The following is a 72,089-nucleotide window of genomic DNA, read 5'->3' on the forward strand; positions in this document are numbered from 1 at the left end:
CTATTAATTATTAGCATGCCTATTGCTTGAAATGTTTTTTGGGATTTTTTGTATTTTTATGAAGCTGGAAACGGGGAGGCAGTCAGATAGACTCCCGCATGCGCCCGACCGGGATCCACCCGGCATGCCCCCCAGGGGGCGATGCTCTGCTCATCTGGGGCATTGCTCTGTTGTGACCAGAGCCATTCTAGTGCCTGAGGCAGAGGCCATGGAGCCATCCTCAGCACCCGGGCTAACCCTGCTCCAATGGAGCCTCAGCTGCAGGAGGAAAAGAGAGAGATAGAGAGGAAGGAGAGGGAGAGCGGTGGAGAAGCAGATGGGTGCTTCTCCTGTGTGCCCTGGCCGGGAATCAAACCTGGGACTCCTGCACGCCAGGCCGATGCTCTACCACTGAGCCACCGGCCAGGGCTGAAATGTTTTAATCCAGAATGTTTTCTTGTTTATATCCAAGACAATGTGGTTATTAATAGTAAAATGATTGCTCATTACTTAAGAGATTGTTGAAGAACTGTTAAAATGCATTTTATCCAAAAATGGAGCAGAATTATATTAATTGAAAAAGACTAGTTTTTATTTTAAAATTTATTTAAATTTTTTAAAATTTATTTTTAAATGTATCTCATTTGGTTTGTTTCTATCTAGCACATATTTACTATATTTAATATCTAGATGGATCTATAATTATTACCCCCAACATATGAAGGTAATTGTAAAAGTATCTAATATACAATAAAAAGAAAAGAAAGATGACCATTTGAAATAAATAAATAATTTATATACAAACAACACAAAAGAACAAAAAATGACCTATATACATATCAGTTTAACATCGCTAATAATCATGAAATTGCAAGTAAAAATGAAGAATTTTTTTTTACTTAAGGAATTGATAAAAACAAAAAAAATCAGTATTTGACTTTTAATGATGTGAGGATATATAAAATTTCTAACAATTTTATAGAATAACTGGCTATATCTATGACTCTGTAAATATTCAAAATCTTGAACTCAGCATTTTCCACTACTTCAAATTTATTCAAGTTAGCAAATATTAATTAGTCTATTACTTTTAATAATGAATATTTAGAAACAATCTAAATGACCATAAATAAGGGCATGGTTAAGACAAACAAACAGCAGTAACATAAAAAAAAACGCAGCAGCACCACTGAATACTATATAACCAGTTGAAAGAATGAGTGAGAACTCTATGGATATATATGGAGAAATAACAAAGATATATTGACAATTATAAAAGTAAATTGCATAACAGTATATAGAATATAATTCTATTTTTTATTTTAAAAATCCATTAATGTAAATATGAAAAAGTTGAAGACAATACTAGATTGTATAACTTAAATTTCAACATTAAAAAAAATTCTAGTATCAAAAGGCTATAGCAGTTTGAAAATAAATACCTGAAAAGGAAAAGAATGATTATAAAATGATTCTCAGGCCTGACCAGGTGGTAGTGCAGTGGATAGAGCATCAGACTGGGATGTAGATACCCAGGTGTGAAGCCCTGAGGTCACAGGCTTGAGCACTGACTCACCAGCTTCAGTACAGGGTCACTGGCTTAACCATGGAATCATAGACATGACCCCATGATCTCTGGCTTGAGTCCAAAGGTTAATGGCTTGAAACCCAAGGTCTCTGGTTTAAGCCCAAAGTTTCTGGCTGGAGTAAGGGAGTGACTCCCTAAGCTGTTGCCCCTGGGTCAAGGTAAATATGAGAAAGCAATCAATGAACAGGTAAGGTGCCACAGTGAAGAATTGATGTTTCTCATCTCTCTCCGTTCTTGTCTGCCTGTCCCTATTTGTTCCTCTCTCTGTATCTCTCTTTGTCAATAAAAAAGGATTCTCAGTTGCAAGGAGTCTAACAGCCTGATTAGAGTTGTACATATGAATATAAATGCAATTAAGTAAACTAATAGAGCAATTTAAATCCACAAACATTAGTTTATGTTTTCTCAGTTAGAAGTTCAGAATCCCATAAATATTTGGAGAAAACATTAATACTTTGATAAAACTGCTATCTGGTTTGTGTGAGCATACCACTGTGAGTTTGTAATCTTATTTTAAAAGGTTTGAAAAGTCAAACATAACCTGAAGAAAAGCTTTGTTATGAACCTTGGGAAAATTGTATTAGTATTGATGATGGAGTCAATATAGAATGGGCTATGTATACTTAATAAGCAGTCTTTAAGTATTTAACTTGTCTGAATGCTGTTGATTGTAAAGAACAAAATAGGTAATTAGAATGATTCAAAAGTTGAGAGAATGTATTGCCTCACATAAAAAGAGATCTGTAAATTGTGCATTTTCACAGTTGGTTCTTTTAGTCTCAAATATATTAGCGATTTTGGTCAGCTTCTCTTGGTCGTATAATGGCTGATGCAGTCAAATGAAGTCCCCAGCCAACCTGCTTTTCTGTCTGTTTGGCTGAGATTCTGTCAAATACCACTGCCTCAAACAATTATTGATCAAGGAAATGAGAATGTCATGATTGTTTCAGACTTTTCAATATTCATCCCAGGAGAAAGGGAAGCGTTAACCTTCCCTGGGTTAATAGTAGGGTGAACATAAAAGCAATAGCAAAGTTCACAAACAAAGAAGTGAGACAAATGAAGAAAATATAAAGGTGAAAAAAACATCTGTATGGTAAGGAAAAAACAGACTTTGTCACAAATGTCTGAGGCTTCTACTCAATAAATGAAAGATGGAGTACAGGGATTAGATATCAAGAGAATTTTTTCACTCAGATTTTTTATTTTCTTATTTAATGCATGATTTTCCCTCATTTTGGAAAATATCTCTTTAAATGTAAAAAGGATTAGTAAAATCAGAATGCATTCAATATCTCATGTTTTATAGAGCAATAAACTGTGACTGAGGAGACCAAGATTTCATTATTCCACTTTGTTACTGAGTTTCTATATCAGTATGCTGTGTCTTCACACAGGAGCTGTAAAATAGGTAGTACACTATATACTTCCTACTTTGCATAATATGAAATTTAAGTAGGTAGAAAGTATATTTAAGTTTTAGCCACTTAGAGAAAGATCCTATGTTAACAAAGTAATATTTTTTTAATATGAAGAAATGTTTGATAATTCTTAAAAAATGACCTTGGAAAATAAATGCTAGAGAATATTATAAAAACATACTAAAAATATTTGGTAAAATATGTATATGATTCCTGTTTTTTATAAAATTTAATTAAGAATAATTAACATGATGCAATACTAAATACAGGGGGTCCGCGGGTTGCAACAGTCTTGACACATGACATTTTGAGTTTACGATGCTCACTCCCATAAAAACTTTAAAAAATTGAGACGTGAGTGTTTTGGCTTATGCCATTAGCATCCTATTCAATACTTATGAACTACATGTGCGAACTAATTTGGTTGTGTGCAGCAGAAGAATATGCTTTTTTTTCTGTTACTACTATATAGCAGTGGTCCCCAACCATTTTGGGGGCACGGACCCGTTTAATGTCAGAAAACATTTTCACGGACTAGCCTTAAGGGTGGGATGGATAAATGTATCACGTGACTGAAACAAGCGTCAAGAGTGAGTCTTTGATGGATGTAACTGAGGAAATCTGTTCATTTTTTTAAAAATAAAACATTGTTCAGACTTAAATATAAATAAAACGGAAATAATGTAAGTTAGTTATTTTTTCTCTGCGGACCAGTACCAAATGGTCCACAGACCAGTACTGGTCCATGGCCTAGGGGTTGGGGAGCACTCTACAATGTACAGTGCAGTATATTTATGTCTGTTTTTTCTGTGGCTCAATTGTGTTTTTATGTTCTAGATTATGATTTAACAACTATGTTAGGATAGGTAAGTGACTTAAGCTAGGGTGTGTTTCGAATTACACCAAAATTTGGTTATGTCATTGTCGTAAGAATGGAACTGTGTCATAACCAGAGAACATGCTGTATTCCAAAATATTTTATTTTATTTAATGTATAAATAATTTATTTATACATTATTTTATTTAATGTATTTTATTTAATGTATAATAAATGTTATTATAGCACAAAGAAGATTTTTGTTTACTTTTATAATTAAATCATTTTTTCTATTTTTAAAAGATTTTATTTATTGATGTTAAAGAAAGAGAGAGAGAAAGAGAGTTGGGGAGGACTAGGAAGCATCAACTCTGTAGTGGTTGCTTCTTGTATGTGCTTTGACTTGGTAAGTTAGGGTTTCAAACTGGTGACCTCAACATTCAGGTTGATGTTCTATCCACTGCATCACCATAGGTCAGGCCGATATTTTGATTTTTAAAATCAATCTTTTTTTAAAAAAAAATTACTTAAAGACGGATTGAATACCAAATTAAAGCATATTAATGAATATGTGGAATCTAGTGAATTAAAAAAGTAACAAAATAGATACAGACTTATAGAAAGCAGGCTGACAGCTGTAGGGGAAGGCTCAGTGTGCTGGGTAGGAGAGATTGGAGCAAATAAAAAAAAAGCTTCACGGACATGGACAACAGTGTGATGATTTCCAGGGGGAGGGGCCTTAGGGGAGGTATAGGACAGTATAGGGGAGAAAAATGGTGATGGACAGAGACATGACTTAGGGTGGTAAACACAATTCAGTGTACAGATGGTGTATTGCAGAACTGTGCATCTGAAACCTGTATAATTTTGTTAACCTGTGTCACCTTCAAAAATTAAACAAAAATATAAAAATAAAGAATATTAATTGAAATAGTATTTATTTTCCTCTCACTATTAGAATGTATTTTCTAATGTAAAAAAGTTGCATTTGTTTCAAAAATAAGTGTTCATTAAGAGGAAATCAAGCATTTAAAAAAATTTTTTTAAAGGGAAAAAACATCACTCCAAATTCTTTTCATCAGAAATAATCATGATCTGTCAAAATTTAATGACTATACCTTGATATGTGTCTTTTAAAAATGTTTGCGACCTGACCAGGCTGTGGCACAGTGGATAGAACCTCGGACTGGGACATGGACAACCCAGGTTCAAAACCCCAAGGTCACCGGCTTAAGTGTGGACTCATCTGGTTTGGGCAAGGCTCACCAGCTTGAGTCCAAGGTCGCTGGCTTGAGCAAGGGGTCACTCGGTCTGCTGTAGCCCCCTGGTCAAGGCACATATGAGAAAGCAATCAATGAACAACTAAGGTGCCACAATGAAGAATTGATGCTTCTCATCTCTCTCCATTCCTGTCTGTCTGTCCCTATCTGTCCCTCTCTCCTTCTCGCTCTCTCTGTCACACACACACACACAAAAAGTGTTTGCAGGGCCAGTGGCTCAGTGGATAGAGCATCAGACTTGTATATTGATATTCTGGTTTGATTCCTGGTTAAGACACACAGAACAAGTGACCGTCTGCTCCTTCCCTTCTCCCTTTTCCCCCTGCTCTTTTTCTTCCGCTCTCACAGCCAGTGGCTCAATTGGTCTGAGCATGGCCCTGGGCTTTTTTGGAGTGCTTCTGCCTCAGATGCTAAAAATAGATAGGTACTTGAATATAGGCTCAAGATGGGGTTCTCAGGTGGATCCTGGTCGGGGCACATATGGCAGTTTGCCTCAATATCTCCCTTACTCTCACCTAAAAAAAATATTTGCTAACAGTGACAATAATTTAACATTCTCCAAACTCATCCTTAATCTCATGTTAACTTATACTAAGAAAGCATTTAAAATAATTCATAAGGTTTAAGAAACGTAGATTATTTTGTAAAGTATAATATAAGTGTAGGCTTAATTTTCTTCAATAAATTATTTGAAGTTTATTATGATCAATGTATGAAATATAAATCTATTAATTGATAAAATTTACATTGGTTAAAGCAGAAGAATCCAACCTGGTAATATATTTTCAAATGCTGACAATTCTTACCATTAATATAGTCATGAATCTCTTTTTCCTCTAAGTTGTGTGTGTGTGTGTGTGTGTGTGTGTGTGTGTGCACGTGCGTGCATTACATTAGTCAATATTTAATAATATTGTTTGGATATTTTACAAGCCACTATTCTTTGTGACTCCATTCTACATTTGGGAACAAGTTTGAGGTTGTCTGTGTTGCAACATATATAACATGTTTCTCCAAAGATCACGTGGGTTCAATGAACTACCAGGTTGGAAGGGGAAAACTGACAACACCGGACCACCTGAAACCAGGACAATAATGATAGGCTTTATTTTCACCTGGCATAGTCAGACCCTAGCAATTCCTTCCTGTTCAGAAGGAACAGAGCTGCTCCATAGTGGATTTTCTCTTTGTTTTGTACAAGGAAATGAACAAGCTCGTGGATAAGACCTGGGTAATGTTCTAGTCCCAGTCACTTTGTTCCAAATACAGATTGCAAACTTTTATGGTACTCTCTCTGAAGTTAAGTTTAAACAACCTTGGGTATCTTACAGTACTTTTAAAAAAGAGCAAACAAAGCATTAGTCTCATGCAGAGGCGGATTTAAAGACAGGTGCACGGGGTGTGAGGCCTGGGCTTCAACTTCTGAATGGCCCCACAAAAACCCAAATTTACACTTTTTTCTAATGACACCAAGTTTGGTTTCATATGTGTAATTTTAACATGAATAGTACATAATATTTTTATTTTTTAAAAAATATGGTTAACATGTATTTTTTTATGAGTAAATTTTTATTAATGTTAATGGGGTGACATCAATAAATCAGGGTACATATATTCAAAGAAAACATGTCCAGGTTATCTTGTCATTCAATTATGTTGCATACCTATCACCCAAAGTCAGATTGTTCTCCATCACCTTCTATCTAGTTTTCTTTGTGCCCTTCCCCCTCCCCCTTGCACTCTCCCTACTTCCCTCCCCCTCCCATAACCACCACACTCTTGTCCATGTCTCGTAGTCTCGTTTTTATGTCCCACCAATGTATGGAATCATATAGTTCTTGTTTTTTTTCTGATTTACTTATTTCACTCTGTATAATGTTATCAATATCCAAAATATACAAAGAACTCATAAAACTCAACAACAAACAATCCAATAAAAAAATGGGAAGAGGACATGAACAGACACTTCTCCCAGGAAGAAATGCAAATGGCCAACAGATATATGAAAAGATGCTCATCTTCATTAGTTATTAGAGAAATGCAAATCAAAACTACAATGAGATACCACCTCATACCTGTTAGATTAGCTATTATCAACAAGACAGGTAATAGCAAATGTTGGAGAGGCTGTGGAGACAAAGAAACCCTCATACACTGTTGGTGGGAATGTAAAGTAGTACAACCATTATGGAAGAAAGTATGGTGGTTCCTCAAAACACTGAAAATAGAAATACCCTATGACCCAGCAATCCCTCTACTGGGTATATACCCCAATAACTCAGAAACATTGATATGTAAAGACACATGCAGCCTCATGTTCATAGCAGCATTGTTCACAGTGGCCAAGACATGGAAACAACCAAAACGCCCTTCAATAGAAGACTGGATAAAGAAGATGTGGCCCATATACACTATGGAATACTACTCAGCATAAGAAATGATGACATTGGATCATTTACAACAAAATGATGGGATCTTGATAACATTATATGGAGTGAAATAAGTAAACATGTATTTTTATTGTCCTTGTCTTTCTCTTTTTTTTACGGGGCCCAATATTTTCCTCTGTGCCCGGGGCCTCAACTGACCTTAATCTGCCTCTGGCCGCATGCCTAATTTTTATTCTGAAAAGTAAAAGCTTTTTTTAATTGAAAATATAGTTGACATATATATTATTTTCTTCTGTACAATATAGTGAGATTTCACACTTATATACCTTACGAAGTGATCAACACAAAAAGTTCACTATCCATCTGTTATCATGCATAGTTATTGTGATATTACTAACTGCAGCCCCTATGCACTATTTTATATCCCTGTGACTTATGTTACATCTGTATTTCTATATCTTAGTACCATTCACCTTTTTGTTTATACCCTAACTGCTCAATCCTCTAAAAAATATTAATTTTTCTGTATCTGTTTGTTCATTTGTTTCATTTTTTTTAGATTCCACACATAATGATAGTGTTTGTTTTTCTCTGACTTATTTCACTTGGCTCAGTACTCTCTAACATATCCATATTGTCATAAATTACAAAATTTAATTCTTTTTCATGGTTGAGCAATGTTCTGGAGTTTGTATGTTTATGTATATACTTCTTTATTTATTCATCTATTGATGAACATTTACATTGCTTTCATATTTTGGCCAGAGTAAATAATGTGGCAGCAAATATACAGGTGCGTGTATCTTTTTGAATAAGTTTTGTTTTCTTTAGATAAACACCTAGAAGTGGAATTGTTAGGTCCTTCTTTGCGTCTTGTTGTAGCCTTTATTTTAAAGTCTATTTTGTCTGATGTAAGTATTGCTACCCCAGCTTCTTTTTTTCATGTCCTTTTTCATGAAATATATTTTCCATCCTTTTACTTTATGTCTTTATGTGTCTTTCAATCTGGAGTCTTATATAGAAAATATATGTAAAGGTCTTGTTATTTTATCCACTCAGTCACCCTATGTTTTTTTCAGTGGAGCATTTAGTCAATTTATATTTGAGTAATTGTTGGGAGGTATGTACTTATTGCCATTTTAATTGTTCTCATACTAGATTTATAAGCAGTTGTTCTATTCTATTCGTTATGTTTGCCTTTACTGGTGAGATTTTTTTCATACAGTTTCTTTTTCTAGTTTTGGCCTTTTATTTTCCCCTCAAAGAATTCCTTTTAACATTTCTTGTAATGCCGATTTACTGGTGATGAACTCCTTTAGTATTTGCTTGTCTGGGAAAATCTTGATCTCTCCCTTACTTCTGAATGAAAATCTTGTTGTAGGTTGTAGGTTTTTCCTTTCATCATTTTGAATATATTGTGCCACTCCCTTCTGGCCAGCCGAGTTTCTGTTGAAAAGTCAGGTAGGACCTTTATTATAATTTTTATCTCTTTGAAGTTTTCATTGAGTTTATCCATTTGTTTATGAAGTTCAATGAGCCTTTTTATGGGTACTGCTTTGAACTCTTCATCTAGTAGATAGTTTACTTCAGTTTCATTTAGTTCTTTTTTGGAGATTTATCCTGTTTTGTTTTGTTTTTCCTTTGAAATATATTATTTTCTCTGATTTATCTGTTTGTTTCTAGGTATTAGGTAGGTAGGTTAAATCTTCTGGTATTAAAAAAAATGTCTTTATTTAGAAGATGTGCTGTGGGGGTCAGTGGTCAAATCTGCCTTGTCACCCAAGCCAGGTACTCCAGAGGTGTTCCCTGCGGGGACTAGTGTAGCCTTCTGTTGTGTCTGGGCCACAATTTCTATGGACACACTGGCGGGTGAGGCTGGTGTCTGGCTTTCTGGCTGTGAGGCCTGGACGCTGCTGTTGCAAGCTCAGTGATGTGCAGGACCAGCTTTTGGTGTCACTGGCTGCAAAGCTCAGCCTCCGTTACAGAAAGACTAGAGTATGTTTGGTGCCAATTAAGGTTGCCTACTGGGTGTGGCAATACAAGAATCACTTTGGAGGGGTGTTAGCTTGGGTGGGTCTTCACGAACAGGGGGGTGAAAACTTTTAGCAAGGTTAATAGAGAGTGTCAGAAATAGTGCCTGCCAGTGTCAGACCAGCTAGATTATAGAAAAGGGGGGATGGCACATGCCAGCACCTCTCAGGAGAAAATTGCAACAAATCCCTGTCCTTCTAGCACATGCTTTAAAATTAGTCAATGTATTACCTTCATGTATGTACAATGTAGGTGCTTTTCAAACTGCTGCCTTTCTCAGAAAGAATGCATTCTGTGTTATCTACAGTCCTTTGGCTCCCCCGGACATAAGTTCCACAACTGGTTTTTAAAACCAGATGTTATGAGCACTCCTCTTCCTGGTGTAGGTCTCAAAGGTTAAGGCTCCGACCCTTCACTTTTCCGGGATGATCTTGGCTGGCAGTTGTGCTATCCCTCCCACTTGTGAGTCACTGCATGGGGAGTGTGTGGGAGGGTAGATACTGACTAGACTTAGTCTCTACTTCTCCTATACCATTTGATGTTTTTTTGTTTGTTATTGGTTTTTGTTCTTTTTTATATATCCATAGTTGCAGAAAAACTATTCTCCTAGTATTCAGGCTGTTCTCAGAAATAGTTGTTCTATATGTAGTTGTAGTTTTGATTTCAATGAAAGGAGGTGAGCTCAGGATCTTTCTAGTTTGCCAACATGAACTTGAAGCCAAGAGCCTTGCTCTTTTTTTAAAAAATTTATTTTATTTACATAGATTCTAGTGTTGCCCCAATTGCTTACCCCTTCCCTGTATTCCCCTCAGCATATCTCTTCCACCCTCCCAACAGCACCCTACCCCCTTCCCTTCAGGTTTAATTCCGTTCCTCAGTTCACATTGTTCCTTGGATTCCTCAAATGAGTGAGGTCATATGATATTTTTCTTTCTCTGCCTGGCTTATTTCACTTAACACAATAGTTTCCAGGTCCATCCATGTTGTCACAAAAGGTAATATTTCCTTCTTTTTCATGGCCCCATAGTATTCCATTGTATATATGTACCACAGCTTTTTAATCCACTCATCCACTGATAGAACTTGGGCTGTTTCCAGATCTTTACTTTTGTGAACAATGCTGCCATAAACATGGGGGAGCATTTCTTTTTTTGAATCAGTGATATGGTGTTCTTGGGATATATTCCTAAAAGTGGAATGGCTGGGTCAAAAGGCAGTTTCATTTTTAATTTTTTGAGGAATCTCCATACTGTTTAAAATGGGCAAAAGAAATGAATAGACACTTTCTCAACGAGTACATACACGTGGCCAATAGATGAAAAAATGTTCAACATCACTAATCATTAGAGAAATGCAAAGTAAAACCACAATAAGATACCACCTCACACCAGTCAGAGTGATGCTCATCAACAAAACAACACACAATAGGTGCTGGCGAGGATGTGGAGAGAGGGGAACTCTCCTGCACTGCTGGTGGGAATGCAGACTGGTGCAGACACTGTGGAAAGAGCCTTGCTCTTAATGTCAGATTAGCTTGTTTGTGAAACATTATTCCTGGAGATTGGTGCACAGCCCCCACAGAAAGCTGTCTCGGGATGTGATCACTGAGTCACTCCTTTCTCTCTAAGTTTTAAAAAGTTAATGTAGTAAGACATCAGAAGTTTGACTTGGAGATGGTTTGGGCTGAAGCCAAAGATTATTAGTAGAGCAATTATTCTCAGATTTTAGTATTTTTTAAATAAATTACAAGTGGGCTTTTTTTGTTTGTTTGTTTTTTAATTCAGAACTCCTAGGCACACCCCAGATGTTCTAATTCAGTAATCTGAAAATAAGCTCAGAAATCAGAATATTTGATAAGTACTCCAACCAGCACTGTTGCGGATGACAGGTGGGCCAAATTTTACAAACAATCTTCTGACCCTATTCTCATTGGCTTTCTTGTGTCATCTTTTTTGTGTGAATATTTTTTGCCTTATCTAAATGGAATACTTAAGGTATATTTAAGACCTTAAGAATTTGCAAGGTATTTCTACACTTAGGTCATACTCATTTCATAATAAAGCTCTATTTGAGGTTTTGACAGAAATGAGAAGTATAATAATATGTTCATGTAATTTTTAATGTAATTTGGTCATGACCATTCTATAGAACAGTGAATTATTTAAAAATAAGAAACACAGTCATTTTTAAAAGTCAACCAGTAACTTTCCATATAAAAATTATCAGTCCAATAGATAATATGATATCTTAAAAGATAAAATGTAATTATATGTATGTACTGATCTTTCTTAACTTCTCATTACAATTGTTTACTTCTCTTTATTACTTAGCCCATTTGATATTACTTTGTATAATTGTAAGTTACTTTTATATTGTAAGTTGTTAAATTAAATGAACCAAAGACATTAGAGACTCATCAATCCCTCTGTCAGTACACTTTTCAGGACATCTATTCATCACCATTGTGTTAGCATTTCTATTTAAAGTCACCTTTATATGTCCTGATCTTCAACATTGATCTAATTATAGTAAACTCTCCTTTGGGTTAAAGGTGATTGTTGATGGTTATAACATGAATCACTCTCATGAATTATTGTTTGTGCAAAGTTAGTGCTTTGTTCAGGATAGAGAAAGCCAAAGATTTCTGTCAGTTCTGAAAACATCATTTAAACAAACAAGAAATGGACCTTAGTAGTTTCAGGCTATGTCCAGCCTTTCATTTGTAGAGGATTGTTTGTCTTTGTTTGTGTTTTGTTTAGCTTTTTAAATGTCTTTACAAGTGTGGATCTATTCATGTTATCCATTTTCCTGTAGGATGTTAACATCAGAATCTGTACACATTTCTAATTGTTTTATTCACTCCTAAGGCCAACTCTATTTCAAGTGTTAGCCAACATTTTATTGGTTTACCTTGCTTAATGAAAGAATGTTTATTGAACCTAAAACAAAAGAAAGTAATGTCTGTTTTTTTAATGCAGGATTTATCTATTTTTTTATTCAAAAGAGATATTTGTAAAACTAAAACTTTTTAGCATGATTCTCTTTTACAAACTTTTTCTCTAAAAGTCGGAGCATCATTTATAGGAAATTCTACCATGCTCCTGTTTATTCAGATTGTCAACATTTTTTTCTCTTTAATTATATGTTTAGAAGGATTATCTCTTTCACTATGCCTTGCTTCTTTGATTGTAGAAATGGTTACTACTGACCTCCACACTGAGAACATAACATTTCCCAGTCTCTAACACATGATTTTATTCAATATGTGATTGTTGGGCAAATAAATTTGTTAAATTTGTGTTATTTTGTTTTGCTCACTTTTATTGTTAAAAATGGCCAGTGACCACATGATTGCATTGCCCAGGTGATACTGTTAATTACCTTCATGCTTGGGAAGGGGCTTGGTTATGCTAATGTGTATTGGAAGAGGGTTTGTTGTGCTGAAAAGTTTTAAGAAGAAAGAAGGAGAAGTGAGAGGAGCCCATTTTGGCTGAGACCCCATTGTTGCAGAGCAGAAAGCAGCCAAGATGGTGGGGTGCTGAACGTGAAGCTAGTTTGTGCAGAGATAAGGAGATGGGGAACAGAGGTGAATAAGACTGGTGGGGCCTTTGATTCTAGGAAAACCCTGAGAAAGGGCTTTGGGGGCCCTGAATGTAAAGGGAAGTGTTTTCCCACTGTACGTATTTACTCTCCTGCCAGTTGCGAGGCTAGAATAAAAGATGGCTCACCATTACTTGGCCCCACAGTTTCATTACTGTCTATCCAAATCTAATATGTACCTGCATGTGCCAGGCAACTATGATGGCCATAGCTATTGGCTGTACAGTGATGTAAATAATTGAATATCTGTAACTCTTCAGGTGAACCATGAATTTTTTGGAAAAAGGTACCTATACATTATAACTGTTCCCATTTCTTTTGCCAAAGATACAGCAACACTTTAAGAAATTGGGATAAACAATAATGAAAACTGGCAATATACATCACAAAAAATTCCTTTAGTCACTGTAATCCCTAATGCGGAGCATGTACACTGAGATGTATGAAAAGAAAACCTGCATATCTTCTCTCTCTCTCTCTTTTTTTTTTTGACAGAAACAGAGAGAGAGAGAGAGTAAGAGAGAGGGACAGCTAGGGACAGACAGACAAAAAAGGAGAGAAATGAGAAGCATCCATTCTTTGTTGTGGCACCTTAGTTGTTCATTGATTGCTTTCTCATATGTCCCTTAACTGAGGGGTGATAGCAGAGCGAGTGACCCCTTGCTCAAGCCAGTGACCTCTGGGCTCATGTCTATGACCCCATGGTCAAGCCAGTGACTCCGTGCTCAAGCTAATGAGTCCGTGCTCAAGCTGGATGAGTATATGCTCCGGCCAGAGACCTCGGGGTTTCAAACCTGGGTCCTCTGTGTCTCAGTCCAACTCACTATCCACTGCACTACCATCTGCTAAGGAGGTGCATATCTTCTTTAACTTAGTATTTTGAGATGCTTATATTTCTAGAACTGACATAGCAGAGTCAAAAGGCAGTTTTATTTTTATTTTTATTTTTTTCTGACAGAGACAAAGACAGAGAGAGGGACAGATAGGGAGAGACAGACAGGAAGGGAGAGATATAAGAAGCATCAATTATTTGTCGCAGCACCTTAGTTGTTCACTGATTGCTTTCTCATATGTGCCTTGACCTGGGGGAGGGCTAAAGCAGAGCAAGCGACCCCTTGCTCAAGCCAGTGACCTTGGGTTTAAGCCAACAACCTTTGGGATCAAGCCAGCGACCTTTGGGATCAAGCCATTGACCATGGGTTCATATCTATGATCCTATGCTCAAGCCAGTGAGCCCACACTCAAGCTGGTGAGCTTGTGCTCAAGCCAGATGAGCCCGCACTCAAACCTGAGACCTTGGGGCTTGGAACTTGGATCCTCTGTGTCCCAGTCTGACACTCTATTCACTATGCCACTGCCTGGTCAAGCAAAGAAGTTCCATTTTTAACTTTTGGAGGAAATATTATATTGTTTTCCACAGTGGCAGTACAAGTCTGCACTCCCAGCAGTGCAGGACAGTTCCCTTTTCTCTATACCCTCTTTAGCAATTGTTTGCTGTTTTGTTCATGAAAACTATTCTGGCTGGTGTGAGGTAATATCTCACTGTGGTTTAAATTTGCATTTCTCTAATGATTAGTGATCTTGAGCATTTTTTTCATATGCCTATTGACAATCAGTATGGCCTATTTGAAAAATGTCTATTCAGGACTTTTGCTCACTTTGTAACTGGATTTTTTTTTTTTATTATTGATGTTGAGTTTCAGAAGTTCTTTATAAAATTTGGTTATTAATCCATTATCAAATATATTGCCAAATATGTTCTTCTATAGAGTGGTTTATCTTTTAATTCATTAATGATGTTTGTTGCTGTGTAAAAGTTTTTTAATTTGATATATGTAGTATCACTTATTTATTTTTTTCCATTATTCTCTTGTCCAAGTAGATATATGAGCAAAAATATTACTGTAAAAGATGTGTGAGAGTCTACTGCCTATGTTTTCTTTCAAGGTTTTTATAGTTTTGTGACTTACATTTAACTATTTTATCCATTTTGAGTTTGTTTTTGTGAATGATGTAAACTGGTAGTATAGTTTCATTCTTTTGCGTGTACCTGTCCAATTTTCCCAAAACCATTTACTAAAGAGATGGTCTTTATTCCATTTTATACTCTTGCCTCCTTTGTCAAATATTAATTGACCATAAAGCTGTGGGATTATTTCTGGGTTCTCTGTTTTTTCCATTGATCCGTATGCCTGTCTTATGCCAGTACTAGACTGTTTTGACTACAATGGTCTTGCAATATAGCTTGATATCAAGAAGTATGACACCTTTTAATCTGCTCTTCATTTTCAAGATTGCTGAAGCTACTAGTGTTATTTTTGGGTTCCATACAAATTTTTAGAACATTTGTTAAATTTAGATCTGTGAAGTATGCCATTGGTATTTAAAGAGGAATTGCTTTGAATCTATAGATTGCTTTCGGTAGTGCGGACATTTTAATGATGCTAATTCTTCCTGTTCAAAAACACGGTACATGCTTCCACTTTTTTGTATCTTCTTTGATTTCTTTTTTCAGTGACTTATAATTTTTTGAGTACAAGTCTTTTACCACCTTGGTCAAACTTATTCCTAAACACTTTACTATTTTGTTGTTGTTGTTTCAATAGTGGGTGGGATTGTTTCCTTAACTTCTCTTTCCGATAGTATTATTGTTGTGTAAAAATGCCACTGATTTCTGAATATTAATTTTATGTCGTGCCACCTTGCTGAATTCATGTATCTGGTCCAGTAGTTTATTGGCTGAGATGTTAGGGTTTTCTTTGTACAGTATCATGTCATCAGCAAATCATGACAGTTTTACTTCTTTTTTTCCCAATTTGGTTGCCTTTTATTTCCTCTTTGTGTCTTATTGCTGTGGCTATGACTTTGTGATTTTCTTTTCTTTCTCTTTTTTTTTTCCTACAGATAAAGAGAGAGTCAGAGAGAGGGATAGACAGAGACAGACAGACAGGAACAGAGAGAGATGAGAAGCATCAATCATCAGTTTTTCCTTACAACTCCTTAGTTGTTCATTGATTGCTTTCTCATATGTGCCTTGACCATGGGGGCTACAGCAGACCGAGTGACTGCTTCCTTGAGCCAGCGACCTTGGGTCCAAGCTGGTGAGCCTTTGCTCAAACCAGATGAGCCTGCGCTCAAGCTGGCGACCTCGGGGTCTCCAACCTGGGTCCTCCACATCCCAGTCCAGCGCTCTATCCACTGCACCACCGCCCAGTCAGGCCTTTATGACTTTCAATACTATGTTAAATAAGAATAATGAAAAGGGATACCCCTGTCTTGTTCCTGATTTAAGGAGATTGTTTTTAATTTTTCACATTAAGTATGATGTTGGCTGTTGGTTTGTCATATATGGACTTTATCTTTTTTATTTATGTTCCCTGTATTTCAACTTTGCTGAGAGTTTTTATCATAAATGAGTATTAGATTTTATTGAATGTTTTTTTCTGCATTGATATGATCATGTATTTTTTTTTTGTGACAGAGACAGAAAGAGAGACAGAGAGAGGAACAAATATGAACAGACAAGCAGGAAGGGAGAGAGATGAAAATATCAATTCTTCATTGTGGCTCCTTAGTCTCCTTAGTTGTTCATTGATTGCTTTCTCATATGTGCCTTGACTGGGGGCTACAGCAGAGTGAGTAACCCCTTGCTCAAGCCAGTGACCTTGGGCTCAAGCCAGCAGCAACCTTGGGCTTCAAGCCAGTGATTCTGAGCTCAAGCCTGCGACCATGAGATCATGTCTATGAGCCCATGCTCAAGCCAGCAACCCCACGCTCTAGCTGGTGAACCCCTACTCAAACTGAATGAGCCCATACTCAAGCTGGTGACCTCAGGGTTTCAAACCTAGGTTTTCTGTATCCCAGTCTGATGTTCTATTCACTGTGCCACTGCCTGGTCAGACTGATCGTGTAATTTTTATTCACTTTGTTTATGTGATGAATCACATTTATTGATTTGCAAATATTATATCAGCTTTGCTTCTCCAGAATGAATCCCACTTGATCATGATGTATAATAAATGATTTTTTATTGTATTCCTGGATCTGGTTTGTTAATATTTTGTTGAGAATTTTAATATTTATGTTTGTAAGGGGTATTTTCTTTCTTTGTAGTGTCTTTACTTGGTTTTGGAATTAAGATAATGCTTGCTTCATAGAATGAGCTTGTAAATCTCTCCTCTTCTTGAATTTTTAGAGTAGCTTGATAAGGATAAGTGCTATTTCTTCTTTGAATATTTGGTAAAAATTTACCTGTGAAGCCATCCTGTCCAGGTATTTGTTTGCTGGGAATTTTTTTGTTGACTTTCAATTTTATTTGTTGTGATTAGTTTACTCAGGTTTTCTGATTCTTCCAGATTCAGTTTTGGAAGATTGTATGTTTCTAAGAATTTCTACATTTTGCCCAGTTTGTCCAATTTTTTGCAATATATTTCTTCATAATATTTTCTTAAAATTCTTTGTATTTTTGTGATAGTAGGTGTTCATTCTCCTCTTTCATTTCTAATTTTATATATTTGGGTACTTTTTATTTTATCCTGATGAGCCTGTTTAAAGCATTTTCAATCTTTTTTACCTCTTCAAAGAACCAGCTCTTGGTTTCATTGATCTTTTGAATTTTTTTAACCTCTATGTCATTTATTTCCACTCTGGTCTTCATTATTTTCTTCCTTTTACTTTCTTTGGGTTTTATTTGTTGTTTCTAGTTCTTTTAGGTGCAGGGTTAGATTGTTTATTTGAGTTTTTTTTTCTTTGCTTCTTAAAGTATGCCTGTAATGCTATAAACTTTCTTCTCTGGACTGCATTTGCTGTGTCTAGTAGATTTTGGCTGTTGTATGTTAATTTTTATTTGTTTCAAAAATTATTTTTTATTTTTCTGTGATCTCATTGTTAATCCATTTGTCATTTAATAACATGTGATTTATTTTCATAGTATTTAAATATATTTCAGTTATTCTATTATAGTTGATATTTAATCTCACGTCATTTTTGGTCAGACAAGATGCTTGATATGATTTCAGTCTTCTCAAATTTACTGAGACTTGTTTTGTGTCCTAACAGGTGGCCTATCCTAGAGAATGTACCATGAACACTTAAAAAGAATATACATTCTGCTACTTGTCCTCTAAATCACGGATTTGATCATCCACTTCACCCATCCTACTGTTGTTTCCTTCAAGTTTAGTCTTTATTTTATGTATTGTATTTGCCATTTCTGACTTTTTTAGATAGTTTCAATATTGTTTTTAATGCTTACTAAGCTCTCACTGTGATCATGCATGCTTACTCTACGGTTGAGCATTATAATAACCAATATTTTAAACTCTGTTTCTGTTAGTTTGGTTACTTCCATTTTATTTAATTCTTTTGGGGGGATTCTTTTTATTGATTTATTTGAGTCATATTTCTTTGCTCATTTTGTCTGTGTATTAGGTAGCTCTGTTTCTACTCCCAAATTTATTGTGACATCTTTATGAGAAAGGTGGCCTCAGTGGTACTAAACTTTTTAGCTACTATACCTTCTCTTGAGTAGCCTACTATTCCTGTAGAGTCTTCTGTAGAAATAGTATAGAGTGGGCTCAGATTGGCTTCACCCCACAAACTTTTCCACAAGTTACAAGCTTAGTTGGTTAGGGGAGCTGAGGCTGAAATGATAATGTTAGTGAAAGCCCCTATTTTGGTTGTCTCTTGGTCAAGAGCTCAGTATGGGGTAAGTGTTGCCTACTCTTGAGCCTAATCCCTCATCCATTTTTCATATTCCAATTTTATTTTTCTCTGGTGAGTTGAGCAGCTGTTTCAGGTTGGGTGAGGTTGACTGACCCTTCTGAAGAAGTGTGCTCAGCTGGAGAGCCCCTGGCCTCAGGGAAGAAGACTGAGAGAGCCTTCCACTGGGGATGATTGGGATACCCCAGAGTTGGCTAAGACCCTTGACCACTAGGGTCAAGTTGGCTAAGACCCTTCCAACACTAGGCTTCAAGGTACTCACATTTTGAATGTCTGTGCTCTAAGCCTCTATTCCTTTCACCTGTAGAACTTAGCCCAGTGGGACAGAATATCCAAGATGTGGGCCTGCTGACTGTGAAGCTTTACCTCATTCAATATGTACAAGCTGCAGTGCATATGTTGACCATAGAAACTGGAATTCTCTTCAGCTGAGTTTTCTTCTTGACAAGCTCTCTTTTTGGATATGCTATTAGAAAGATGAGGTAGTCCTGCTCTGATGTAGTCTGGAACTGGCCACTAAATGTATTGGTTCTGGGCCTCCTAGTAGGGAACCTGCTGTGGACCAGTGTAAGACATTGCCTATTTCTGGCCTTCAACAAACTTTTTGGAGGTATAAGCAAACCAGAATTTATTGTTGCCTCTCTTGTGCTTAGGTGCATATGGAAGAACAAAACAGCACACATAGGCTGCTTTTACCAACCCCAGGCTTGAGGGCAAGTCAGTAAAAAGCCCAAGGTCGTCTTGCTGCCTCTGTCTGCTGGCTGATTGTTGGCCTTCACCAATGAAAAAACCTCTGGTGGAGTCTAGAGCCTAAGACTATTCAGAGACTAGAAAAAGCAGTAGGTATGGCTCCTACCCCATGACCTCAGGCTCCCAGGTGTTAGTCTGTCCTAATTTTTTTCCAGATCTCAGTAAGGAGTGACCACTAGTAGTTCAGTGGGTATAGCCTCTGAAATCCAGAAATTTGGTTTGCCCACAATCTAGACAGTTTCTACTGAATCTCTCATGAGGCACAAGCACCAGTCATATTCTCAGGAGAGTGTGAGCTCCTCCCACTGCCCTTTCCCTCCTGTAATTACCATACTGTTGTGTGTGTCAATGAATTTTTATATTTGCTGAATCCCTTCACCTTTTCTATCAAGCTCACTACTGCCTTCCCATCTGATAGCTTTCAATCTGTTCCCTGTATCTAAGAGTCTGGTTCTATTTTGTTAGGTACTTTATTTCATTCATTAAATTTCACATATAAGTAAAATCTTATGGTACTTGTCTTCTTTCTGTGATTGGCTTATTACACTTAGCATAATACTGTTCAGGTCTATCCATGCTGTTGCAAACTGTGGGATTTTCTTTTATTTTATGGCTGTGTAGTATCTATTAAATAAATATTTTAGTTTTTTTCCACTTATCTACTGATAGGCACCTATGTTTCTTCCAAATCTTGGCTATTGTGAATAATGCTGCAATAGAAATATAGAGAGATAATACATCAGCATAATAAAGGCCATATATGACAAACCCAGTGCAATGCAAAATCATACTCAATGGGCAAAAACTACAAGCATTTTTCTTAAGATTGGAAGCAAGACAGAAATGTCAGCTGACAGTTTATGGGAGCTCTCTAAATAACTGTCTAACTAAGTAGGTAACTAAGTAGGTAACTAAGTGTCTGTCCCTCGCTGCTTTTAAGATTCTCTTTTTGCCTTTAACTTTTGATATTTTAATTATAACGTTTCTTGGTGCAGGTTCCTTTAAATTCAACTTGTTTTGGACTCTGTGTTTCCTGGGCTTGTGTGTGTTTCAACACTTTTTTTACTTTACTGTTATTCTTTAAGTTTTGCATTTTATGGAAAAATGTTTGGAAAAAGTTAGGCAGACTAAGCAAATGCTAGTCACTTCAGTGATTGCAATGGGATTAAACAACTCATCATTTAGGAAAATGTATTTTCAATAAATTATATTGTGGAAGTTTCCGTTTTACCAAAAAAAAATGACTTGGCAAAAATAAAAAAGAGTGTTAGTAAGATGAGGTTTGTGGAACAGGCAAAGGCTAGATGTCACTTCTGCAAGTCTTCCTCCAGTTTATCCTTTTTATCAGACTAGAAGATTTTTTGTACTGCTTATATTAACAACCTTCTTTGTTTTTAATATGTCCCCATGCATTTCTGTTCCAAGCAGAGTTCACTTATAAATGTCTACCTCTGGTAATTGCTTAACCTATAATTTCATGTTTGTGACAGAGAGATAATGAGAGACAGAGAGATAAGAAGTTGGCATTTGTCCAAAACATGATAACGCTTCTGATCTGGCTTCTTTAGAAGTTGTTCAATCACTTCAGTATTCACATAGTTTTTTATTGCTTTCTGCACTTACTTCAAAGTAGCATTTGGTATGGATGATTTTTTTTTAATTATTGCTGTTAACTTGAGACTAAACAGACCCCTTTTTTGTTCTACATATTCCACAGGTCAAGTGACCTATTAATAAGGCACAATATTATTTTCATATTATATTTGAATATTTATTCAATCTACTCTAATGTTACAAGTACAGAATCAATGAGAATTAAAAGATAAAATGTTTAAAATTTTAAGAAAAAATTATGACTTATTTAAAGCATAATTAAAGTATAGGACCTCATAAAGTTGAGCATCCTCTGCATTTTAAATTGATTGAACAACAACAATATATGGACTATTTCCTGAAGTATAATTTGTTATCACAGTGACACAGATTCAGGGTATGGTAATTGTATTAGACTATTGTACTGAATTTAATTAAAATTAAATATTTATTTTGATAAAAGGATTGTGTAACTCTAAACTATACAGAAAGTAACTTTACATAAATATAACTGTGGATACCTGACAGAATGACCAATTAGAAAGAATGGGATATAAACAGTATTGTTAATTTTCCAAGATTGTTTTTTATTCCAAATAAATGTTAAAAAGGGTTGAGAAATTTAGTGACCTTATAACTTATTATTCCTAAATTCTTAAGTAAGAAAGTCAAATATGTATCTGTTTCGAATGGTGGCTCTGAATACTCTAGAGAAAAAAGAGATAGAAAACCTCAGCAACTTTAATTATGTTTTCCAGAAAGCTATCTTTATTGCACATCAACATTTTTTATTATAATTTTGTAGAACACTTAATGCTCCAGTTAAATTATATGGCTTTATAATATGCTACGTATAAAGGCCTACTTGAGTCAATATTTAAGATGATGAAAGAAAACATCCCTTTCCTAAGAAATCTCTAGAGTTCATATAGCTTTCTTTTTGCAATATGGATGAAGAAGTGTAACTAATAGAAGAAGAAAATGGAAAATAAAATCATAAAAACTTTCAACAGTTTACTGCCCTCTTTTTGTAAAGCTTATCGTTGATTGCTACCATTTGCTTCAAATTATGTTACTTGTCCGTTTACTCTTTCGCTGTCCGTCTCTTTGCATTTTTGTTGTTGTTGTGTTGAAAGCTAGACTTTAAAAATAAGTATAGCTAGCTTTCAGAAAACAAAAAGTTTCTGCTTACATTTAGAAAAAAATTTAAATGTCAGAAAATTGCTTGAAAGGATTGCAAAACACTTAAACATTAATTCCAACCATGAACAACTAACTCCTCTGTGTATTGGAAACAAGACCAACAGAAATAAAACAAAAACAGTGGGTGTGGAAAGATGTACTGTTTTTGCTGCATGTCTACTATTCAGTCCCATTAATACAAATGAGTCCAAAATTATCATAGAGCTAAAAAATAATTTATTTAAAATCTCAAATGAAGTTTGATATCTAAATTAATATATTAATTCATTTGGCAAATATAATCATTTACACCAGGCATTAGCAAATTACAAAATCCAAGCCAAATACAGGTCAATTCTTGTTTTTGTATATGACTTAGGTTAAGAATGTTTTTTACAAGTGAACATTTACAATCGATTTGTAAACAAGGAACATTAGCTTTGAATTGCAATTAAGCTACTTTCTCCACCACTGGAAAAAAAATGTATTATTCTTATTAGACCTTTATTACAAAAAATGTTATGTCATTGTTGTATTTTAAAATTCATCAATAAAATTTTTCTAAGAACTTATCTTTTATCTTCTTAATGTTGATTCTTGATTCACAAAATCTAAGGTTAAGTTAGACTAAATTTTTACTTATATTAATAAATCTGCTTAAGATAATAATATATGACCAGGTTTTATTATTATAGAGACTAAAATGTAATAGAATATGATGTGATGCTGTAGTTTCAAAATTGCAAATGATTGTAAGGACTTAGGATCTCAGAAAAATATGCTTTTGATATGTAGAAGGAGTCTAAACATGAACAGTTCCACTTTTAAGAGAGAACATGAGAAATCAGTAGAGGGAATGCTTTTTGTACAGTTATTTTCATCAGCTAGTACTTAAGCTAGATAGGCTATGAAATACTCCAGGAGATTGTAAAATTACAGCTCTAACCTCTCTTATTGTATATCTAATCTGTTCACAGATTTTCATTTTCTAGAATATTATTTAAAACTTGCTGATACATTGTATTGCAATTGATGCTAAGTAATTTCATATAACTGTTTTATAGTCTTTTATTTTATAATTAAAGTAGACATTTAATATTATTTTATATTAGTTTCAGGCATAATGATTAGACATTTATATTATTTATGAAGTAATCCTTCTGGTAAATCTAGCACTCATCTGAAACTATACATAGTTATTACCACATGACTATTTTTAAATAAATTTTTAAATATTTTAGATAGAAAGGGAGGGAAGGAGAGGGAGCGGGAAAGGACATAGATCTGTTCCTGTATAAGCCCTGACCAGGGATCGAGTGGACAACCTCTGCGTTTTGAGACAATGTTCTTTCCAACTAAGCTATTCGGGTAGGGCCCCATGACTATTTTGTAACTACTAACTTGTACTTCTTAATCTCTTCGCTTTTTTTCACCCAGCCTCTCAATGCTTCTTCCATCTGGCAACACTTAGTTTGTTCTCAGTATCTATGAGCCTGTTTCTATTTTCTTATTTTGTTTATATGTTCTTTAAATTTCACATAAAAGTAAAATCATATATTTGTCATTCTCTGTCTGACATTTCACTTAGCATAATACCCTTTAGATCCATTCATATTGTTGCAAATGATAAGATTTTATTCTTTTTTATTACTAAGTTTAAGGTCAGCTAAAGGAGGACTCCCCAGTTGAAGCAAGAAAAGTTTATTAGGGGGTTGGTCATCTGCTGGGCTGACTCCCTAGGTAGAGATTAGCACCCGGACCTGACTCCTAAGTTGGAGGTCACCAACCAGATCTGACTCATAAAGCAAAGGTTAGCAACCACTTCTCTAGGCAGGGGATTTGAGGGTTGAGGCTGATAGTCCTTACAGGGAAAAAGGATTAACCATAAGAAAGCTAAGGGATCTTTCACAATGGGGTGAGTCAATCAGGATGCCTGGGGGGAGGTAATCTGTAATGTTCAGTTTTTAATGTCCCTTTGTCTACTTAAGGGAGGAGGGGCACATGCCTCCAACCCTATCACTGAGTAATATTCCCTTGTATATATGTACCATGTTTTCTTTATCTAATTGTCTACTGATGGGCACTTAAGGTGCTTACACATTTTGGTTATTGTAAATAATGCTGTAAAGAACATAAAGATACATATATCTTTTGGAATTAGTGTTTTGTTGTTCTTCAGATAAATACCCAGAAGCGGAATTGCTGAGTGATAAAGCAGTAACATTTTTAATTTTTTGAGGAACCTCCATACTGTTTTTCATAGTGATTTCACAAATCTTCCTTCCCTCCAATAATACATGAGGTTCCCTTTTCTCTATTTGTCATCAACCTTTGTTTTGTGATTTATTGATGTTAGTTCATATGAGGTGACATCTCACTGTGGATTTAATTTGCAATTCTCTAATGATTAGTGATGTTAAGTGTCTTTTCATATGTCTATTGGACATTGCAAACTCAGTAGGCACGGCCACCATCAGAGCAGCCTGGCCCATGAAGGTGCATATTAGATTCAGACAGGTGGTAATGAAACAATGGAGCCAAGAACTGGTGGAACATTAGCTTTAATCCTACCTTGCACCCAGTGGGCAAGTAAAAACACACACTGGGCTCACAAAGCCACTGAATTATCTGAGTTTCCTAGAATCAAAGGTTTCTAACCTCATCAACCTCATTCACCTCTATCCCTTTTCTCCTCTCTGCCAAACTGGCTTCTCCTTCAACACTCCGCCATCTTGGCTGCTTCTCTTGGCCTCCTCCATGTGACCTTTCTCTGCTCTCCTTTTCTGCTCTCTCCTCTAATGCTATTCTCAGGAACCAAAAGAGCAAGCTCCCGTCCTGCCCCACTTTATAGTGCAGAAATCAAAACATTTAATGCAATATATAAACAAGGAAGTTTCTGATATAAAGTCACTTATCTGAGGCATAATGGGATTCCTCATGAGAGTGCACCACCCCACATCCAAAAGGGTGGAAAAGGCATAGTCCTAAAACCAAGCCCCAGGTTACAAGAATCCTGCCTGCCCACAGACAACCCCCAGCACACATTAATATAATTATGCCCATTCCAAGCAATCACCTGGGTGATGAGCTTCCATTTGGGCATCACCATCTTTAACAATGTGAGCATAATATATTTTATCTGCCCAACAATACACCCCTATGCTCACTTTAGTACCCACCGTCTACACCACCGGCATCCCTGTGCAAGGAAATTAGGCACATTACACAAATTATAACAACATGACAAATCATACAATTTCAACAATTACAAAGGTACATTTCACCAGTCTCTGGGCACTTTGCCAAAAGCACAAAATGTCCTCGGCCTTCTTTCTAGCCATGGGAAAAGCTTCTCGGGGCAGAGGAAGGGCCTCCAGCAAAGCCATCCTCCACCCCTATCAGGGTATTTCACATTGTCCAAAATCTGTAAGTCCATCCAACAAAGGAGCCAGTGCCCACTCTGGTCATAGTCCAGGAAATCAGTCCATGCACATGGGACCTCAGCCACCCCCCTCATCCCTGCCGTCCTGGCAGGTCTTACACTGTCCCAAAGAGGAGCATGTGGCAATGGCAATCAGCATTTTCATCTCTGATCCGGAGAGCATGTTGGGACCCATCCCTATGTCCCGAAATTTCAGACCTACCAGGGACATAGCAAGTACTCCTTGCTGCTGGGTTCTCATCTTCTAGAGACTGCAGATTGCAACTCCAGCCCGAATCTCCTCATCCTCTGAAGAGGAACTGAAAACACCAGCTCCCGCTGCCGGAATCGAGCTTCCGGCTGCTGCTGCCTTCTTCTCCGCAGGCTTTGCAACCCCGGCCCCAGCCTCAGCCCCGGCCTTCTGCTGCTGCTAGCTCTCCACAATATCCAGGGCAATTTGCAACTCATGAACCTGAAATTTCTCCTCCAGCACCTGCTCCATTTCTAAATGAATCTCGCAAACCTGGTTGGCTTCCTCTGGTGCTTGCCTTAGCTCCAGGGTCAGCATCTCTTTCTCCCACATTTGCTCCAGTTCCTTCCACTGCTCAGTTTGCAGGTCATGGGCAGCCTTTTCCACAGAGCTCTTGGTTTCCTCACACATGGCTGTAAAAGTCAGCCACCCTACGGTCCCCAAAAGGACAGCCATGGGGAACCATAACAGCAGCCAGTCCTCTACTCCACCACTCAAAGGTGGCTCCATACTCATCTGTATTGAATCCTTCCACAGACTACGCCAAATGTAAGGCCAGTATACAGGGTAATCATTACAGCTGCCTGGCCCATGCAAGTTCACATTGGATTTGGACAGATGGTAATGAAACAACGGAGCCAAGAACTGATGAAACATTAGCTTTAATCCTAGCTTGCCCCGGCGGGCAAGTAAAAGCACACACTGGGCTCCAAAAACCATTCATTCAGTGCTCCCAAAGCCTCTGACTTATTCAAGTTTTCTAGAATCAAAGGTTTCTAACCTCACCAGTCTCATTCACCTCTGTTCCTCATCTCTTCTCTGCCAAACTGGCTTCTCCTTCAACACTCCACCATTTTGGCTGCTTCTCTTTGCCTCCTCCATGTGGCCTTTCTCTGCTCTCCTTTTCTGCTCTCTCCTATAATACTAATTTCAGGAACTGGGAAAGCAAGCTCCCAGCATGCCCCACTTTATAGTACAGAAACTCAAAACCTTTAATCCAGGGGTCCCCAAACTACAGCCCGCGGGCTGCATGCAGCCCCCTGAGGCCATTTATCTGGCCCCCACCGCACTTCCGGAAGGGGCACCTCTTTCATTGGTGGTCAGTGAGAGGAGCATAGTTCCCATTGAAATACTGGTCAGTTTGTTGATTTAAATTTACTTGTTCTTTATTTTAAATATTGTATTTATTCCCATTTTGTTTTTTTACTTAAAATATGTGCAGTGTGCATAGGGATTTGTTCATAGTTTTTTTATAGTCCGGCCCTCCAGTGGTCTGAGGGACAGTGAACTGGCCCCCTGTGTAAAAAGTTGGGGACCCCTGCTTTAATCCAATATATAAACAAGGAAGTCTCTGATACAAAGTCACTTATCTGAGGCATAATGAGATTCCTCATGAGAGTGCACTACACCACATCTAAAAGGGTGGGAAAGACTTAGTCTTAAAACCAAGCCCCAGGCAACAAGGATCCTGCCTGCCCACAGCCCACCCCCAAGACACATTAATATAATTATACCCATTCCAAGCAATCACCTGGGTTTCCATTTGGGCAGTGCCATCTTTAACAAAGTGAGCATGTAAAGCCAGTATCCAGGGCCTCCATCACAGCATCCTGGCTCATGCAGGTTCGCATTGCATCCGGACAGTCGGTAAAGAAACAACAGAGCCAAAAGCTGGTGGGCCATCATCTTTAATCCTAGCTTGCACCCGGCGGGCAAGTAGAAATGCACACTGGGCTCCAAAACCCAATCATTCACTGCTCACAAAGCTACTTACTTATCTGAGTTTTCCTAGAATTAAAGGTTTCTAGCTTACCAGCCTTATTCACCTCTGTTCCCCATCTCCTTCCTTCTACCTGCACAAACTCTGCACAAACTGGCTTCTCACCCAGCACTCCACCATCTTGCTGCTTCGCCTGGCCTCCTCCACATGGCCTTTCTCTTCTCTCCTCTCTGCTCTCTCCTTTAATATTAATCTCAGGAACCAAGAGAGCAAACTCTCATTCTGCCCCCATTTTATAGTGTAGAAATCAAAACCTTTAATCCAATATACAAAATAGGGAAGTCTCTAATACAAAGTCACTTATCTGAGGCATGATGAGATTGTACCACCCACATCAGAAAGGGTGGGAAAGGCTTAGTCCACAAAACAAGCCCCAGGCTACAAGGATCCTGCCTGCCCATAGCCCATCCCCAACACACATTAATATCACCTGGGCGACAGGCTTCCATGTGGGCAGTGCCATCTTTAACAAAGTGAGCATAATATATTTTATCTGCCCAACAGAGCATAATATATTTTATCTGCCCAACAGCCATCTCCAAGTTATCTTTGAAAAAATGTATATTCTGTTTTTTGTTTTCAAGACTAGAATGTAGAGTTCATGACAGAAGAAGTATAGTTTCTATATCTTTTATGTCTTCATTTCCTCCCACTCCTCAACTCCCTTGTTGTACTCCACACATGCATTTTATATATATTCAGTTTATGATGCTCCTTTAGTCATGACTGCAAGGGCTTTCTTTAACCTTTTAAGAGCAGAGTCTATGAACACCTCTTCTTCTGAAAGGAGTGGCCAAAAAATATTTTTTCTGCATAAAAAATTTCTGTGCCTCATATTATAATTGTCAAATAAAAACAATCCTACTGTGTCAGTTCTAATTAATTTAGTTAATTAGTATCTGTAAAGCCAGTAGCCATGGCCACCATCACAGCTGCCTGGCCCATGCAGGTTTGCATTTGATTCAGACAAATGGTAATGAAACAACGGAGCCAAGAACTGGTGGGCCATTAGCTTTAATCCTAGATTGCACCCGGCAGGCAAGAAATACACACAGTGGGAAAACACTTTCCTTTCTATTCAGGGTTCCCAAAGCAACTGACTCATCCAAGTATTCCTAAGATCATAGGTATCTACGTCACCAGCCTTACTCACCTCTGTTCCCCATCTCCTTTCTGCACAAACTCTGCACAAACTGGCTTCTCCTTCAGCACTTCGCTATCTTGGCTGCTTCTCCTCTGCAGTGGTAATTTCAGAAACCGAGAGAGTGAGCCCTTGGTCTGCCCCACTTTATAGTCTAGAAATCAAAACCTTTAAGCCAATATACTAATAAGAAAGTCTCTGATACAAAGTCGCTTATCTGAGGCATAAATGGGATTCCTCATAAGAGTGTACCACCCCACATCATGCAACAGTCAGGGATGTGGGGCAAAGATTAGTGTTGAGAAGATTTTAGAATTAAAAGGGTAGGAAAGGCTTAGTCTTAAAACAAAGCTTTGGGCTGTAATGACTTTGCTGGTTTACAGCCTGTCTTTCACACCCAAATGCAAACTATCATATAAGCGAGCAAACATATATATCATATCTACAAACTTATTTGACTGACTGTATCTGATCAAGATTATAACAGTACACTGGGAGAACAAATATCTTTCTCTCTGTAAATATCTTGGTTAGCAAAATAGTCCCATCAAATCTTTTATCTTGAACTTGAATAAGCATGACATACCAATTCGTCAGGTACGTTGTCCACCAAATCTTGGTAAGTGTTGGGCAGATAAAATGTATTATGCTCACTTTGTTAAAGATGGTGCTGCCCACGTGAGGCCGTCGCCCAGGTGATATTAATGTGTGTTGGGGATTGTTGTAGCCTGGGGCTTGGTTTTGGGATTAAGCCTTTCCCACCCTTTTTGATGTGGGATGGTATAATCCCATCATTCCCCAGATAAGTGACTTTGTATTAGAGACTTCCCTATTTTGTATATTGGATTAAAGGTTTGGATTTCTACACTATAAAATAGAAGCAGAACAGGAGCTTGCTCTCTTGATTCCTGAGATTATCATGGGAACCTGCATGTGAATGGCCACGATGGCGGCTCCTGGCCTTACAGTAAGGATGGAATGCAAGGTAACTATGTACCATGAAATGGTTTCTTTGTGCCATTTCACTTCTTATATATTTACTTAATTAATACAAAGGATTGTACCTCACCAGCCTTATTCACCTCTGTTTCCCATCTCCTTCTCTCTACACAAACTCTGCACAAAATGGCTTCTCCTTCAGCATTCTGCCATCTTGTCTGCTTCTCCTCTCCTCCACATGGCCTTTCTCTGCTCTCCTCCAGCATGGGCTCCTCTGCCCCATTTTATAGTGTAGAAATCAAAACCTTTAATCTAATTATGTACAGATAGATAAATTGATGCATGGGGAGAAAAAGTGGCTTGCCCTAAGCACAAAGTTAGTTAGTGACACCTAAATAGAACTTGGCATATAGCTGGTGGTTAATAAATATTAGATAAACTTATTCTTCTGATTATCAATACTGCTATTATTATATAAAATCTGGTCATAATTTGTATGCTTTTTTATACTATTAGTTTGCATAAAGAGCACTAGCTCTATCATAAACTAACAAATTTAAACATATTTGTTGTGTTTCAATCCATTTCAATAGTTATCCTTATTGATCTTCAAATTCTCACATCTATGGGCCAATAGTAAACTCTTCAAATTGTGGACAAAAAAGGGGCCACATACTGAACCTGACAAGCTCAGGGAAAGCCTGCAGAGTGTCCTTACTGACTCTGGGACCTAAAGTAAATACACAGTATGGTTTCAAATTGAAACTTTTTAACTAAAAGCGGTTTATAGTGAGTAGTCATGTCCAAGGAAATTATTCTCTATTTGAATAAGGTCAATGTGTTGTCAAGTACTGTTGGGCAGATGAAATATATTATGCTCACTTTGTTAAAGATGGCGCTGCCCACGTGGAGGCCATCACCCAGGTGATATTAATGTGTGTTGGGGGCAGGCTGTGGGCAGGCAGGATCGTTGTAACCTGGGGCTTGGTTTTGGGATTAAGCCTTTCTCACCCTTTTTGATGTGGGGTGGTACAATCCCATCATGCCTCAGATAAGTGACTTTGTATTAGAGACTTCCCTATTTTGTATATTGGATTAAAGGTTTTGATTTCTACACTATAAAATGGGGGCAGAACGGGAGCTTACTTTCTTGGTTCCTGAGATTAGCATGAGAGAGCAGAGAGAGCAGAGCAGAGAGCAGAAAGAGGCCATGTGGCCAGGAGAAGCAGCCAAGATGGCGGAGTGTTGAGTGAGAAGTCAATTAGTGCAGAGTTTACACAGGGAGAAGGAAGGAGATGCGGAACAGAGATGAATAAGGCTTGTGAGGTAGAAACCTTTGATTCTAGGAAACTCGGATAAGTCAGTAGCTTTGTGAGCACTGAATGTGAGTGGGTTTTGGAGCCCAGTGTGTGTTTTTACTTGCCCGCCGGGTGCAAGCTAGAATTAAATATAATGGCCCATCAGTTATTGGCTCCATTGTTTCTTTACCGACTGTCCGAATCCAATGTGAACCTGCATGGGCCAGGAGGCGGCTGTGATGGTAGCCCTGCCTACTGGCTTTACAAGTACTGTACCCCCAAAAGTTGTAAACTGCTGTACCTCACTTCCACGTATTTACGTAGAGACACCAAGTCCAGATGAATTTTGAAGGGTTTTATTAAAAGGAGATTTATTAATATGCCTGCCACATATGACTAACACGGGCATTATAAACCCAAATCGTGCATGCCAAATACATTTCAGAGGCTGATTATATATACCCCTGATTACACACAGGTTGGGGGGAGCATGACATCATGGCACAAGCTTATAACATTTGTTTAGGGAATCCATAGGAACATAAAACTTTTAAGGTAACACAATCAAAGACATTTACAAATCTTTTAGTATTTATCTCCTCTCCTTTGCCTAGAGGTACATGTTAATCTCAGGATTCTAGGAAGTGAGAGAGAACAAAAATCAGTGTAAGGTGCTTTGTAAATTTTTCTCTTATTGAAAGAGAAAAGAAGTTCTTCAGATAACCTTAATCCTTTCAGAGAACTAAATGACCCAGTTGTCTTTGTAAGTCAAGAGATTTCTATATTCTTTTCCATCCATTTTCGAAAGAAAAGAAGGGACAGAAAGCCTGAATTTTCCTCTTTAAAATAGCGTTACAATACTAAATTTTACAGTTCTCTGGCACCTTACCACAGATGTTTGCTTTGAAGCCTGTCTGTAGCCTTTTGCATCTACAATAATTTAACTGATAACATGATTTTGAAATGTAGGGGTGTAAATCCAGTAGTCGCAGCCACCATCACAGCCGCCAGGCCCATGCAGGTTTGCATTTGATTCCGACAGACAATAATGAAACAACAGAGCCAAGAACTGCTGGGCCATTAGCTTTAATCCTAGCTTGCACCCAGCGGGCAAGAAATACACACAGTAGGAAAACACTTCCTTTTCCATTCAGTGCTCCCAAAGCCACTGACTTATCCGAGTTTCCTAGAATCAAAGGTTTGTACCTCACCAGCCGTATTCATTTCTGTTCCCCATCACCTTCTCTCTGCACAAACTCTGCACAAACTGGCTTCTCCTTCAGAACTCCACCATTTTGGCTACCTCTCCTCTTTTCCACGTGGCCTTTCTCTGCTCTCTCCTTTAATGCTAATCTCAGGAACCAAGAGAGCAAGCTCTTGGTCTGCCCCACTTTATAGTGTAGAAATCAAAATTAATCCAATATATAAACAAGGAAGTCTCTGATTGTAAAGCCAGTAGCCACGGCCACCATCACAGCCGCTTGGCCCATGCAGGTTCTCATTAGATTCGGACAGTGAGTAATGAAACAACAGAGCGAAAAACTGATGAGCCATCACTTTGAATCCTATCTTGTACCTGGTGGGCAAGTAAAAACACACAATGGGCTCCAAAACCCACTCATTCAGTACTCACAAAGCCACTACCTTATCCAAGTTTCCTAGAAACAAAGTTTCTACTTCACCAGCCTTATTTTCACCTCTGTTCCCCATCTCCTTCTCTCTGCACAAACTGCACTGGCTTCTCTTTCAGCATTCAACCATCTTGACTGCTTCTCCTCTCCTCCACGTGGCTTTACTCTGCTCTCCTTCCTGCTCTCTGCCGTTCGCCTAGAATGCAATCACACTTCTCTCAAAACAATGTGATCTCTCTTCCTTTTAAAACCTTTAGGCTTGAGGCCCTGGCCGGTTGGCTCAGCGGTAGAGCGTTGGCCTGGCGTGCGGGGGACCTGGGTTCAATTCCCAGCCAGGGCACATAGGAGAAGCGCCCATTTGCTTCTCCACCCCTCCCCCTCTCCTTCCTCTCTGTCTCTCTCTTCCTCTCCCGCAGCCAAGGCTCCATTGGAGCAAAGATGGCCTGGGCGCCGGGGATGGCTCCTTGGCCTCTGCCCCAGGCGCTAGAGTGGCTCTGGTCGCGGCAGAGCGACGCGCCGGAGGAGGAGCAGAGCATCGCCCCCTGGTGGGCAGAGCATCGCCCCTGGTGGGTGTGCCAGGTGGATCCTGGTTGGGCGCATGCGGAAGTCTGTCTGACTGTCTCTCCCCGTTTCCAGCTTCAGAAAAAATACAAAAAAATAATTAAGAATAAATAAATAAAAAAAAGCTTTAGGCATAAAAGCCCTTCCCCAACACATATTAACATAATCACACCCATCCCAAGCAATCACCTGGGCCATGGGCTCCCACATGGGCAGCACCATCTTTTTTTTTGGGGGGGGGGCAGCACCACCTTTAACAAAGTGAGCATAGTATAATTTTATCTGCCCAACACTGATACAAAGTCACTTATCTAAGGCATAATGGGATTCCACATGAGAGTGCATCACCCTACATCATGCAATCAGTCAAGGGTGTGGGGAAAAGCTTAGTCTTAAAACTAAGCCTTAGGTCAGGGGTCCCCAAACTTTTTACACAGGGGGCCAGTTCACTGTCCCTCAGACCGTTGGAGGGCCAGACTGTAAAAAAAACTATGAACAAATCCCTATGCACACTGCACATATCTTATTTTAAAGTAAAAAAACAAAACGGGAACAAATACAATATTTAAAATAAAGAACAAGTAAATTTAAATCAACAAACTGACCAGTATTTCAATGGGAACTATGCTCCTCTCACTGACCACCAATGAAAGAGGTGCCCCTTCCGGAAGTGCGGTGGGGGCCAGATAAATGGCCTCAGGGGGCCGCATGCAGGCCTGCGGGACATAGTTTGGGGACCCCTGCCTTAGGCTATAACCACCCTGCCTGCTTACAGCCTGTCCCCCACACCCAATTCAAACTATAAGAGAGCAAACATATATATCATATTTGCAAACTTATTTGACCAACAAGGGGTCATCTATTTTCTAATCTCTCAGGGCAGGCATTTTACCAGAGCAGGAACCAACAAATCCTTTCATTGTTATTATTATCATGTTAATTAACTTAACCTGTTTTGTGCCTCCCTGTGTAAGAAAAGTTTTGGTGTATTTATTTTCACTTTTATCTAGTCCTAGAGATTTCGGCACTTTGATTTCTCCTGCCTTTCTAATATATCACTAGTCAATTTCATGTAACCCCTATGTCTTTCCCTTTGATTCTGATGTATAAAATAAGTGGTGAAAGCCATTTTTCAGAGCACTTTCCTAATCTGTTCAGACTTTGTTTCCCAGCAATTGTTAACAGTTATGCTCAAATAAAACCGTAAAAATTCTTAAAGGTTTTGAAGTTGTTTTATGTTGATAAAAATTGACTCATTTTTTTTGACACAATATGGGTAGGTTTCGATAGATTTATGACACAAAAAAGAATCTTAGTTTTGTCACTTTTGAATGATGCAAAAAACTAACCTATTGTTTTAAAGACAAATAAAATGAAAATAAATAATTTTTCTTTATTTTATGAACTGCTTGCTCATCCATATAACTAAATGTTTAATAAATGAACATTTCTCATTAGTTTCAGTATGGAAGTATTCCAGATAATTCATGACAAATGAATTATAAATTTAATATCAAGATTTTTAATATTGATAAATAAATAAATCTAATAAATTAGTATATCTAGGCAATCATTATTAATGGCTTATATCTGCTAACATCTTAAAGAAAAATATAATGTATCTTCTTATGGAGTGTGCAACCCCACTATAAAGCCAGTAGCCATAGCCACCATCACAGCCGCCTGGCCCGTGCAGGTTCGTATTTGATTAGGACAGATGGTAATGAAACAACAAAGCCAAGAACTAGTGGGCCATTAGCTTAATCCTAGCTTGTACACGGCGGGCAAGAAATACACGGAGTGGGAAAACACTTCCCTTTCCATTCAGGGCTCCCAAAGCCACTGACTTATCCGAGTTTCCTAGAGTCAAAGGATTGTACTTCACCAGCCTTATTCACCTCTGTTTCCCATCTCCTTCTCTCTACACAAACTCTGCACAAAATGGCTTCTCCTTCAGCATTCTGCCATCTTGTCTGCTTCTCCTCTCCTCCACATGGCCTTTCTCTGCTCTCCTCCAGCATGGGCTCTTTGCCCCATTTTATAGTGTAGAAATCAAAACCTTTAATCTAATATACAAACAAGGAAATCTCTGATACAAAGTCACTTATCTGAGGCATAATGGGATTCCTCATGAGAGTGCTCCACTCACATCAAGCAAAAGTCAAGGGTGTGGGGAGAAGTATAGCTTTGAAAAGATCTTAGTATTAGAAGGGTGGGAAAGGCTTTCTTAGACTATAATGACCCTGCCTGCTTACAGCCTGTCCCCAGCACCCAATGCAAACTATAAGCGAGCAAAGATATATCATATTTACAAACTTATTTGACCAACACCCACTTGTTAAAAATTCTTACTAAAACAGTTGATTCTGAATCTAATCAAGCCTGTAGTCCAGGGCTGTCTAATAACACTTGCTGCAATTATGGAAGTTTTATAATTTACACTATTTAATAGGATATCCACTAGCTATATGTAGGTATTTACTATTGAAATGTAACTTATACAAATTGAAGAACTAAAATTATAATTTATTTGGTTTTAATCAATTTCAATTCAACTAGCCACATGTGTCTAGTAATCACTCTATTTGACAGCACAGCTTGAATGCAACAATCAATTTACAGGAAATTGAGAGGACAGAGAGCTATATTCAATGATACCACAAGAATGTAATCAGTGATTTGAAACAGTAGGAAATTCTGTAGAACAAATGACCTAGTTACTTCACCAAGTAAATTACAAAGGGGAAAAACTGCAAAAAGATGGAGTGAAACTCTAAAGGTTAAAAAGTAATTAATACATATATTAAACAATCTAATGTATGGAACTTACTTGAATCTTGATTCAAATAAATAAACCACAAAAATCAAACTATTATATAATTGAGAAAATGTATATGTATAATATATACTGTACATTACAATTTAGTGTATACACATACTTAAGTAATTCCGAATAAAAGAACGTAATGTCATAATGATGTCTTCAAAATCATTCCATGGGTAAGATGGAGAAGAGTGGGTGTGGTTTCAGTGAAACAAAATCAGCTACTAGTTGTTCATCATTGAAGCTGGCTGATGAATACTTAAGAGTTCATTAGACAGAGATCTCTACTTTTGTACATGTTTGATATTTGTCAAAATGAAAGTTTTTATTTTTATTACTGGCTCAAATATTTTGGAATACACCAAGTTTCTCTATCATGGTATACATTTTCTGCTTGATTTTGTTGTTACAGAAGATTAGGCAGACTACAAACCAGTGATACACATTCTAGTTAAACGTCTTTTATAGACCAAGAAAGAAAATTTTAAAATTAATGTCTTATTAATTATAAATTTCTCCAAATGTTAGCTATTAATTTGTTTAAGAAGATAGAATTGTAAATATACTGTAACAATTTTTAAACTTCAACAGAACACTAATGGATTTTTAAGAAGGGGGATTTAAAAGATTGAAATATTTTAGTCAACTGACATGTCTTGGGTTTATTGTTATTTTCTTCTAATTCTCAAAAGTGTTAGTCACTGTAGAGGAATTTTCAAATTTTAATGTAAAAGATATTTAATATTTTTTCCTGAAGCAGAATCTTTGGTTTCTAGTTTGCTAATCATGCTTGTATCTTTGGGGCTAAAATGTTTTATTTTTAAGTATATATAATTAAATTTTCTGGTTGGTTTAAGATTTAACTTATCTTCCTGTGATTTTTCAAGAAAAATAACAATTAAAGAAGAATTTAAATTATTACATTAACTTTTAAGTAATGAATGTTTATTAATATTTTGCTAAATAATTTAAATATATTAACTTATAAATTGTCTCAGAGACCTAAAATAGGTAGTATTCTTTATTATTTGCAATTACAGATTAGATTAGTGAAAACAGAAAAGTTAGCTAACTTATACAGTCATAGAATTAGTTAGTTATAAATCCTGAGAATACTGTGATATAATTACGAAACATGTAGTGACTTTAGTGTGTGTGTGTTTGGTTTTTTTTGTTTGTTTGTTTGGTCTTTTGTAGAATGACCGTAGCTAGTAAGTTCTATGTGACAATAGGGCTGTCAAAACACCTTCTGACAATATGTCCAAAGATCCAGACTGAATGTAAATTATTGATGAATTTTAGAAGAATATAATAAAAAGCATGACCTTTGAATCTAAGCTGGCAATGTGTAATGTACATTATGTACTGTCATTGGTTTCTTATGTATCTAAAGGAAGTTTAGCCTGACCTGTGGTGGCGCAGTGGATAAAGCGTCGACCTAGAAATGCTGAGGTTGCCAGTTCAAAACCCTGGGCTTGCCTGGTCAAGGCACATATGGGAGTTGATGCTTCCAGCTCCTCCCCCCTTCTCTATGTCTCTCCTCTCTCTCTCTGTCTCTCCCTCTCCTCTCTAAAATGAATAAATAAATAAAGGAAGTTTAGTTAACTTATCTTAACCTTTTCCTTAAACATCTTCTGGTGGCTGGTTAGATTCAATCTTGTCATTCCTAATATAACAAACAAAACAACAATGCTGAATCTTGAGATAACGTTGGAGGAAAGCCAAAGTACTAAGTGACTGTCTGTTCCCATCCTGAGTAAGTGAAGGTAGAGGTCAAGAACTTGTGACTGAAAGCAGTTTCGTCCAGGGAAGGCCCAAGGACGTGGGTGATTAGCCCAAGTATAGCTTTCTGCAGGTCAGTTATCAGACAGCAAATGGTGTCGTGTTATGTCTCAGAAAAGGTAAGAGAAATCTAATCAGTTTTGCAAAACTAAGTAATAAAATTGTACATTGTATTCTGCTTGTTAGTTTCTTACACAAGATGACATATTTCAGCTTAATAATTTTGATAACTGATATCTCTCCAAGGCATCTCAATCCTGGAGAGATTGGGGTCCTCCATTTGCATTATTGTTGTTGCTTCCTCATTCCTTTGCAGCTCCTCTTCAGGAAACCCTGAACATTAACAACAAGATAGCTTGTTTTTTTTTTTTGTTTTTTTTATCTTATTTTTATTCATTTTAATGCAGTGACATTGATAAATCAGGGTACATATGTTCTGAGAAAACATCTCTAGATTGTTTTGACATTTGATTATGTTGCATACCCCTCCCCCAAAGTCAAATTATCTTCCGTCACCTTCTATCTGGTTTTCTTTGTGCTTCTCCCCTCCCCCTACCCCCTTCCTCTCCTTACTCACCTGGCCCCCTTCCCACCCGTCCACCCCACCCTCTGTTACCATCACATTCTTATCTAAGTCTCTGAGTCTCATTTTTATGTCCCATCTATGTATGGGTTCGTATAGTTCTTAGTTTTTTCTGATTTACTTATTTCACTCCGTATAATGTTATCAAGGTCCATCCATGTTATTGTAAATGATCCGATGTCATCATTTTTTATGGCTGAGTAGTATTCCATAGTATATATGTACCAAAGCTTTTTAATCCACTCGTCCTCTGACAGACACTTGGGCTGTTTCCAGATCTTTGCTATTGTGAACAATGCTGCTATAAACATGGGGGTGCATTTCTCCTTCTGGAACCGTTCTATGGTGTCCTTGGAGTATATTCCTAAAAGTGGGATGGCTGGGTCAAAAGGCAGTTCAATTTTCAATTTTTTGAGGAATCTCTATACTGTTTTCCACAGAGGCTGCACCAGTCTGCATTCTCATCAAGGGGACCCTCTTACACTGCTGGTGGGAAAGATAGCTTGTTTTAAAATTATACCAAGTCTGGTTTGGTGCACGTTAAAGTATATTTGTGTGGTTTATTGTCGGAGTCAAATTGCTTCTAAAATAGGGAATCAATTATTCAACAAATAACACTTGTATATCTTTCTTATTACAAAAACTTTATGTTTATTATAAACATGAAAAATAAATAAAATAGAATGCATAAAATGTATAAAGTTAATATAGAATCAAATGCATAGAATAAAACATGTAAAAATAAAATAATATAAAATTTCATAATTATTACACTCAAATGATAGCTATAATTAAACAGTTTTTTTCCTTCCAAATTTGTTTGTATGTAACTATATATTTTACAAACAATGTAGGAAAAAACTTGAAAAACATTGACATGAATCAGCAAAATTTTATTGAGTGTCTTGCTGAGTATGTTTTCAGGGTTATTTTTGTCTTTCTTTGTATTAAGGTTACTTTAAAAGCTTTTAAGTTGTAGTATACTGATAATAAATAATGCTTCTTCATAGAAATGTTAATTGGTTAATTTTATATCATAGTATTTGAACTATTACTAATTTCATACAATAATATTTATGTTTTAAGATACAAAAAAGAAGTGTAAATATTATCCAGGGATTTCACTTCTTTTCTGGGGAAGGGTTTAATGAGTTTTCTGTTGTACACAAGGTAGTTGCATTACATTAGGAAGAATTATGGTCTTTTTATTACCTTTATATAGAGTGAGTATGGTTTAAGAAACCGTGTATGGAAACCAAGATGTAACTGATGAAACTGTGATGGTTAATTTTACCTGTCAACTTGACTGTTCAACAGGGTGCCTAAATATTTGGTTAATCAATATTTCTTGGCATCTGTGAGAATGTTTCTGAAAGAGATTATTATTTCAATCGGTTGACTGAGTAAAGCAGATTGCTCTGCCCTGTGTAGTGGGCATCATTACTTATTTTTAAATTTTAAAAATGTATTTATTTTATGGAGAAAGAAAGGGAGAAAAAAAGAGAAAGGAACATATACCTGTTTCTGTATGTGCTCTGAAAGAAGATTAAACCAGCAACCTTCATATTTCAGGACAATGCTCTAACCAACTGAGAGCTATCCAGCTAGGGCCAAATATCATTTAAATTAAGAGATTTAATTTAAATTTCTGTTGCCTTCCTGAGTTTGTATCCTAGATCTGCCATTTACTAACTAGATGGTTTTAAACAAGTTATTCAACTTTTTAATGCTTCAATATTATTATTTGAAAAATGGAAATAATAGTAATAGGATCCCTCTAATAATTATAAAGATTTTATGACTTGATATATATAAATTGTTTTTAACAATGTCAGGTGTATAAGTTTTATAAGTATTTATTTCTATTATGTGCTGAAAAATAATTATTCATATATAGACTGTGGATAACTATGAACAGCAAATAGATTAATCAAGTTCCAGTGCAAGCAAGCAAAAAAACAAAACAAAACAAGAAGGTAAGGGACAAAGAAAAACAGACTCTATTAGAAGTGATCAAACCTCTTCAGAATTCAGATGACACAAATACTAGTAAAGAAAAGGGTGTATTGGGTTTTGCAACTCACTATGAGATTAGCAATGAAGTAATTGTAGAATTAAATGACTAATATCACATACATGTTAGTGACAGAATCTATATTCTAGAATTTAACTGACAGTAGCTAATTAGTATTCACGTTAAGCTACACGAGTCAGCCAGCTATTGAATATTAAAATCCCTCTATCACAGATGGGGAAACTGAGGAATAAATCAAGTTTTGTCGATATGATTTTATAGCTACACTCCAGCTATAGAGAGCTGAAAGCTATTTTTAAATCCTCATAAAATTTCTTTAAAGCAGAATGTCAAGATTATGATCTTTTTTCACAGTAAGAGTAATTGGAAAATAAATGTTCCAGTTAGAAAAAAGAGGAATTCTTCTAGTCTTTAAAATGGGTTATGTCTAATGACAAAAAGCATAAGATGAAAAAAATAACCAAACTAATATTTTAAACATATGTATTTGTGTATCAAACATATATATTTATACATTAATGCATATATTAAATATACATGCCTATATATTAACACACACACATATATAGACTTATGTATTATATATAATTATAATGATGTTATTTTTTATTTTTCTATTTTAAATATTTTTTTAAGTAAGAGATTTATATTATATGTCCCCTACTTAAAAGTCCTAAGGGCCTTTTTGATTATATATAATAATGTCCATATTCCATAGAATGGTATTTAAAGACCTTCTAAGCAGAAATTAACAGAAATGTTCTCCTTCCATATTCTTCCAGTTATATTTCTTTCTCATCTCTCCACCACATCTACCTACGTTTTTACACAGACTTCTAGCCTACCTCATAAACCTATGCCACCTCACCTAGCTATCTATGTAATGTCTTCTGACTTTTGAAACCTTTACATGAACTGTTTTTGCTGTTTTGAAAATTTGTTCTGCTCTCTTCCAATTGGCGAATTCTTCTTCTTTAAGACAGTTCAACAATTAGCCAATTTCTCTCCAAAATATCCAAATCTTTCCTTTCTACCCCATCAAATTTGCTGCTTCTATCTGTGCTTTGTTAATTCCTACCACCTATAGTGTTTTATTTACATTACTCCTTTACAATAGACTGTTAATGTGTTGAAGGAGGGGACCAATTTTGTAAAATTCTAATGTCTGAATTTGTAAAGGTCTGCTACAGATACCCATTCTCATCCCTTGGAAGACAGTGCAGAGGTACTTGTAGTTTCAACTATCTGGCCATTTTCCTACCTGAGTTTCAGTACAGAGAGGGAGTGAAATAAACTCTTTGAAACTATTATGATGGTTTAACATGAGATTGTGGGCTCAGCAGCAGCAAGGGTTTCCTGACAGCAACACCATTGCAATGTCTCCCTTAGAAAGGATTCCTTAGAGCAGTGCTCCCCAACCACCGGGCCATGGACCGGTACCGGTCCGTGGGTCATTTGGTACTGATCCACAGAGAAAGAATAAATAACTTACATTATTTCCGTTTTATTTATATTTAAGTCTGAACGATGTTTTATTTTTAAAAAATGACCAGATTCCCTCTGTTACATTCGTCTCACTCACTCTTGACGCTTGTCTCTTAAATTCGACAATTATATTTAAAAATACCACAGTTTTTACGCCCGTAGCATAATTTTATTTTGTGCATTTATCCATCCCACCCTAAAGGCTGGTCCTTGAAAATATTTTCTGACATTAAACCGGTCCGTGGCCCAAAAAAGTTTGGGGACCACTGCCTTATAGTACAGCTTTAGTTGGCACCCTGGTTCTTAAGCTTATCCTGGTTTCTTCCATTTTTGAAGTCTGTATGCCTAGGGTTGCCATTAATTCTATACTGTCAATCAATTTTTTTTCTACTTAAGAAAGCAAGAGTTGCTTTATAATTTTTTTAAATAAGAAAGCTGATGAAGTTCAGCAAACAGTTGATAATATTTTTAAGTAAAAAGAAAAAGACAACAGAAGTTTTTCACTTTGTTCTGCAGTTTTTTTCTGTCTCATCTTCTTAATCAGGTTTTGAGATTATGTTGGTATACACAGCCCCAACAATTTCTTATAGAAAACATTAGTTTAATTTAACTGAAATAATGTATATGTAAATATTACTTTAAATGACAAAATAAACAGTTATTTTATGAAATAAACCACACATTGCCAGACGTCGTGGCTAATTCAAATCAAGCAGGTTAAGGATGCCATAGATGCCTTTCTGATTGTCTCTAGTTTCAACTATTTTTCTGTAAATCATAAGTCTTGCTTCTGATTTACCAGAAATTTCTGTATAAGATCTCAGAAATTGTCCACCTACAATTTTATTAACTTGGTACCTTATTTATTTAATTCTTTGTAGGTCAAATATCTGTTTCATAAACTGAGAACTCAACAACCTGGTAAACTAATTTTTTGTAATATTGGACACTTTTTAGCTTTCTAGATAGCTTTACAATGGCCTTTAAAATAATTAAACCTTATTTTTTAGAGAAATTTTAGATTCAGAGCAAACTTAAGCCAGAATTACAGATACTTCTTATACATTCCTTATCCTTATGCATGTATAATCTTCACAATCAGTATCCTGTACCACAGTTGCACATTTGTTACAATCAGTGGACCTACCTGACACATCATAATCACTCAAAGTTTACAAAAGGGTGCAATCTTGGTTTTATACATTCCATGGGTTTTGGTAAATGCAAAATGACATGAATGCACCATTGTAGCATACAGAAATTTTCATTGCCTTAATTTTCTGTGCTCTTCTTATTCATCTTTCTCTCCCTCAACCCCTGGCAGTTACTGATTTTTTTACTGTCTATAGTTTTGCTTTTCCCAGAATGCCATGTAACTAGAATCATATAGTATGGAATCTTTTCACATTGACTTATTTCAATTAGTAATATACAATTAAGGCTTCTCTAGTCTTTTTATGGCTTGATAGCTCATTTCTTTTTAGCACTGAGTAATATGCCGTTATGTGAATATACAGCAGTTTCTTTATCCATTTACCTACTAAGGACATTTTGGTTGTTCCAAGTTATGGTAATTATGAATAAAGCTCTATAAACACCTGTGTACAAGTTTTTGTGTGGAAATAAGTTATCAATTCATTCAGGTAAATACCAAAAAGTGTGATAGCTGGGCCATATGGTAAGAGTATGTTTAATTTTGTAAGAACTGTCAAATTATCTTTTAAAATGACCATACCATTTTTTCATTTTCCTCAGAAGTGTATGAGAATTCTTGTTGCTCTACAACCTTGTCAGCAATTGGTGCTGAGAATGCTCTAGATTTTGGCCATTTTAATAGATGTGTAGTGGTACAATGCTTTTTCGGAATCAATGCTTACTTTAAAGATGACTTTTTCTGGTAGAAAATTGAGAACTTGGTTCATTTGTGAGGGGATTCTAGACTTCGTGGTGCCACTCAATTTCTACAACTTAACATACCCTTTAATTCACATTACTTAATATCTTATTTTTCCTACATGTTCTTATCTTTATAATGTTACAATTACAAGTAATTAGAGACCATTATCATTATCTTGAACATTTTTGCATGAAAGACGAACTGGCACAGTGACTTGTATATAATATAAAATAATACAGTCTAATTTAATGCACACGAATAGTCAGGCTTAACACAGACCCTTATAAGAATTAATGATAACTGCAATGATTTGCACGTGAGTACGCGCTCATGCGCACGCGCACGCGCACACACACACACACATAATGAATGTAATTAAGAAATAATTGAAACAATGAAATTTTGAGGTTTCAAGCTAAACATAACATTTTTAATTGATATTTCTTGTAAATGTGAATATGAATCAATTCTCAGTGAATGTTCATTTGACATAATACTTTAATGTAATGTAATTACTGAATAACATATTCTGTTATTCTGAAAAGGAAATACATTTTTATGCTTGAGAAAAGACAGCAGGAATAACTATAACCACTTCTTCATTATTTCATTAGTATGCTATATAAATTTGCTTCTGAAGATCTAATTGGTTTGAACTCACTGAAGCACTTCAATGGATATATTTAATAAGACCAACTTGATTATGATTAGCTTAAATTTTGGTCAAAAAAAGACACATTAGAATGTGTTTCTCATTCATTTTTTTTTTTATCAATTTAGGTCTCTCCCCCTTATCTTCCTTTTAATTTCTGAGAAGCACATTCATGAAAAAGATCAAAAGCCATGAAATTTTTGCAGCATACTAAGTCAGTCTATAAGACCAAAGAACAAAGCCATTCTATTTCCTAAGTTGATGTGGCCTTAAGTGTCATAAATGTGCCTGAAGCATGCTGGAAGCAAACATTCTTGCCAAGTTTCATAGACTACTTCTTTCTTTCCATCCTTCTCCTATTCTATGGTTTATATTCTGTCTACCCATTCACCAAGACACTTATAAATCTTTTAGAATAATTTATTTTCCTTTTTCATTTTTAGAAATGATGACTGATGGTCCTATAGTTATTATTTTTATTTGACTAATTATCAAATAAGTAAAATGATTTTGAAAAATTAATACTTAATTTAAATTTAAATAAAAATAAATAAAAATATTTGATTTTCACTTTTTTATTATACATCGTTAGTTTTATTATGTTTACAAAAATTATTAACTATCAAGAAATGTATATTCTCTTCAAAAATATATCTGGTATTTTAGAAAAAGCTGTTCATATAAGGAAAAAAGACATTTATTGTATTTTAATAGTTGGCTTAACTTTATGTATTATAAGGTGTTGGCATGTTGATTTGATTGGTTATAATACGTCTGTGCCATATAATTATGCCCAACTTTAACTTATAGCATAAGCTTCTTTTCCAAGAGGTATGTATTTATCTGTGTGTATCTTAAGGCAAATAGAGACTTTTTCTGGGTTTTTTTTCTATTATAGATCAAATAGTAGGAAACCTGAAAAAAATAAACTTAATGAGATATAGTCACTGAGTTACAAATATTACAATCTTCAATATATTATTTTTGTTTCTTTGTAAATTTACTAAACCTTTAACAATACAAATATGTGTATAATCCATTTTCTTGTTACAATAATTATGAGGATGGGAATACTTGAAGTGAAAAAAAAAATGAATCATTTTCCTTAAGCCTACAAAAATTTTATAATGCTTTGGTAAAAAATATTAGACAGGCCCTGGCCAGTTGGCTCAGTGGTAGAGCATCGGCCTGGCGTGCAGGGTACCCGGGTTTGATTCCCGGCCAGGGCACATAGGAGAAGCGCCCATTTGCTTCTCCACCTCCCCCTCCTTCCTCTCTGTCTCTCTCTTCCCCTCCCGCAGACAGGGCTCCATTGGAGCAAAGATGGCCCGGGCGCTGGGGATGGCTCCTTGGCCTCTGCCCCAGGCGCTAGAGTGGCTCTGGTCGCGGCAGAGCGATGCCCCGGAGGGGCAGAGCATCGCCCCCTGGTGGACAGAGCGTAGCCCCTGGTGGGCGTGCCAGGTGGATCCCGGTCGGGCGCATGCGGGAGTCTGTCTGACTGTCTCTCCCCGTTTCCAGCTTCAGAAAAATACAAAAATATATATATATTAGACAGGAGCTGGAATCTGGATTCTAGTCTCGGTTTTGTTAACTATTAAATCTGTAGACAGGCCTGGACAGGCGGTGGTGCAGTGGATAGAGTGTGGGATCGGGACGTAGAGGACCCAGGTTTGAAAGCCTGAGCTCATCAGCTTGAGCCCAAGGTCGCTGGCTTGTACAAGGGGTCACTTGGTCTGCTAAAGCCCACCAATCAAGGCACATATGAGAAAGCAATCAATTAGCAACGAAGAATTGATGCTTCTCATCTCTCTAGCTTCCTATCTGTCTGTTCCTATCTGTCCCTCTCTCTGTCTCACTCTGTCACAAAAATTAAATAAATAAATAAATAAATAAATAAACAAACATCTAGCCTAAGTCATTTTCTTTCCGCTACTCTTGTTTTCCTAACCTAGGACTGAACTTAACAATTTTAGTCAAACAATTTGAAATGAATCTGTTTTGGGCAAAAAACTGCATATTATCTACACAAATAGCCTGACTCATATATTTTAGGGATTTGTGGGGGTAGACAGATGCACCCTGGAAATTCTACTACATACTCACTAGGGAAAGCTGTAGCAGATCTAGAGCAGAATTAAACATTCACCTGAAAATGAGGAGACAAACGGTAACGCCTTAGACAAGTGAAAAGAAGTATATAGTTTAAAGTTATCTATTATAGTAAAAAGGTATTCCTTCTTGATGTCGCAATTAGAGCTGCTATTGTGGAAGTCACCTTTTCAAAGGAGACATCAGAGTGATTTATACTTTTCATAATTTATGGAATATTTAAATATGTAGGAGTAATGAAAGTTCCATGAGAGGCAAGATTTTAATGTGTTTTGTACACTATTGTATCCCAAGCACCCAGAACAGGGCCTGTCATTTAAGTAAGAGCTCAAAAAATATTTGTTAAATGACCAGGACATATTCTCCTGTGAGCAATGCAATGCAGAAGTAAAAAAATACAAAGGAGGCCCTGGCTGGGTTGCTTAGTGGATAAAGTGTTGTCCCAGTACACGAAGGTCATGGGTTCAATCCCTGGTGAAAGTATATAAGTGAAGCAGCCAATGAGTACCTAACTGAGTGGAACAAGCAGTTAATGTTTCTCTCTCCCTCCCTCTCTTTCCCTTTCCTCTCCCTCACTCATATTAATGGAAGAAATTAAAAAGGAAAGAAATACAAAGGAATAAAGAAACACAATAATTATTAGTAATACTTCAGTGTGGATCATCAGCTTGAAAACTAGGCACATGTTCAAAAAGGTTAGCAGGAACAGGAAAGCTAGACAAGTTCTTCTTTAAGTTGTGGTTCAATCATAAAAATATGAATTACTTTTTAAATTTCAAGAAACAGATTTCTTCTGTTTTAATTCACTCTCTTGTTATTAGTCCCAGTTTAATTTAGCCATATTGTTATTTATGCATTTTGATCTAAATATAAAGTTGCATTTTACTTTTTTCAATAAAACTTAATTTTAAGAGTTTTACGATAAAAGAAAAAGTATAAAAATTTCCCATAACTCCCCTTTCCTTATAATTTCCTTTTCATTAACTTTTTGCATTTGATGGAACATTTGTAACAGTTAATGAACTAATATTGTTATATTATTACTAACTATATTTCAAAGTTTACATTAGGATTCCCTCTCTGTGGTGTACATCCTGTGGGTCTTGATAAATGTAAAATGGCATGTTCTACTGTTACAGTATCATAGAGAATAGTATCATCATAGTGTCATTACCTCAAAATTGTCCCGTTCTCGACTTACTCCTTCCATCTCTAAGTCATAGAAAACCAGTGATCCACTGATCAGGTTGGCAGTCTATATACTTTTGCCTTTTCTAAATTGTCATATAATTGGAGTCACACAGCATGTAGCTTTTTTCAAACAGGCTTCTTTCACTCAATAATGAGAATTTAAGATTCCTCCATGCTTTTCTGGTGTAATAGTTCATTTCTTTTTTCTCTTTTTTTCCCCAGCTTTATTGAGATTTATTGACATAAAACTTTGTGTCAGTTTAAGATCCAAAATGTGAAGATTTGAAACATTTATATATTGCAAAATAATTACAACCATAAGGGTAGTTAACATCATTATCTCACATTATTACCTCATCTTTCCAGTGGTGAGAATATTTAATATCTAGTCTCTAAGCAATTTTCAAATATATAATATGCTATTGTCAACTATAGTTACCACGTTATAAATTCGATCCTTGACATTTATTCTTCTTATAACTGAATGTTTGTAGACTTTGACAAACATCCCAATTTTGCCAAACCCTAGTGTTTGGCACCTGGCAGTCAAATTTGTCTCAATGAGTTCAACATTTTTATACACCACATATAAGTGCTATGATACAATATTTGTTGTTCCCTGACTCACTAAATTCACTTAACATAATGCTTTCAAGCTCTGCCCATGTTGTTCTAAATGGCAGGATTTTTTTCATTCTAAAAAAAAGATTGGATGTAAAATAGATATAGTATATAATATATATATATAATATATATATATATTACTTATCCATTCAGACATAGATAGGCACTTACTTTATATCCATTTCTTGGATTTGTGAATAATGCTACAATGAACATAGAGTACAAATATCTTTTTGAGTTCTGTTATTTAATTGTATTGGATATATAATCATAGATATAATTCCTAAATCACACGATACTTCCATTTTTAATTTTTTGAGAAACTTTCATAATGTTTTTATAGTGGCCTTAAGAATTAACATTTCTACCAATGCACACTATATTTCCTTTCTTTTTTTCATATCTTTTCCAGCCCTTGTCATTTTCTGTCTTTTTGATGATAACCATTTTAACAGTGTGAGGCAATATCTCATTATGATTTTGATTTGATTTCTCTTATAATTAGTGAGGTTGAGCACATTTTTACTTACCAGTTGGCTATTGTTATGTCTTCTTTGGGAAAGTAACTTTTTAGAACCTTTGTCCTTTTTGAATATATTTTTTTCCTTTTTTGCTTTATGTTGTATGAGTTTCTTACATATTATATTTTATTTTTTTATTTTTATATATGAGATCTGACTTTCCCATTCTCTTCATTTTACCTATTTTTAGGTATAGTTGATATACAATATTTTATTAGTTATATTAGCTTGAGGTGTACAGAATAATGATTTTAATTTTTATACTCTAAAATAAGATCCCTTTTCTAATTCTAGTAATCTAATAAACTTATCACAATTTTATTGACTATATAGCCCTTTCCCTTTGGCAACCATCACTTTGATCTATGTTTGTATGAGTCAGTATTTGTTTTGGGTTTTTTTTGCATTTGTTTTGTTTTATTAAATGTACATATAAGTAAAACCATACAGTATTTCTCTTGTTCTGTCTGACTTATTTCATTTAGCATATTACACTTTAGGTGAGTGATGGGCAATCTTTTGAGCTTGATGTGTCAAAATTTGCCAAAAAATAGAGCATAACTCAGGTGGTGTGTCACTTCAAGAAAAAAACCATAATTTCGTGATATTTATAGTTTAAATAACAAAAATGTATAATTGTAATATATGACTGTATTTAATAAACCAAAAACTAATTATTTAACTTACCTGCTTAGTGACTTCTTTGTTCATCTGTCAGTCAGTTTCTTTTGTTGGTCTTGATATTATTTAACTTGTGTGGGGTGCCGTGAACTAAGATAAGTGAGAGAGAGGGAGAATTCTTTAACTAACCTGCCTATTAGTGACTTTTTTGTTGCTGAATTTCATTGGCTAAATCTTCAATTGAAGGTTGATATTTTGTGCACTTCAAGCCAAAGTAAATGCTACTAACTTCATCCGTCAATCTGTTTCTTTCGTTGGTTTTGATATTATTTACTGAGAATACTGAGAATAGGGTCTCACAAAAGTACATAGAGGGAAAAATTGTGAGTAAAGCCATTGCTATATTTTTCAGGGTGCTAAAAGTGTCTGGTAATCGGTTCCAGGCACTCTGAATTTCCTGTTCATAGTGGCACTCCTTTTGATTTTCCAAGTGGCACCTTTCCAGATTCTCAAGCTTTGACCTCAAGTTGACAAACACCTGAGCCCAGATGATGTCTTGAAATTCTGCAAGGTGCATCTTATGTAAATTAAGATGTCTGCCAGTATTTCTAATGGCAGGAAACGGCAACCATAGCACAGGCCCTCGCTTCTCCCAGCCTCCCCCTCACTTATCTTAGTAATGATGGTCAATTAGAAATCCACGACACCCCAGAACAGTAGATTGGATGATGGTTGCTGTGGTTATGTGGTTGCTGGTAATGGTGATCACAGGGCCCCCAGAGATGCATCTCCTGTGCGGCATTCTGCTGCTCCCTGCTCCACCAGCCAGAAGTGAGGTCAAAGATCCCCTAACGGCCTAACCGGAAGTCCCAGAACTAGACGCTGTGTGCCAGAGATCTGTTGTTTTGGCCTACAGACCTCCGGCACAAAGTGTCTACACTACAGCAAATGTTTTATCCTCGGCTACTGCACCTCACCATGCAGAAGCCGAGGATAAAACATCCTTCTCGGCATGCGGCCCCAAAGTCCTCTGGTATGTGGATACATGCGGCCATGTGTCATCGAAAATGGCCACACGTGTCAGTGCTGAGACGCGTGTCATAAGTTCACCATCAGAGCTTTAGGTCCACTCATGTTGTTGCAAATGGTAAGATTTCATTATTTGTAATTGCTATCTCATATTTCATTGTATATATAATGTAGATATAAATTGATATTGTCAACATAAGAATTGTCCAAACTTGTAAGAATTTTTAGGAGTTTGAGTCAAACTGCAGACAATTGTATGGAAGCAAAATTTCAATGGATTGAGAAAATGCTCCAGAAAATGGTGGTTTTACCACTTACTTTATTCAGCAAGTTCAGCATGTGGACCCTTTTATATCCACAATATATATATATATATATATATATATATATAGGTATAGATATAGATAGATATAGATGATGTAGATAAAGATATAACTAGAGCCCTGGCTGGTTGGCTCAGTTGTTAGAGTGTTGGTCTGGCATGCGAATGTCTTGGGTTCGATTCCCAGTTAGGGCACACAGGTGAAGCACCCATCTGCTTCTCCACCCCTCCCCCTCTTACTTCTCTCTCTCTCTCTCTCTCTCTCTCTCTCTCTCTCTGTCTTACTCTATTTTCCCTTCCCACAGCTATGGCTCAATTGGAGTGAGCTTGCCTTGGTGCTGAGGATGGCTTCATGGTGTCCACCTCAGAAGCTAAGAAGAACTCAGATCAGAGCAACGCCCCAGAGGGACAGAGCATAGCCCCTAGTGGGCTTGCCTGGTCAGGGCTCATGCAGAAGTCTGTCTCTATGCTTCCCCTCCTCTCACTGAATTAAAAAAATATAGAGAGATAGATAGATAGGTAGATATAGATACTACCACTTCTTTATCCATTCATCTAGTTATGGACACTTAGGTGGGTTCCATACCTTTATTATTGTAAATAATGTTAGAATGAACATAAAAGTGTATATATATTTTCAAATTAATGTTTTTATTTTCTTTGAGTAAGTACTCAGAAGTAGAATTGCTGGGTCATATGACAGATCTATTTTTAGTTTTTTTTTTTGAGGAATCTTCATAGTGCTTTCCACAGTGGCTGCATCAATTTGCAGTTTCACCAATGGTACATAGAGTTCACTTTTTTCCATATTCTCACCAACCCATGTTCTTTGCTGACTATTTGATAATAGCCATTCTGACTAGTTTGACGTGATTCTCATTGTGTTTTAAATTTTTTTCAGCTTTAACAATTGAAATTTATTTTATTTTTCATTACTGTTGACATTTAATATTTTATATTAGTTTCAGGTGTACAAAATATACTGGTTAGACATTTATATAATATATTGAATGATTCCCTCCAATAATCCTAGTACCAACTTGGCACCATATATTGTTAGTACAATATTATTAACTATATTCCCTATGCTATACTTTACATCTCTGTGACTGTTTTTATTAAAGGCAATTTGTACTTCTTATTTCCTTAATGGACTGACCCCTTTATCATTTTATAATTACCTTCTTTGTCTTCTGTTACAGTTTTTACATGCTTGCCTTCTTTTAGGATTGTTCTTGCACAGAACATGTTTTTCTATCTCTTTACATTCAGTGTAATATCTTTTTTTAATTTTTAAATTTTATTTGAAAAACAAGCTTTAACATGGTGACATTGATCAATAAGAGTACATAGATTTTAGGTAAATATTTCTATATCATTTAAACTATTGATTATGTTGTATACCCATCATCCAAAGTCAAATAATTTTCCATCACCTTATATTTGTTCCTCTTCACAGCCTTCTCCCTTCCTCCACCACTATCACCTCCCCCACATTCCCTTCCCCTTGGTAACCACTTCACTTTTATCCATGTCCATGATTCTCAGTTTTATATCCCACCTATGTGTGAAATCATACAGTTCTCAGCTTTTTCTGATTAATTTATTTCACTCAGTATAACATTTGCAAGGTCCATCCATGTTGTCATAAATTTCTTATGCCTAAGTAGTATTCCATTGAATATACGTACCACATCTTCATTTCTTTTTCTTTTTTTTGTGACAGAGACAGAGAGAGACAGACAGAGGGACCGATAGGGACAAACAGACAGGAATAGAGAGAGGTGAGAAGTGTCAATTCTTCATTGTGGCACCTTAGTTGTTCATTGATTGGTTTTTCATATGTGCCTTGACTGGGGGCTTCAGCAGACCTTGCTCAAGACAGCAACCTGGTGGGCTCAAACTGGTAAGCCTTGCTCAAACCAGATCAGCTCGTGCTCAAGCTGGTGACCTCATAGTATCAAAACTGGGTCCTCTGCATCCAAATCAAATGCTCTATCTACTGCGTGACCACCTGGTCAGGCTGTACCACACCTTTATCAAGTCCTCTATCAAGGGACACTTTGGTGGTTTTCAGGTCTTGGCCACTGTGAATAATGCTTCAATAAGCATGGGAGTTTATGTGTCTTTATCTACCAATGTTTGCAAATTTTAGAGGTAGACATCCAGTAGAGCAAGTGCTGGGTCGTATGGTAATTATATACTTAAATTTTTGAATAACAACCATGCTTTCTCCCATAATAATTGTATGACTTTTCATTCACATGAGCAGTGAATGAGGTTTCCTTTATCTCCACAGCCTCTTCAACAATTGTTATTACCCGTCTTGTTTATAATAGCCAAGCTAACAGGTGTGAGGTAGTATCTCATTGTAGTTTTGATTTGCATTTCTCAAATAGCTAGTGAAGATGAACATTTTTTCAGATATGTTGGCCATTTGTATGTCGTCTTGGGAGAATTGTCTGCTCAGGTCCTCTTCCCATTTTTTATTTGGATTGTTCGCTTGTTTGTTGGTGAGCTGTGTGAGTTCTTTATATATTTTAGATATTAACCCTTTATCAGAGCTGTTGTTTTCAAATAACATCTCCCACTTCATTGGCTGCCTATTTGTTTTGTGGTCAGTTTCTTTTGTTGTGCAGAAGCATTTTAGTTTGATATAGTTTCATTCATTTATCTTTTACTTTACTTCCCTTGTCTTTGCATTCAAATTCATAAATTGTTCTCTATGGCCAAGGTCCATAAGCTAAGAACATTTGTTTTTATCTGTGTAATTTATCATTTCAGGTCTTATATTTAGGTCTTGAATCCATTTTGAATTAATTTTTGTGCAGAGGGACAAACTGAAATCAAGTTTCATTTTGTACATATGGCTTTCCAACTTTCCCAGCACTTATTGAAGAGGTTTTTAAGAATTTATTGAAGAGGCTTTCTTTTTTCCATTGTGAATTTTTGGCTCCTTTTTTGAAGATGATTTGTCCATATATATGTGGTTATGTTTCCGGTCTCTCAATTCTGTTTCATTGGTCTGTTTGTCTGTTTTTCTGCCAATACCATGCAGAATGTTTTGATGATTGTGGCTTTATAGTATAATTTGAAGTCAGATAGTGTGATCCCTCAGCATTCATTCTTTTTCCTCAGAATTGCTTTTGCTATTTGGAGTTTTTTATGGTTCCATACAAATATGGTAATTTTTTATTCTTTTTCTTTAAAAAAACAACATTGGGATTTTGATGGTGATTTCATTAAATTTGTATATTGCTTTGGGTAATATGGCCGTTTAAATTATGTTGATTCTTCTAATCCATGAACATGGAATTATTTCTTTTTCAATAATATTAAGTAGTTTTAAGTATGTAGGTCCTTCACATCCTTTGTTAAGTTTATTCCTCAGTATTTTTTTGTTGCTGCAATTAAAAAAGGAATTGTTATTTTTTTTAGTTTATTTTCTGATGTTTCATTATTGACATAAAAAAAGGAGTGGAATTTTGTATATTGATTTTATATCCTGCAACTTTACTGTATTGGTTTATTGTTTCTAATAGTTTTTGTGCAGAGAGACAAACTGAATTCACCAGTGGAGCCATCTGGTCCTGGAATTTTGTTTTGGAGAGGTTTTTTTATAGTTGTTTCTATTTCCTGCCTTCTTATAGGTAAAGTCTTTGGGATGTTCTATATATAGGATTATGTCAACTGCAAAAAGTGATACCTTTATTTGTTCTTTTCTGATATGATTTTTTTTGTTTGTTTTTTGTTTTTTTACTGCATGTGCATGCATGTAAGAGAGAGAGACACAGACAGCCAGGGACAGAGAGACTGGAATTGAGAGAGATGAGAAGTACTAACTTGATGTTGTGGTGCTTTGATTGTTCATTGGTTGCTTTTTCATATGTGCATTGACTGGGGAACTTCAGCCAAGCCAGTGATCCCTTGCTCAAACCAGCAACCTTGGGCTTCAAGCCAGTGACCTTTAGTTTCAATCCAGCGATCATAGCATCATGTTATGATTGCTCACTCAAGTCAGTGACCCCATACTCAACGCTGGTGAGCCTGTGCTCAAGCTGGATGAGACCACACTCAAGTTGGCTACCTCAGGGTTTCGAACCTGGGTTGATAACAACCCAGGCCGATGCTCTATCCACTGTGACACTGCCTGGTCAGGCCTTATATGGATATATTTTATTTCTTTCTTTTGCCTGATGACTCTGGCTAAAACTTCCAGAACTATGTTGAGTAAGAGTGAAGAGAGTGGGCAGCATTTTCTTATTCCTGATTAAAGAGGAAAAGCCTTCATTTTTCACCCTTTAGTATGATATCAACTGATGGTTTTTCTTATATGGCCTGTATTATGTTGAGATACTTTCCTTCTATTACGATTTTATTGGGTGTTTTAAACTTAAAGGGATGTTGTATCATATTGAATAAATTTTCTGCATCTATTAATAGGATAATATAATTTTTGTCCTTTGTTTTGTTGATGCAGTGTGTTACATTGATTGATTTCTGTATGTTAAACCATCCTTGTGCTTCAGGAATGAATCCTATTTGATCATGGTGTATTATTCTTTTGATTTGTTACTGGTTCAATTTGCTAGTATTTTGTTTAGGATTTTTTCTCTGTATTCATTGTAGATATTGGTGTGTAGTGTGTGTGTGTGTGTGTGTGTGTGTGTGTGTGTGTTGTCCTTACTTGGTTTTGGTATCAGCGTTATGTTGGTCTCATAAGATGTGTTGGGGAGTAATGCTTCTTTTTTCATTTTTTGGAAGATTTGAAAAGTATAGGTACCAAATTTTTATTGAATGTTTGGTAGATTTCACCTGTGCAGCCATCTGGTTCTGGACTTTCATTTTGGTGAGGTTTTTGATAGTTGTTTCTATTTCCTTCCTGCTTATAGGTCTATTGAGATTTTCTGCTTTTTCATGACTCAGTCTAGGAAGATTGTATAGTTTTAGCAATTTATTTATTTCTTCCTGGTTGTCGAATTTGGTGGCATATAATCCTTCATAATATTCTACTATGATCCTTTGTATATCTATGATGTCAATGGAAATTTCACCTCTTTCATTTTGGATTTGATTCATATAGCCCTGTTTCTTTTTTCCTTAGTGAGATAAGCCATTGGTGTGTCAATTTTATTGATCTTTTCTAAGAACCAGCTCTTTGTTATATTAATTTTTCTATAATTTTTTTCTCTATTTTATTTAGTTCTGTTCTAATTTTTACTATTTTCTTTCTTCTGTTGACTTTGTTTGCTTGTTTTGTTTTATTTTTTTCTAGTTCCATAACGTGTGATGTTAGGCTGTTTATTGGAGATCTTTCTCATTTTGTGATATAAGCCTATAATGATATAAACTTCCTTCTTATTACTGCTTTTGCTATTTCCCATAAATTTTGATATATTGTGTTGTCATTTTCTTTTGTCTGGATATATCTTTTTGATCTCTGCTTTTCTTTCATCTTTGACCCAGTCATTTGATTGGGTTTTTCTTTTTGATCTAAACTGCTACTCTGTGCCTCTTTATTGGTAAGTTCAGTTCATTTACATTTAGTGTAGTTATTGACATTTGAGGATTTCCTATAGTCATATTATGTCTTTTTGTCTGGTAGCTCTGTGTCTTGTTTGGTTCTTTTTTTTTCTGTCATTTGTTTTTGATTCATGATTTTTCATATTTCTTTCCCCTGTTTCTTCTTTTTTTAAGCTCTGTGTTTCAGTGGTGGCTTTATTATGGGTGGTTACCATTAGTTTATTAAAAGAAGAATGTTCATATATACTTGAGTCCTTTGTCTCATGAATGCTTCTATACTCCATCCCCTTTTGCTACTACAAATCTTTATCTTCTCCCCTTTTATGTTATTTTTGTCACAAATAATTCTTGTTTTTATTGTGACCTTGTTAAAGTTTACTTGTAGTCTTGATTTCTTTTATTCTTTATATCTGGTCTAATAACCCCCTTTAGTATTTTCTGTAGTAGGAGTTTTCTGGTGATAAATTCCCTTAGCTTCTGTATGTCTGGAAAAGTTATTTCTCCTTCATATTTGAAGGATAACTTTGATAGATACAGTATGCTTGGCTACTAATTCCTCTCTTTCAGTACTTTGAATTTTTGGATTCACTCTCTTCTGGCTTGTAGAATCTCTGCTGAGAAGTCTGATGATAACCTAATGGGCTTTCCTTTATATGTTATGTTCTTCTTTTTTCTAGCTGTCTTGAGGATTCTTTTCTGTCATTGATTTTTGACAATTTTATTACGATGTGCTTTGAAGTCTTGGTTGCGGTAACTCGGTGTTCTGTTTGCTTCTTGGATTTGGGGCTCTAACTCTTTCTATTGGCTTGGGCAATTCTCTTCAATTATTTGTTTGAGTAAGCTCTTCATTACCTTCTTCCTCTCTTCTTCTTCTGGTATACCCATTATACTTATATTGTTTCTTTTTTTTTTAATTTTTATTTATTTTTATTTTACTTATTCATTTTTAGAGAGGAGAGAGAGAGGGAGAGAGAGACAGAGAGGGAGAGAGAGGAGAGAGAGACAGAGAGAGAAGGGGGAGGAGCTGGAAGCATCAACTCCCATATGTGCCTTGACCAGGCAAGCCTAGGGTTTCGAACCGGCGACCTCAGCATTTCTAGGTCGATGCTTTATCCACTGCGCCACCACAGGTCAGGCACTTATATTGTTTCTTCTCTTGGAGTCAGACAATTCCTGTAGAGCTCTCTCTGTACTTTTTAATTTGTGTGTCTCTCTTCTCTGTGTAGCATCTGTAGTTGCCTGTCTTTGATGTCACTGATTATTTCCTCTATCAGATTTGTTCTAGTTGCTAAACTTGTTACCTCAATTTTCAGTTCATGTATTGAGTTATTCATTTCTGTTTTGAAGGTTTTAATCTTCTTGGGGAAGTATTTATTTTGTTTATTAATTAGTTCTCTGAGCTCAGTAACCTGCCTACTGGTGTTTTCTCACATCTTATTGAGTATTTTCAGATCTTCAATTTTAATTTTTTTTTCATTCAACTGAAGTTTTCCATGTGATTGAGATTTTTTTTCTGTTAATTTTTCAATTTTTTTCTGAATTATGTCTCTGTCTTGTGTAGCCATGGTATTTGAGTTCTTTCATGATGACATATGAAAATGGTCTTTTAAGAACTATATCAAAAGGAAACAATTAAAAATATGAAATATAAAAATTAAAAATACAATTAAAATATAAAAATTTAAACAATTTTTATGAGAAAAAACAAAAGCAAAAGCAAAAACAAAAACAAAACACCAGAAAAACTAAGAACAAAAAATAAAAATTTAAAGAAGATAACATTTAAGAGAAGAAGAGAAAAAAGAATAAGAAGAAAAAATGTACTTTTGACTTGAATTTTTCTAATAACTAATGAAGATGAGCATCTTTTCATATGTGTGTTGGCCATTTGTATTTCTTCCTGGGAGAAGTGTCTGTTCATGTCCTCTTCCCATTTTTTATTGGATTGTTTGTTTGTTTGTTGTTGACTTTTATGAGTTCTTTGTATATTTTGGATATTAGGCCCTTATCTGAGCTGTTGTTTAAAAATATCATTTCCCATTTAGTTGGCAGTCTGTTTATTTTGTTGTCAGTTTCTCTTGCTGAGCAAAAACTTCTTAGTCTGATATAGTCTCATTCATTTATTTTTGCCTTCACTTCCCTTGCCTTTGGAGTCAAATTCATAAAACGCTCTTTAAAACCAAGGTCTATGAGTTTAGAACCTATATCTTCTTCTATGTATTATATTGTTTCAGGTCTTATATTTAGGTCTTTGATCCATTTTGAATTAATTTTAGTACAAGGGGACAAACTGTAGTCAGGTTTCATTCTTTTGCATGTACCTTTCCAATTTTCCCAGCACCATTTGTTGAAGAGGCATTCTTTTCTCCATTGTATTGTTGGCCCCTTTATCAAAAATCATTTGACCATATATATGTGGTTTTATTTCTGGACTTTCTATTCTGTTCCATTGTTCTGAGTGTCTATTTTTTCTGCCAATACCATGCTGTTTTGATTGTCATGGCTCTATAATACAGTTTAAAGTCAGGTATTGTAATACCCCCAGCTTCATTCTTTTTCTTTAGGATTGCTTTGGCTATTTGGGTTTTCTTATAGTTTCATATAAATCTGATGATTTTTTGCTCCATTTCTTTAAAAAATGTCTTTGGAATTTTGATGGGAATTGCATTAAATTTGTATATTCCTTTGGGTAATATGGCCATCTTGATTACATTTATTCTTCCTCTCCAAGAACAAGGAATATTCTTCCATCTCATTGTATCTTCTTCGATTTCCCATAATAATGCTTTGTAGTTTTCATTATATAGGTTCTTTACATTCTTTGTTATGTTTATTCCTAGGTATTTTATTTTTTTGTTGTTGCAGTCATGAAGGGGATTATTTTCTTGAGTTTCTTCTCAAATGTTTTATTGTTGGCATATAGAAAGGCTATGAACTTTTGTATGTTAATTTTGTATCCTGAGACCTTACTGTATAGGCTTCTTGTTTCTAGTAGTTTTTCTGTAGATTCTTTGGGGTTTTCGATGTACAGGATCATGTCATCTGCAAAAAGTGCTACCTTTACTTCTTCTTTTCCAATATGGATGCCTTTTATTTCTTTGTCTTGTCTGATTGCTCTGGCTAGAACCTCTAGCACCACATTAAATAAGAGTGGAGAGAGTGGACAACCCTGCTTGTTCCTGATTTATGGGGGAAAGCCTTCAGTTTAGTGCCATTTAATATGATGTTAGCTGATGGTTTATCATATATGGCCTGTATCATGTTGAAATATTTTCCTTCTATACCCATATTGTTGAGTCTTAAACATAAAATTGTGTTGTATTTTATCAAAAGCCTTTTCTGCGTCTATTGATAAGATCATATGGTTTTTGTTCTTTGTTTTGGTGATATGGTGTATTACGTTAACCGTTTTACGTATGTTGAACCATCCTTGAGATTCTGGAATGAATCCCACTTGATCATGATGTATTATTTTTTTAATATGTTGTTGTTTTCAATTTGCTAGTTTTTTGTTTAGTATTTTAGCATCTGTATTCATTAGAAATATGGGTCTGTAGTTTTCTTTTTTTGTGCTGTCCTTGCCTGGTTTCGGTATAAGGGTTATGTTGGCCTCATAAAATGTGTTTGGAAGTATTGCTCCTTCTTAAATTCTTTGGAAGACTTTGAGTAGAATAGGAACCAAGTCTTCTTTGAATGTTTGATAGAATTCACTAGTATACCCGTCTGGGCCTGGATTTTTATTTTGGGGAAGGTTTTTAATAGCTTTTTCTATTTTTTCCCTACTAATTGGACTGTTTAGGCTTTCTGCTTCTTCTTGACTCAGTCTAGGAAGGTTGTATTGTTCTAGGAATTTATCCATTTCTTCTAGATTGTTGAATTTAGTGGCATAAAGTTTTTCATAGTATTCTACAATAATTCTTTGTATATCTATGATATTCATGCTGATTTCTCCTCTTTCCTTTTGGATTTTGTTTATATGAGTCCTTTCTCTTTTTTCCTTGGTAAGTCTTGCCAAGGGTTTGTCAATTTTGTTGATCTTTTCAAAGAACCAGCTCCTTGTTCTATTAATTTTCTCTATAGTTTTTCTGTTCTCTATTTCATTTATTTCTGCTCTGATATTTATTATCTCCTTTCTTCGGCTGGTTTTGGGTTGTCTTTGTTCTTCTTTTTCCAGTACCTTAAGGTGTGAAGTTAAGTGGTTCACTTGGGCTCTCTCTTGTTTGTTCATATATGCCTGAAGTGATATGAACTTCCCTCTTATCACTGTTTTTGCTGCATCCCATACATTCTGATATGTTGTATTGTCATTTTCATTTGTCTGTATATATCTTTTGATCTTTGCACTTATTTCTTCTTTGGCCCATTCATTTTTTAAAAGTATATTGTTTAGTTTCCACATTTTTGTGGGGTTTTTTTTTTTTCATTTTTTTGCAGTTGAATTCTAGTCTCAAGGCTTTATGATCAGAAAATATGCTTGGTAAACTTTGATTTTTCTGAATTTGCTGATGTTGTTTTTGTGACCCAACATATGGTCAGTTCTTGAGAATGATCCATGTACACTGGAGAAAAATGTATACTCAGTCACTTTGGGATGAAATGTCCTGTAGATGTCTATCATATCTAGGTGCTCTAGTGTTTTGTTTAAGGCCACTATATCTTTGTTGATTCTCTGTTTAGATGACCGATCTAGAGCCGTCAGCAGTGTATTGAGGTCTCCAAGTATGATTGTATTTTTGTCAGTTTTTGTTTTAAGGTCAATAAGTAGCTGTCTTATATATTTTGGTGCTCCTTGGTTTGGTGCATATATATTAAGAATGTTATGTCTTCTTGATTCAGCATCCCCTTAATCGTTATGAAATGACCATTTTTGTCTCTGAGTACTTTTGCTGTCTTGTAATCAGCATTATCAGATATGAGTATTGCTATGCCTGCTTTTTTTTGGATGTTATTTGCTTGGAGTATTGTTTTTCAGCCTTTTATTTGAATTTGTTTTTATCCTTGTTGCTTAGATGAGTTTCTTGTAGGAAGAATACACTTGGATTTTCTTTTTTAATCCATTCTGCTACTCTGTGCCTTTTTATTGGTGAGTTTAATTTGTTTACATGTAGTGTAACTATTGACATTTGTAGGTTCTCTATTGCCATTTTATACATTGCTTTCTGTCAGTTTTGTGTCTTGTTTGATTCTTCTCTTTTGTTTTTTTATTCTTTGTTTTTGTTTGGTTGTATTACATACGTCTTTCCTCTGTTGCTATCTTTTTTAAATCATGTGCTTCTGTGGTTGTTTTTTCAAGGGTGGTTACCATTAAGTAATGAAGAGGGTTCCTACCCTGTTCATTGTAATGCACTACTATTTTGTGAATACTTTTGCACTGCATTGTCCTTTGCTACTGTTAATTTCTGTCCTCACCCCCCCCTTTTTTTTTGTTTTTGTTTTCACAGTGTAAATTTGGTTTTATTGTTTCCTTGTTGATGCTTTTACTTGTTGTTTTGTTTTCTTTTGTTCTTTGTATCTGGTTGGAAAACCCCCTTTAGTAACTCCTGGGGTGGGGGCTTTCTGATGATAAATTTCCTCATCTTTTCTGTATCTGTGAATGTGTTTATTTCTCCTTTGTGTTTGAAGGATAGCTTTGATTGGTATAGTATTCTTGGCTGAAAGTTCCTCTCCTTCAGGACTTTAAATATTAGGATCCACTTTCTTCTAGCTTGTAGAGTTTCTGTTGAGAAATTCGATGATAATCTAATGGGCCTTCCTTTATATGTTGTATTTTTCTTTTCCCTGGCTGCCTTGAGAATTTTTTCTTTGTTGTTGGTTTGTGCCAATTTCATTATGATGTGCCTTGGAGTAGGTTTGTTGTGGTTAAGAAAACTCAGTGTTCTGTTTGCTTCTTGAATTTGAGGCTTTAGTTCTTTCCACAGGCTTGGGAAGTTCTCATCTATTATTTGTTTGAATATGTTCTCCATTCTATTTTCTCTCTCTTCTCCCTCTGATATACCTATTATTTTTATGTTATTCTTTTTGATGGAGTCAGACAATTCCTGTAGGGCTTTCTCATTTTTTTTTAATTTTTGAGTCTCTTTCTTCTTCTCTCTGTTGTGCCTCAAGTTGCTTGTTTTCTATTTCACTAATCCTACCTTCTATCTGGCCTGTTGTATTAGCTAAGCTTGTTACCTCGTTTTTCAGCTCTTGAATTGAGTTTTTCATCTCTGTTTGATTTGTTTTTATAGTTTCAATTTCCTTGGTAATATGTTCTTGGTGTTCATTGAGTTGTTTTCTGAGCTCCCTAAATTGCCTTTCTGTGTTTTCTTGTATATCTCTGAGTATTTTTAGGATTTCTATTTTAAATTCTCTGTCATTTAGCTCCAAGGTTTCCAATATATTAATTTTTTTCTCCATAGATTTTTCCTCATCTATCTATGCTACCTCTCTGTCTTTTGTATCCATGATATTCGATTTCATTTTCCTGAATGGCATCTGAGGGTGGTTTTGTTGATAATACTTTGCATTTAGTTTTGAACTGCTGGAAGCTTCAAGGATAGATTTTTCTGTCTCTAGTTGAAGACCTTGTTGAATTTTGGGGGAGATTTATTGGTATCACTCCTTATGGCGCCATTTCTCTGACATCACTCGTTTTTCACATTTTTTTAATTCTTGTTCTTTTTTTTCCTCTGAGTGTACAATTTCAGATTTGCCATCTTCTAATTCCTTATTATTTATTTTGTTGATTTAGTCTCCTGATAATGCTTTCTATTGGACTTTATATTACACTTTTAAAAAATATATTTTATTTATTGATTTTAGATAGAAAAGATAAAAGCAGGAGAGAGAAGTGGGAAGCATCAACTCAAAGTTTTATTGTATATTTTTTTGTTTATCTGTTTAATTCTTTGGTTTCTTTAGCTCCAGAATTTCTATTTGGCTCCTTTTAATTATTTCTAACTGTTTATTAATCTTTTCACTTTGTTCATGTGCGTTTTTCTGGATTTTATTCAATAATAAATTTTCTGTGTTTTCTTGTAGCTAATTTTGAATTATTCACCAGGTAAATCACAGACCTCCATGTCTTTGTAGTTAGTTGTTGGCAGATTATTGTGATCTTTGGTGATGTCATGTTTCTTTATTTTTAAGTTCTTTGAAGTCTTTCCTTGTTATCTTCACATCTGAAGTGGCATTCACCTCCTGAAGTCTTTACCAATGGACTTCAATAATAAAACACCTTCTCTCTACCTTCTAAGAACTCTGAAGCTTTCTCAGACCTTTTATAAATATACTTGCTCCATGGTTCTTTCTCTTCTTTGTGGCAGGATTCTTAAGCTTGTGTGCCTTCTCTTGATTCTGCAATGCACAGGGTTAGGTGCTTTTGCTTTCCCAAGAGCAGAACTGAAGCTCATGTTGTGGTCAATCCTTGTATCACAGATTTAGCCCATTTTTCAACACATGCTCACTATCCTTCATCTAAAACACACCTTTGTCACCATTTGAAGTGCACAGAAGGAGTTAGCTGCAAGGTGGGTATGTAGATTTGCGATACATGTAACAAGGGTAAATTCATGAGCAAAGTGTCCCCAGAATCTCATGGGTAGGTATCTTGATGGGATCCAAAACCCAGTTGGGAGAATCTGCATCTCTTTATTATCCACAAAGTGTCTTATCTGCAACTGTTCTGATTTCTTCCTGCCACCTCCCTCTCAGTAATGCAGTTCATGTCTCAGTGTTTTGGATTGAGTGTGAGATAAAATGAGATATTTTGTGGTATCCTGCAGAGATGGGGAACCTGGCTACTTCTTACTTGCTCTCATTTATTCTTAAAAAATAAATCAGAGGTCACAAAGGTATCTTTTGGTACTGATCTGTGACATTTTGGGGGAGGGGTGATGCTGGTAAAGTCAAACTGTATTTTTTACACTCTCCAATTATTCCAAACATTTTTTTTCCTTCAACAATGTTCTAAAACTTCTCCATTGGAAAGTTGAGCTTTCTACAAATGCTTTCTAATTCATGGGTGATTGTGTAAGACAAGTGTTCTCCAAGGGTTCCTGGACCATAATCAAGAGAAACTAGAGTTGGTTTATAAGTCTATAAGTCTATTACTCAATGCATAGGTGACTGAGACTCCACCTGGATCCCTTAAAATATTGTACTGGATCTTGCAGTTCTATAAATGAATTTTGTTTATAAAGGATTGCCATGTTGCTGTTGAGAAGGGTACAACAAGGGACCTCTATAAAGTGAAACAACTTTCAGCCACCTACCAGTAAGGTAACAAGAATTCCAATCTTATAACTGCACAGAACTAAACTCTCTTACAATCCTGAATAAACATAGAAACAGTTTCTTCCATAGAAACTCAATATATCAATACAACAGCACAGGTTAGCAAATGGCTTGACTTTGACATTGTGGGACCCTAGACAGAAAATCGAGTCAAGTTACCAGAACTTCTGACATACTTAACTATGTAGTAATAAATAAACCATTAAGTTTAAAATAAAAAAACTAAGGCAATAGTCTCCCCTAACTCTCTCTTCCCTCTCCCACATAATCTATAGTACAGCTGTTATTGACAAGTTTATGTTCTTGTGTCCTGGTGTAAAGAAATTTAGATCAGAGGTACAGGTAGAAGCAAAAGCAGATTTATTGAGTCTTTGCAGAGGGTATGAACACTGAAATAGAGTTTTAAGTTCTGTACCCTGAATGTGAGCTTAAGGGCATTTTTTCCTTAGGAGCATGGATTGCTGGGGTTTACCAATCAGATTGTAAGTTTGCTGGCTTTTTCCTTTCTAGGAAAGCTGGAGTTCCACTGAAGTCCAAGTATGTGTCCATAAAGTGAGGCATTCTAAGACTGTGTAATACTTATTATGGATACAAAAAAAAAAAAAAACTTGCCCAGCAAAGTTTTGAGTTTATCTCTGTAGGTTTGTAAAGCTTGGCTTTAGATATAAAAAGCAAACTGCAAAGAAGTTAGGGTACTTCATAGACCATTGTTTTATAGCTACATATTGATAACTGCCATAGTCTGGTAGGGCTTGACTTGAGGGAACAACTGTTGGGAACACTTTGTTTTACCTGTTTCACAGCCACTTGACATTCTTTGGTCAGAAATATCAGTTTCTCTTAATCTTTCTTTTTCATTTCTCTTCCTGGAGTACAGCATATAGTATTACTACTGTATGGAATATATTTTTCCTCCTTTTTACCTCTTCCTCATACCATAGTACAGACATTTTCCTTCAGGAAATTCCAACTAAACCTATTATAATTGCATGGGAACTGAAAAGCCCTATCAAACAGGATAACAACACCTTACCTCTCTCACTAACTTGGAAATGAAATAAAAATTAATATGGTCACAGTTTAGAAAATAGGTTGAATTTTCAAAAGGAAAAGAACAAATATAAGAAACATATTTATAGTATTATAAAGCAGTACAATTTCCCCTATCTCACTTAATTACTAAGATAATTTCTTTATACAATTATCTAAACTAGAAAACTGTATTTTGCTCTTGGTATTGCCCTCTCCTTCACTGTTTGCCAAACTTAATCAGTCAGAAATCAATACATTTTATAATTCTTGAATTCATCTATTTTTCTAAATTTTCACTATCATTACCCTTTCTTAAACTCACCATAATTTTTCTTATGAATTACTTAACAATAGTTTCCAACTGACTTTCTCAGCCTCTTATCTTTCCCCTTCTAAGCCATTTTCTGCAAAAGGCACGAACAATGTGTTCTTTCTAAAGTGAAAATTTGATCAGATAAAACCAAGTAATGTTTAAAATATTTCACTGTTTTTCCATTTCATTCAGTAGCAACTAAAAACATTGTAACTTTTTGGATAATTTTCTTTCAGTTTTCCTTCTCCAAATTTTGGTTACTTTCCTGTGGTCTACCAAAACTACTTGATTCATCACTCAATATTGTAATTGAACCTACCTGTTTACTTGTTCTTCCTTTTCCTTCCTCTTCCATTTATGAACATCTATGCAGATTGTAAATTCCTTTCAGGATATACTGTATATTCAACACTTAAAAATATGTATAATACATAATCTGTTTTCTTCAGACCCATCGTGAATGAATGAAGACCACCATAATATAATGATATCAATCATCCTTTAGCCTTCAGCAAATCCTGTAAATTAAATAAAGAGCTGTTATTTCTTCTTTCTGGATAGAAGAATAACTTATGAGAAACTTGAGGATCTCTGTTTCTCTGAGAAAATTCTATGAAAGAACAAATGTTTAAAGTGACTTTCTTAGTTAGCATTAATCTATATGGACCTTACAAAATAAAAAAATAAAAAACAGAAAACATTGAAATATAAATAAAAGAAAAACAATTTTATTTTGAGCAATTCATACAAAGTGTACTGCCTTAATTTTGCAGAACAAAATCTTAACCTTTGGCAACTTAGCCTTTTTGGTTCTCAATTACTGATCCTTAAATTGGGGGAAAAGTGTGTATATTAACATAAGTTTTGAGAGATAAATTGTTTTTAAGTACAGCACCTGAATAATATTCAATTCCTTAGCAAAATATTACCATAATTGCTATTAATAGAGAATAACTTTAACTGAGAGAAATAAAGGATATAATGCATTTGAAAAAAGACTTTAAATGGTTCGTTTTTAAAAAAGTAAGTACCAAAAGGAAATCACAACTGGTATTCAAAGCAATAAGACTTCAGAGAAAAGAACAAGACTTCAACATCTCACATTTCATTGCCTAAAAATGTACATAAATTTGAAACCCCACTGTTAGATATATGCACAAATAAGAAAGTAAGCATTTTTGTGTTCTCAGCAACAAAAAAAGAAAGATGTTAAGTAATATTCTGAATGAATTTAATTTGTAAAGAAATGCATTTTTGTTCTCAATTTTATTTAATAGCCACACTCAGGGGGAAAACTAGCTCTTGGAGGAATGTAGTATGCAGGAAAAAATAAGTGGAATAAACATATTCTGATTATAATTTCAGAAATAATGCTCACTGTGGAAGATTTTTAAAACTCTAAACAACTAAAAGAAAAAAAAATATGCCATAGTTCCACTACAAAGAAATACTTTTAACTATTTTGATATGTAACTACAGAGATTATGTATAAGGGTGTGTATGAGTGAAATGCATGTATATTGTATATTTGGATTCTAAATATTAAGCTCTGTTTATTTAATATTATTGAGTGTGCCTCAAAATAATTTAAATTTCTGCTTACTCTTCTATTTTATTTTTATATCTTAATTTATTGTAGTTACAGAAAATAGAAAATGTTTTAGAGTCCTAATTTTACAGCCTCCAATTCCAGAAACAACTTTTGAATAAAAAAGTTTTGAACTGACAGTCCTTATCACCATTCATAGTCTTTCTTATACATTTCCAGACTCAGAGAAGAGAAGACCTTTTTGTCAATTTTTGCAAGTTTGTCATAATCATAACCATAGGTGACTTTCTACAAGTCCATTTGAACAGTGCTGAGATTCAGCCGGTTTGCACCAGTTTGGCAGAACCAATACCTAATTTTTTTGTTGAGTTTAGCAAACCAGTTGTTAAAATCGCACTTGTAATCAGGGTTCTCTCTAAGGTGGGTGTTTGGGCAGCCGCCCAATGTAGAAATCATAAGTTGAATTTTCTTACCTTTTTTTTAACATTCATCTGTGCAACAGCGTATTCTAATGCCTGGGATAATGTTCATTCCGTCCATAGGTGAAAAAAAAAATACAAGTGAGGATGCCAATCAAGAAATAATATGGAAATATCTTAAATAACAGTTTTCTTTTTTTTCACGTATTATTTAATATTTTTATTAATATTTTAAAACTCTTAAAACATAATTTAGTTGTCTCTATTTTATTGTTCTTCTTTAAGCACAAATTCATGAAATAACAAAATGCTTTTCAATATATCATTTTTTATACTTAAAATAGTCATTAAGGCAGATAACTGATTGTTAAATTATTTGAATCCCACCACTACATTCGGATCATATATCATAATTTTTCTAAATATCCCAAATAATGCTTGTGTTAATTTAAAAACAGAATTAATTTCGTATGACATTTATTTTAAATTATATATATAATTTTTTTATTTGAATGCTTGCTTCGGCAGCACATATACTATAATTTTTTATTTGAATGAGCAATATATAGAATATACAAAAAAGATATAGAATGAAAGAAATAATGAGTGAATGTCGGAGTGCCAACAATATTTAAAATTCTTATTCAGTGTTCTCATCTTCAGTAATAGAGTTATATATGGACATTTATTCATCCCTCATGTCAAATATTTTAAATGTAAATGTTTCCCAGCCAATGCCAAATATATCTGAATAGATCAAGTTTATAAAGTGAATCTGTTATTTATTACATTAATGGAATTGTTGGTTTGCTCAATGGTGTTGATGACTCATTCCTTGTTTTCTTCCACACTTTTCCTATTTCTCCAAGTTTAAAATTAGGAATCAGTCTTCTGGAGCATGACTCAGGTTGGTGCTAAATGACTTACATAAATAGATGGTTCCCAAGGTTAAATCTCTATTTTTATTTAAAGGGCTTTTTAATATAGAGTTGGATGGTCGGCATTACATGTACCGATGAAGCACCTTTTGTGGTTGTGCCCTGTTCTTTCTCATAGTCATGGGAGACATAGCATGCTGTATAATTTTAATGCCCCACAGATATTTCTGGGGAATCTTTTAAATTATAAAAACCATTGATTTTTTTTATTTTAATAAATTTTTATTAATGGTAGTGGGATGACATTAATAAATCAGGGTACATATAGTCAAAGAAAACATGTCTAGGTTATTTTGTCATTAAATTATGTTGCGTACCCCTCGCCCAAAGTCAGATTGTCCTCCGCCACCCTTTATCTAGTTCTCTGTGCCCCTCCCCCTAACTCTCTCCCTCCCTCCCTCCCATGTCCTCTCTCCCCCCACCCCTGGTAACCACCACACTCTTGTCCATGTCTTTAGTCTCATTTTTATGTTCCACCAATGTATGGAATCACGTAGTTCTTGTAAAAACCATTGATTTAAGTGATTTATTTGACAATAGACAAAAATGATTAAGTGCTTTATTTTTTTTAACAAATGAAGTATAATTTGTTGATTTATATAAACATCTCCAAATAAAATTCAGCTTTTAAGTCTCAAGGTTAATGTATACTTCATTTGTTTATACCAGTCATTCATTTAATAAATTTTTTATGTTGTCAGACTTATTGGATACATACTTTAAACCAGCCACACTATTCAAAATATTAGGGTGATAGAACTAGGAAAGATGTTGTCTCTATCCACATTGACTTTGCATCCTTGCATTCTAGTGGTAGAAAAGAATAATTAGTAAAACATATGAGTAAACATATCTATATATACCTAATTATACCTAAATGACACATGATAGATAGATGATAGATAGATAGATCAATAGATAATAGCTAGTGCTGTGTAGAAATAAAATCAAGATAGAGGTGATAGGAAATGTTTAGTTAGGTAAATAGATAAAGCCTCTTTGATAAGATGATAATTGAGCAAAGAGGTGAAGGAAGTGAGGAAATTATCCAAGTAGATATCCTATAGTATCTGGCGGAAAAAATGCTTGGCAGAAGAAACATTCAGTGCAAAGTACCTTAAAAAGGAAGCATTCTTCATGCATTTTTGAACAAAAGCAAAAACAATGTGTCAGAATGTATAAGTTAGAGATATAACAGAAAGCAGATCTCATAAGGGTTTGCACATCATTAAAAGGATTTGGTGTTCGCTCAGAATCAGACTGAAAGCCAATTAAACATTTTAAACAGATGAGTACTAAAATATGACCTATGTCTTAAATGTAATATTCTGGAAGTTTTGTGAAAAAAAAATGAGCAGTAGAAGCAAAGACAAGAGTAGAAAGACCAGATAAGAAACCCTTGCTTTAATCTAAGCAAGAGATGACAGGAGCTTAAACCAAGGTAGTTATAGCAAAAGTAGAGAGAAGGGTTCAAGACTGCAATAGCTTGAAAAGTGAAGCTAAAAAATGTGAAGGTGAATTAAATGTGAAGTGTCAGAGAAATTCATGAGTCAAAGAGGATCTCAATTTTTGGACTAAACATATGGAATAAGAAATTTTTTAGATAAAATAGCATAAATTTAAAGTGTATAATATGATTTGATATACATAGTAAAATGATTATTGTAGTCAAACTGATTAACATATAATCTTTTTGCTTATTTAGTCTGTTGGTCAAATAAGTTTGTAAAATATGATTTTCATGCTTTCTCGCTTATAGTTTGCATTGGGGGCTGGGCAGCACCAGGTATATGTGGTCTGTAAAATTGAAAATTACCTTCCTGCTTGGGAAAGGCCTTTGTTTTGCTAATGTTTGCTGGAGGAGAGGTTTTCTCACTAAAAAGTTTTGAAAAGGAAGAAAGAAGCCATGTTTGCAGAGTGAGACAGGAAAGAATGCAGAATGCTGAGAAAAAAGCCAGTTTGTGCAGAAAGAGACAAGGTGTGCAGATGGGGAACCAGAGGTGAGGGGCTTTTGTGAACTCCACTGAGACTGGTGGGGCCTTTGATTCCAGGAGGAATTGGAGAAGACTCTCCTGCTTGTGGAACTGAAGAATGTGTCAGTGGCTTTGAGAGCTGTGTGTGTTTGCTCATTGGCTGGTTCGAAACTTTAATAAAAGGATGGCCCACCATTTTTTGGCTCCACTATTTCTTTACTATCTGCCTGAATTCAATGTAAACCTACATGTGAATGGCCATGACAGTGGAGGTTACAAGCCCTACAGTCTTTTTTGTGTAATGAATATATATGAAATAAATCTAAATTGAGGACATTTTCAGTGTTCAATACAGCACTACTAAGTGTAGTCATTATGCTTGCACTTTACATCTCTAGACTTATTTATCCTACAAAACTGAAACTCGGTACCTTTAGAGCAGCATCTATTGATATATGTATCCTTATGTTCATTGCAGCATTATTTACAACAGCCAAGATTTAGAAGCAACCCAAGTGCCCATCATAAGTGGACAAGTCTTGAATCTGGTTTTTTCTACCAACAATGCATGAGGGTTCCCTTTTCTCCACATCCTTGTTAACACTGATCAAGTTATTTACCTACCCACAGAGCCCTATTCAGTCGCCTTTATCATGCACAGAAAGGTACTGGGAAGGTAGAGCTCTGGAAATCTTTGTCAATAATAAAAATTCTGGGAATCAACCTGCTCTTAAGGATGCAGATAACAAGCATATATGTGCCTACAATCCTGGAAAAAGAATGAACTTATCTTCTGGGTTCTAAGTTTTGTCTTTCTGATAATTTAAAATCAATATATCCAATGTACACTTGAACCTTATTTGCTTTAACAAAATCAATTATTTTATATACTTTCTGCTTCATGTAATGCTGGGTCTTTGCTTCTTTTTTTAAAACCCATTAACCTCTGGTTAGAACAAATCTACATAAATTTTGTAACTTGAGTGGGCACAATCTCACAATGCTTTGTCTTACATCTGT

This window comes from Saccopteryx bilineata, chromosome X, assembly GCF_036850765.1.
Source record: "Saccopteryx bilineata isolate mSacBil1 chromosome X, mSacBil1_pri_phased_curated, whole genome shotgun sequence".
Lineage (NCBI taxonomy): Eukaryota > Metazoa > Chordata > Mammalia > Chiroptera > Emballonuridae > Saccopteryx > Saccopteryx bilineata.